General features: G+C 39.2%; 3 protein-coding genes across 4 annotated transcripts; 1 reads left to right on the top strand and 2 right to left on the bottom strand.

Annotated features, from left to right (window-relative positions):
- Positions 1-15037: 15037 nt before the first annotated feature.
- On the bottom strand, positions 15038-19720 carry LOC127813311 (vacuolar-processing enzyme). The gene is made up of 9 exons (XM_052354231.1): positions 19443-19720; positions 18981-19145; positions 18514-18670; positions 17929-18014; positions 17649-17848; positions 16780-16828; positions 16363-16572; positions 15497-15703; positions 15038-15298 (listed from the first exon to the last, which is right to left on the bottom strand). The coding sequence occupies exons 1-9, from the start codon at positions 19638-19640 to the stop codon at positions 15110-15112; spliced, it is 1461 nt and encodes a 486-aa protein (XP_052210191.1). The 5' UTR covers positions 19641-19720; the 3' UTR covers positions 15038-15109.
- Positions 19721-35591: 15871 nt separating this feature from the next.
- On the top strand, positions 35592-36431 carry LOC127812745 (uncharacterized). The gene has a single exon (XM_052353267.1). It carries the CDS (start codon positions 35592-35594, stop codon positions 36429-36431), a length of 840 nt encoding a protein of 279 aa, XP_052209227.1.
- A 5526-nt stretch (positions 36432-41957) lies between these two features.
- Positions 41958-47382, bottom strand: LOC127813660 (uncharacterized). Of its 2 annotated transcripts, none has more exons than XM_052354750.1 (3): positions 47117-47382; positions 46955-47044; positions 41958-43111 (listed from the first exon to the last, which is right to left on the bottom strand). In XM_052354750.1, exon 3 carries the CDS (start codon positions 43087-43089, stop codon positions 42178-42180), a length of 912 nt encoding a protein of 303 aa, XP_052210710.1. In that variant the 5' UTR covers positions 43090-43111; positions 46955-47044; positions 47117-47382; the 3' UTR covers positions 41958-42177. The 2 variants fall into 2 exon arrangements, with proteins under 2 accessions (XP_052210710.1, XP_052210711.1); XM_052354751.1 differs by having other exon boundaries at positions 46955-47005.
- Positions 47383-72089: the final 24707 nt, after the last annotated feature.

Raw genomic sequence — 72089 nt, 5'->3', positions numbered from 1 at the left:
TGGGAAAAGCAAACGAGGCTCAAAAACCTCGCCCTGGACGAGTTTTCTATCTTTCAAGGGATGACGAGAATAACTACCTGATAATGGAAAAAGGTATGTCGAGTTAATTCAATGTTATCAATTTATGTGCAATCATGGCCGGTGAGTTATCAATTTCTGTGTCATCATGGCATATGCATTAGTATAAGAATAGGTTGGGAGAATTATTAGTCAAATAAAATGGGTTTTGAGGATACGATTATAAGAGATATTAAGCTCTATAAATTATTTTGGGAGTTGTGCAACTGCCTGTTTTGAGCTACAACAGGATATTCTGGAAAATAAGAGACGTGCCTGGTAAGCTCGAACCATATAGAGATGTAAGTTATGAATAATTGCTAAGGATTAGGAATGGTAATTAGGACATTTTAATTGGGAGTCATTAGTAATAGTAGTGATATAATTATCACGGACCAAATTTCGAGGACGAAATTTATTAAGGGGGGAGAATGTAATACCTGGGAATGATTTGAGGATATAAACGGTATTTAATGATGGGCATAAATGGAATTTGCAGAAAAATGAGACTATAGGGTACACTGACGCAGCTTTGGACGACCAAATTAGTCGGAAGGAGTACCCCGGATCCTAGATAGCCAAGGAAAATGGTATAGTATTGACGAGTGATTCGAGTTATGATTCTAGGCATCAAAAGAAGTTGGATCGGGAATAGTTTCCGGTACAACTATCTACCAGGTTGAGAAAATCGAATGATCGTAAGGGATGTAATACTCGAGATTTTTAGATTCAAATACTTGAGGAAATATGATGTTTTAAGGGATTGTGGATGTTTGGAGATAAAAGTTTAATTTCTAAGCCAGGGGTAAAATCGTAATTTTTGACGTTCGGGTAAAAGTGTAATTTACCTAAAAATTAGGGGCATTAGCGTAATTAGTCCATTTTTCAGAGACTAAAATGCAATTAAAAATTAGTCCGGGGACCATGTTGAAAAGGGTTTAAGTGCAATTATTCAAAAAGTTTGGGGCAAAGTGTAATTCTTGAAACCTTTTTACTAGGGGCATTTGGGAGATTCAGGAAAAGTCTCATAAATGACTTTAGAGATAAGGATGAAGGCTCGTGATGACGTTAAAGATAAGATGAAGGCTCATGATGACTTTAAGGATATGATTTGATAAGATTTTGTTGAATATGATTTGATTTGGATAAAGATTTGATTTGAACAAGATTTGATTAGGATAACAATGATTGCATAAAATCTTAGAAGATTTTGGAATGATTAAATAAAATTTAGAAGATTTAGAATTATTGTAGAAGATCTTAAAAGATTTATAATGATTGTAGAAGATATTAGAAAATTTTGGAATGATTGCAAAAGATATTAGAAGATTTTTGAATGATTGCAAAAGATATTAGAAGATTTGGAATGATTATAGAAAATCTTAGAAAATTTACAATGATTGCAGAAAATCTTAGAAGATTTGGAATGATTGAAAAAGATTTTGAAAGATTTGAGATGATTGCAGAATATATGTTTCTTTGTGGCTAAGTTTCCAAAACCTATAAATAGAGGTTCATGGCTAAGGATTCTCTAATTTGAAATTGTGAGAAGTTCGTGCTAGACAAGATTGCTTTGGGCTTAGTGGATAGAGGGCTTTTTAAGCATACACGAAGCATCACACGCGCAGAGCACTTGGGCAGCGCGTGAGGACATGTAAGAAGGTGGTTTGGATAAAAGACTTGAGGAGTTGCACGAAAATTGAGGTTGGGCACAAGATTTGAAGTGTTATGAGTTCCGTTTAAGACGAGTGTTCGCCCCCAAAACTTGATTTATTATGCTTGTTCTATCTGAACATGTGTGTGATGTCATGGAAAAAGGTTTTGTGCATTGAAATGGTAACCGGTGACGGTTGGTTTTTATGAGGGAGGTTCGTCCCTAAACGTTTTGAACTTGTGCATTGCATTTTATAAAATGTTGTTTATATGATGCATTCAATTGTGAAATGTGGCATTGTCTTGCGTTTTGTGCCTACGTATGGAATGTCAGTCTAAGATGTTGTTTAGATAGTGTAGCCATAATTCTCCAAGGGCGTGACGGAATAATAGGGGTATCTGATGCTGGTGTGCATGTCAGGATAGCTGCCTTGGTTTTTGTGCCAAACTGTTTGGTCAGGGAAGTTGCACTAGGACAACTAAGTGGTCCATAATGTGTTGTTCATGTGGTATGTCAGCCTAGGATGTTGTCTGAATAGTGTAGCCGTAATTCTCCAATGGCGTGACGGAATAATAGGGGTATCTGATGTTGGTGAGCATGTCAAGATAGTCGCCTTGGTTTCCGTGCCAGGTCTTTTGGATAGGGAAGTTGCACTAGGATGACTAGGTGGTCCATGTGAAATTTTGGAGTTGAGATTGTATGGTGGTTCCTGGATGCTTAAGGTGGGAACATATTCTGGTGAAATGCGTTGGCAGCCCCATTTAAGCTAGAATCGCGTCGTGTCGTCGAGTTAGTATGGTAGCATAGCTTTTAGAGAGATTGCTCTTTTCCCGTGGTAGGGTTAAGCGCTGGGGATTCTCTTGGGCTAGGGCTTACCGGGTGTATTGGTTTATTTCATGTCTTGCATTCATTCATGAAAAATGTGATTTTGAACTCTCATTTAGATGATTCAGCATCTAATTTGGACTATGTCTCTGGAATATTCAAACGTTCCAGGTGAAGGCAGCGGTGCGAAGGGAAAAGGAATTGCCGAGGGATGACGGCGATAAAGGATGTTTTATATTATGTCATTTTAGTTATGTTGTTTATTTTGAAAACTTCATGTAAACGTTGGTGCAACTTTGTGATATAAATAAAGTGAGTTCGATTATGGTTTATTGAGGTTTCGATCTGGCTTCCGCATTTGAGTTGGTGAACCTGTCTTAGTTTATTAATGATTCATAGTTGATATACTGAGAAGGTGTAACGGGATTTTCGGGGAACGGTTTTATGTTGGGTTTCTATTGTTTGCTTGAAAAAAAAAATATCCCCGGAATCTTACATTACGTAACGCCCTCTCGGGAATTGGGCTGTTACACGTAACTACTAATTTGATAAGAGCTGAGAAATTGAATGGGGATAATTATGGAAGTTGGAGTATGAAAATCCAATATGTTCTTGAGAAACAAGAGTCAATGGAAGCTCTAAATCAAGCTATGATGGAACCTACTAAAGGAACCACTGCATAACACATGAGGGATAGAGAGACTTATAATGCTTGGAAGAAAAAGAACTTCACTGTTTGCATTACGTTGCTCAATAGTATAAAGAATGACATTATGCGTGAATTCAGAAAGTATGAGCTGACGTGTGAAATGTGGAATGCTCTTAAAGAGTAATTTGGGACGACTTTAGTTGCAATGATAAGGTAACTAACTATCAAGTTTTATACATATAAAAAGTTCACAAACTACAAAATGAGACAACATCTTCAAGAGAGGACCAATATGGTCAAAGAACTCAAGGATGTTGGTGTAAACCCTATTGATGAACAATAAGTGCAAGCTGTTATCAGATCCATATCCCACAATTGGGAGCACATGAAGATTTATCTTATGCATAACGTGAACATAGAGACAATGGTTAATGTTTCACGTCATTTGGAGTTGGAGGAGGACCGTATTAAGGCCTCTAGACCTAATATTGACATTTATATGATGGCATCTAGCTGCAAAGGCGCTCCCAAGTTTCAACGAAAATTTTCTCGTAAAGGAAAGAAAGGGAATTATGTCCTAAAGAAAGGTAAAAATGCTCATTTTAAAAAAATTGAGAGTCACCATGGAAAGGGTAAGGGACCAACTTGTAATCCCTCAAAAAAGAAGAACATGGAAAATGTGAAGTGTTACAACTGTGGCAATAGGATACACTTTGCACGTGACTATAATGAATTAAGAAAGGTACAAGCCCTAAATGCATTTTCAAATGCCATTTATGATTTGAGTTCTGTACTCTTAATTAAATCTAATCCTTCGTGGATTGTTGATTCAGGAGTCACAGACAATGTAGCAAGAGACAGAAGTTCTTCCGTGGGAAATAATACAAGGGTTGACGTTAAAGGCATTGACACATGCAAGTTGTGTATGTGTGGTGGTCAAACCTTGTATCTACATGATGTATTGTTTACTTTAGATTTTTGACGAAATCTAGTCTATGTACCTATTCTTCTTAGCTGTGGATTTGTTATGTATTTTCATGATACGATTGTTAAATTATTTTTAAATTCAATATATTATGGATGTGATAATTTACAAAATGGTTTAATAGTACTTGATGTAGAATATGCTTCATGTAGAAAATTATAAAGTACCAATTTTTCTCTCACTACTTCTTCTAGAAATTTGCATGAAAAAGTGAATATATGACATGCGAGATTAAGCCATATAAGACAATATAGATTTGATAGTATAACATCCCATATCGAGGGATAGGAAGGGCCAGAACAATTTACCCTGATAGGCCTACGCGAATTTCTCAGGGGTCACCCATCCTTGAGCTTCCCCAGCTCAACCATGCTTAACCCGAGAGTTCTTTGCCTACATTCAGTATAAAAGGCATCCAGCTGGTATTGTTTCTTTCGTTACTTATCCTCCATATATACTACCATTCTTTAAACTCTTGGGGTCTTACACTCTCCCCCCTTGAGCACATGACGTCCTCGTTATGCGACCTTACAATTGGTCCCAGCTTTCCCATTTGGAGGCTGTCATCCTAGAGGCCTGCCAGGAGTCGCTCCTTGTTCAGGCCCTCATGCCCCAGCACCACTCCCTACTCCCTACCTTCATCGAACTACCTTCTCCAAGGGTTGGTTCTGATACCACCTGTAACATCTCGCATCGAGTGATAAGAAGGACCAGAACAACTTACCCTGATGAGCCTATGCGAACTTCCCAGGGGTCATCTATCCTTAAGCATCCCCAGCTCAAACACGCTTAACCCAAGAGTTATTTGCCTATATTCAACCCAAAAGGTATCAAGCTAGTGTTGTTTCCTTCTTTACTTATCCTTGATATATACTACCATTCTCTGGGCTCTTGGGGTATTATAAATAGATTAGCAAAAGAAGATTTATTGGGGTCAAGTTGTAAAAGTGAATCTACCAATTGCGAAAGTTATCTGGCAGAAAAAATGACAAGAAAACCATTTGGCAAAACGATTAGAGTCACTTCAACATATATGGTCTAATGAATATTAGGGTCAGGCACGGAGGTGTTTATTTTATCACTTTCATTGATGACTATACTCATTTTTGCTTTGTTTATTTGATTTCTCATAAGTTAGAAAATTTAGAATGTTTCAAAAGATTTTTTTAACTTAGTTCAGAATCAATTAAACAGAAAAATTAAAGTATTAAGAACCGATAGAGGTCGTGAGTATTTGTCTGGACAATTTAAATTGTTATGTGATGAAAAGGGAATTGAGAGACAATTGACCATTCCACATATTCCACAACAAAATGATGTTGCAAAAAGAAGAAATATAACTTTTCTAGAAATGGTTAGGTCAATGATGGCAGAGCCAAAGTTGCTAATCACCTATTAGGGTGATGCATTAATTGTTGACAGCTGCCCATTTACTCAATTTAGTACCCTTCAAATCCATACCTTTTTACCCCATATGAGTTATGGATTGGAAGGAAATCTAAATTAAGTCATTTGAGAACTTAGAAAGTTGGGTCTGAGAGGCAAAAAGAGGCAAAAACATAGAAAGTTGGGTCTGAGAGGCAAAAAGAGTATATTTATAAAATACCTAACACACTTAAAATGATATGTCTTTATCGGTGATCAAGCAAGTGAAAGTGTTACCGAGTTTGAATCTCAGGATACTTTTTTTCTTGGAAAATAAGTTTCCTAGTAGGGGAGAAATAAATCAGAATTTTTCTTTTTATGAAATTGAGGATTAGGACAATTCTATTGTTCGAAATCGTCTAGTATATTTACCTGAAAATGTATCTAGAGAATCTGATCCAAGTAAGAGCGAGATGAGAGTTCTTAAATTTGTTTCTCGTGAATTTCAAATTAGAAAAAGTAGTCATGGACACATACCTCGACATCATTTTGATATTGAAGGTAAAGCTTTTCTAATTGTCCCACAAGATGAGGAAGAACCAAACTTTGTCCAAGAGACTCTTTTTGGATCTGTTAAAGAAAAATAAAAAAAGGCAATAAAAGAAGAAATTGACTCAATCAAATCAAATCAAGTTTGGACATTGGTTGACCTTCCAAAGGATCATAAGGCTATTGGAAATAAATGGGTTCTGAAAATCAAAAGAAAGACTGATGGATCCATTGAGAGATATAAGGCACGTCTAATAGCTAAGGGGTATACTTAGCAGGAATGAATTGATTATGAGGTAACATTTTCTCTTGTTATAAGATTTACTTCTATACGCCTTATCCTAGTAATAGTGGCTAGTTTAGATTTAGAATTATATCAAATGGATGTAAAAATGACATTTTTAAATGGAAAATTAGAAGAGAAAATTTATATGGAATAATCCAAAAGTTTCATAAAAGAGGGTTAAGAGCATAAAATGTGCAGACTCATGAGATCTATTTTTAGATTGAAACAATATTTCAAATAGTAGTACTTAAGGTTTCATCAATCGATTATTTTGTGTGATTTTTAAATGATTGATGAAGACTACTATGTTGAGCCTTGCTCTATTTAATTTTTAATTAAGTTTTGATAATTAAAAAAATGATATTTTTTACCTAGTTATTTTTTATTAATTTATAAAATATTTTTACACAATATATGTATTATCAAAATTAGTATTTTCCATTAAAATTATTTTTTACGTAAGTAAAAATTCATACACATATTTTTTTCCAAAATTTGAAATAAAAATCAATTTTTCACTATTGCTATAGTACTCTAGAGTATGCTACAGTGCGCTATAGTATTCTGACTATTGTGAATAATAAATTCGACCGTTTTGAACAGTATTTTTCATAATTTCTATAAATACCCTCTCAAACTCATTTTTGAGATATCCAAGTGCTTCCATTGTATATCCAAAGCACCTGAAAGCTCTCAAACACTCTTAAGTAAAACATCCAAACAATCCAAGGTTCTCGAAGCATTATTTCATATCCACCTAAGAGCCACAAGGTAAGAGGAAAAAAGTTTTTTAAGTCTTCTACAATAAATCCGAACTTCTCCATTTGAGGTTAGAAATTTATTTACTTTTTATATATTTCATTTGTCTTGTATAATTTGTTCTTATAATTATTTATTTATTTGTGTCCAAGTGTGGATAATTACTTATAATTATTTAAATTATTGTTGTTGATTATATAAGTTTTCTAAAACCGTTAAAATTTAGGTGTATTTAGTTTTCAAGGTAACCTAAGGAGAAAACCTTAATGTAGTGGTTTTCTAAAACCCATTATAATCTAGGTGTGTATTTAATTTTCAAAGTGAGTTAGTATGGAAACCTTGGTGAAATTAGTTTAGTGAAACTCCAATGGTGGTTAGACCTTAGGAAAGTAGAATAGGTATATGTGGAGGCATTGAACCATTATAAATTGTCTTGTGCCTCATTTTATTTATTCTTATTATATCTTGTGGTTTGCATTTATTATTAATCTCAAACATAATTTACTATATTTATCAAATATATATTCTCAAATACAATTATTAATCAAGAATATTTATTAAAATTGAGAAAAATTTTAATCACTCAATTCACTCCCCCTTTTGAGTGGCCATACTCTAAGAAACCAATATATTGTGTATGTCTAAAGATCTAACGATAAATTCGTGATCTTATCTCTTTATGTTGATGATATATTTTTGGTTGGGAATGATACGGAGTATCTCTTAAGTATCAAAGAGTGGTTGTTCTCCAATTTTGAGATTAAGGACTTAGGTGAAGCAACATATATTCTCGGTGTTAAGATTAAGAGAGATCGCTCAAAGAAATTGTTAGCTCTTTCTCAAGCCATATATTCGAAAGATTCTTGAATAATTTCATATGCAAGAGTGCAAGCCTATAGATACTCCAATTACTGTAAGCAAAGATTTAACTAGAAACATGTGTCCTAAAACTCCATAAGAAAAGGAACAAATAGTTAGAGTTCCTTATTCTAATGTCGTGGGTAGTCTTATTGATGTGAACCCCACGAAGGAAGGTGAGACCCGACGATCAAAAATGGTTCCTTTGCCAAGGATCGTTCTAAAACAGATTCATAATAAAGAAAACAAAGGACCTTGACCCGTTATCTATAAAGAGATAAGAACCAAAGGTATAAGAAGGTAGGGTTGATGCCACACTCAAGATAGATGAGAAGATTTGTGAGTGATAAGTCAAGGATGAACTCCACAAGATAAAATCTTGATAAGTTCAAAATAGTTCGTTGAAGAACCAAAGAGAAAACTCTCACAAAATAATACTGATCAAAAACTACATTCCTCTTGGGTTACATTGGCTTATATAGCCGAACTCAAATTCTAAATTAGAAGGAAATAAACCAAATCCTAGGCATAGTAGGAATTGATTACAAGAAGGAAATAACATAATCTGGTAAAGAAACAAGAATTATCTAAAATAGAAAAGATTTAAAACAAATGAGGAAATAAGGGAAGTTTGGATCTTATCAATCAATCATCCCCACATCTTGTCAATCAATCAATCATCCCCAAATCTTGCAAATCTTGTCAATCAATCAGCCAATCAATCAATCAATTCCAAATCTTGCAATCTTGTCAATCAATCAACTAATCAATCAATCAACCCCAAATCTTGCAACCTTGCAAATCTTCTCAATCAATCCAATCTATCAACCCCATATCTTGTTATTGGGCCTCCATAAATGCTCAACAGATATTGGGCCTCCATGAATGCTCAACAGATCTTGGGCCTCCATTAATGCTCAACGGATCTTGTGAGGCTTTAGCAACCTGATTCACATCATTTCCCCTCTCTTGAGAAAGATTTGTCCTCAAATCGTCACCTACATGAAAAGGAGAGAAATCAGCAACATTAAAGGTTGCACTTGCAATATACTCACCCGGAAGGTCAAACTTGTAGATCCTTTCAAGTAATTGAAATGGATCGTCTCCCCTTGAAAGTTGTTTTGAACGCCTTTGAACGGGAAATCGTTCCTTCCTTATGTGCCACCAAACCCAATCACCAGGACCAAATACAACTTTCTTGAAACCATTAGGTATCTTTTCCGGGAACACATCATCAAATTTCTGCAAAAAAGAAACAACAACACTAGGCAAAGAGGGGTGAAGGTCAGTAGTACTAAAACAAACCTGTTTGTACGAAAGTACAATCATAGGCTGATTTAGAAATAAAGTCTTTTTGAATTCACTCTCTCTTACATAATAGTTCACTTGTTTTCTCTCTTTTCTTTCCTCACTAACAAAAACTCCTTTTCCTTTTTTGCTCTCCTTTGCTTTCTGTTTGGTCTCAATTTCTCTTACTTTTGAACTCTCACTCTCTTTTTCGATCATCTCAGTTTCTCTTACTCTTGAACTCTCACTCTCATTTTTCTTATCACTCTTTTTTTTTAACCTCACTTGATCTTCATACACTTGTCTTGGGGATAGGGGTACAAGAGTAATTGGTTTTTCATTAAGTACAAAGGAGAATCTATTGGTATAACCTTCGTGAATTGCACACCTATCAAACTGCCATGGTCGCCCCAAAAGAATATGGCCGGCATGCATTGGCACCACATCACACAAAACTTTATCTGTATAGTTTCCAATGGAGAATGAAACAAACACTTGTTTAGTTACTTTAAATTCTCCACAATCATTCAACCATTGTAGGTTATACAGCCTAGGATGCTTCAAAGTCATCAAATTTAATTTTTCAACCAAGCTAGTACTAGCCACATTAGTACAGCTCCCACCATCAATAATCATGCTACATACCTTATCGTTGACATGGCATCTAGTATGAAAAATGCTCTCACGTTGCTCTTTCGCATCTGCTTTGACTTGCATACTAAGAGCTCTCATTGCCACCAAGAGCTCCCCATCAACCGGGTACTCAATGCCACTTGCATCATCTAAAGGTGGCATGGACTCATTATCAGACTTATTATCAATCTCATCTTCGGTCTCAATATCTCCATCATCTTTCAGAATCATTACTCTCTTGTTTGGGCATTGAGATGCAATATGGCATGTCCCCAAACACTTAAAGCATTTGATATCTCTAGTTCTAGGAGGTAGAGTATCAGATTTTACCTTATGTGGTACTCCTCCATCTTTGTTGGTGTTAGAGGTTTCGACTTTAGGCTTGAAATTAGGCTTTTCATCCTTTTTGCTCCAATTCGATTTCCATGTTGAAGAGCCTGAATTTTGCCCAATTCGTGTGGACCCCTTTCTCTTCAATTGTCTCTCCACTTTAATGGCCATGTGCACCATGTCATCTAATTCAATGTAATGTTGTAATTCTACCACATCTGCAATATCACGGTTCAATCCAACTAGGAACCTGGCCATGGTAGTTTCTCGATCCTCCTCCACATTGGCTAGAATCATGGCTATTTCCATCTCCTTGTGGTAGTCCTCAACACTTTTGGAACCTTGAGTAAGGCGTTGCAACTTCCGAAATAAGTCCCTATAGTAGTGACTTGGAATGAATCTCCTCCTCATAATAGCCTTCATTTCTTCCCATGTCTCAATGGGCCTTTCACGATTCCGTCTCCTATTCAAAATAAGTTGATCCCACCAAATAATAGCATAATCAGTAAATTCTATGGTGGCCAATTTTACCTTTTTCAATTCAGAGTAGTTGTGACAAGCAAACACCATTTCAACCTTTGTCTCCCACTCCAAATAAACTTCTGGATCGTTTTTACCTTGGAAAGATGGAATCTGCATCTTAATGTTGTCCAAGTTGTTATCAATCCTTTCTCCATGTCTAACTCCTCTATCTCTATTCCCATGCCTAAATCGGCCTATACTGACATTAGAGGCATGATCATCATCATCTAGGTCATCCCCATAGTCATCTTCATAATCATACCTGGGTGGATGCCTCTCTCTTCGTTGCACGGTAGGAGCTCTAGGTGGTTGCCCCCTTTGTGAACTAGATTCAACTTTATCTATTCTCTCATTTATCTCATCAAACCTCATCTCCATTCGTTCAAATTTTTGCTCCAAGGACTGAAAGAAGAGTTTGAAATCTATCTTTTCCTGAGCTTCATTCTCTTGAGACATGTTTAATACCCTGCAAAACAAAGTTAGGAAACCTCACAAACACTCCCTCACGTGTTTCCTCTCAAGATTGATAGCACTCACACTCGTGTATTCTCAAACTTGGCTTTTACCCTCTTATGAGCTCACACTCTCTTGCCTTTTTCCACTCTTTAGTCTCCTCTTTTAGTTCTTTATTGAACTCAAATGAATTTAATCAAAATTTTTCTTGCAACAATCCAAACTCAACCAATCAGATCACTAAGAATGAGAATGGGTTAATTTGCAAAGGACGAAAAAAATAGGCAGAATTTAAGAAGCCGAAAGGATAGAGTTATAATGAAACAATGGATAAGAAAAGACAAGAGGAAAAGGAGATACGAATTTTGATGCAACTAGGGTCAAACTGTTCTGAATAGACAGAATACACACTTTATGCTATCAAAACTTGAATGATAAGCAACACTTCAACTAATTCAGATTCAATTGATTTCTGAATTTACTTTACTTTTTTTTTTTTTGAATTTTCAATTTCGCACTTTATTTTTCTTTGCGAACTTCCAACTTTCCACTCTTTGCTTCTTTTTTTTTTGAATTTCTGAATTTCCTTTTTTTTTTTTTTTTTGGAATTCCCAACTTCTCTCTTTTTTTATATATATATATATATAATGATAAATAACAAAACTTGAAGAAATCAAGATGAAAAAATAGGCAAAGTTGCAAACTTGAAGAACAAACAATGGTGCGGGAATAAAGAGAAACAATAATCAATGAAAGCAAAAATAAGGATAGTTCAAACCTGATTTAGAGCCAAAGCTCTGATACCAAATGATGTGAACCCCACGAAGGAAGGTGAGACCCGACGATCAAAAATGGTTCCTTTGCCAAGGATCGTTCTAAAACAGATTCATAATAAAGAAAACAAAGGACCTTGACCCGTTATCTATAAAGAGATAAGAACCAAAGGTATAAGAAGGTAGGGTTGAGGCCACACTCAAGATAGATGAGAAGATTTGTGAGTGATAAGTCAAGGATGAACGCCACAAGATAAAATCTTGATAAGTTCAAAATAGTTCGTTGAAGAACCAAAGAGAAAACTCTCACAAAATAATATTGATCAAAAACTACATTCCTCTTGGGTTACATTGGCTTATATAGCCGAACTCAAATTCTAAATTAGAAGGAAATAAACCAAATCCTAAGCATAGTAGGAATTGATTACAAGAAGGAAATAACATAATCTGGTAAAGAAACAAGAATTATCTAAAATAGAAAAGATTTAAAATAAATGAGGAAATAAGGGAAGTTTGGATCTTATCAATCAATCATCCCCACATCTTGTCAATCAATCAATCATCCCCAAATCTTGCAAATCTTGTCAATCAATCAGCCAATCAATCAATCAATTCCAAATCTTGCAATCTTGTCAATCAATCAACTAATCAATCAATCAACCCCAAATCTTGCAACCTTGCAAATCTTCTCAATCAATCCAATCTATCAACCCCATATCTTGTTATTGGGCCTCCATAAATGCTCAACAGATATTGGGCCTCCATGAATGCTCAACAGATCTTGGGCCTCCATTAATGCTCAACGGATCTTGTGAGGCTTTAGCAACCTGATTCACATCACTTATGAATGCTATGATGTGCACAAGACCGGATATCTGTTATGTAGTTGGCATGGTGAGTAAATATCAGTCAAACTCATGCCAACCCCATTGGAAAGCTGTAAAAAGGATAATGATGTACTTGAAAGGTACAATGGATTATTCCCTCTATTATTAAGGAAAAGATCTATGCTTTGAGGGATATACTAACGCTGATTGAGGAGGAGATTTAGATGAAAAAAATCTAGCTTTGAATATGATTTTCTACTTGGCAATGAAGCTATCTCTTGGAGTAGCAAAAAACAAACTTGTGTAGTTTTGTCTACCATAAAAGTTAAGTTTGTAGCATTATCAGTAACAGTACAAGAAACTATTTGGTTAAAGAGGTTTTTAAACCACTTAGAGTTGTGAATGGCTTGTTAAATTCTATTATTGTGAATTGCAATAGTCAAGCTGCAATGGCATTCACTAGGGATCTCAAATATCATTCAAAGATCAAACATATTGAGGCAAAATATAATTTTGTGAGAGATAATGTTGCACAAAAGGAGGTGCCATTAGAATATATTTCTACACACAAAATGATAGCAAATCCGTTCACAAAACCCATTCCAAGAGATTTGTTTCAGAGTTATGTTAAATCCTTGGGAATGCATAAATGTTAAATATATTTTTGTGAATATTGATATGTAATGTTATTATTTTCTCAATTTACGTCAATAAACGATTCATGTTATTTTTTATTAATGTAAATTGTGTTTAGTACACAAATTTGAATGGCTACACACATATATAGAATATTTTGTGCATATTGCTGAGTGCAATAATTAAAGGTATGTTGGACAGATGATTGGCTTTCTCACACAAGCAACCGCATCTATGACTGAGTGATGCATAGATAAAAGATAAGTTTTAAGTAAATTACAAAGACAAACTAATGAAAGCTCAAACTTAAAACAAAATCGCCTCAATGAGTTATCAAGATGAGGTTATAAAGAGTAGTCGAAAAGTGAAGATCCCATTTTTCACCTTATTTGTCTAAGAATGTCAGGTGAGAGTCTTGTTTAACAAATATGTGAAAAGTAGAGTCCTGTATAGTATTTATATAACGAAAGACATACACTCCATGAGAAAAGAAGAATAATACCGTAGCACATGTTTCATATCATGTGTGCGAAATTCAACCAAAACAGGGTAACAAAAGATATGGATATGATCTTCTTTTAGTTGTGTGAGACCCTCAAGGTCACAAGGATCTCATATAATACCCTTTGACCTTTAACTGTTTCTTGAAGTTATGATTCGATGCAACTATTTTGGAATGCTACCAAAGACCATGTATGGTCTAGTTGGATTGAGCATATCTGGAAAAGCGATTAAATTATGATGAAAAGATTTCAGGAAGAAGAAAAAATCTATTTGAGTGCTATATTTGAATGTATTTACAAGTTGACCAATTATTAATCATTCATTGAATTATAATTGTGAATACAAATTTTATTGAATAAGTGATGAATCAAATTGAAATCTAAATGTAAATAAATGTAACTTGATAGTTCTGGGGTATAGCATACAAGACTTTACTTGAATAATAGAACTACTATATATACATAACAATTGTATAGCAATGATCTCTAAAAAAAAAAAAAAAGAATATGCTAGTTGCACGACCTATTTGTCCGTATGAAACTTATAGAGAAATGAGAATATATGATTATATGAACTCATTATGTGCTAGTGAGAGATTTAATAAATCCGGATTGCGTACTCAGGTTGATCCGCCCATAATGAATTCCAGATCCAACTCTAAGTCTAGATCCAAATTCGTAATTGGATCTGCAATGTTGTATACAGTTATAGAGAAAACAATTGTTGATTATAGTTGAACCCCATTTCCTCTCATGGTGAAAGTGGGTAGTTTAAAATAGACTCTCGTGCATGCCAATATATATATTGATTATATAAATTGTAGAAGATGATGTAAAAATTGAGAAAAAGAATGAATTTTAAAAACTCTCAAAACTATTCAAAGAATTCTGTGTGTGTGAGGCTTTTAGATTGTGAAAACATATAATTTTTATTGTGATTTCGTTTTATATCAGTAACTCAACCAGTTGATCCTACTTCCATTGTATAAACTAGGTAAATCCGATTTATTATATGAATCACTCATTTTCATTATTTCTAACAGAAGATAGTTGGCAAAGTGGTTTAAAAAAAAAAAAAAAGTTTAGGCAAAAGCAGCAGTTTGATGTGATGGTACAACCAAAATGCCTAGACAACAACACGATCATGTAACATAATATTCAAGCGCTATACCCTCCTCTGTGGGAAGGATGCCACTGGGCTGAGTCCTTGTGCTTCCCACAAGCTACCTTACAAGCTTCCTCCACGGCGGCCTTGGACACCCCGTTGTTGCAAATGTTTGCAAATGCTCGCATATGTTTCATGCCATATTGAGTTAAGGATCCACAATGCATCTCAAACACTCGTACCTGAACCAAGAAAAGTTCACGGTGTTAATATTTGTAGAGCGCCACGCCTCTTGAATTCCTATTTAGAGTTTGTCCCAAAAGGTGGTTAATAGTGATAATCAGCGTAAAACTTGTTGGATCAGAGAATATTAAGGCTTAAGGCTTGATACGTTAGAGATAGCAATGGCTTAGGTATGGAGAGAGAGGGAAAGGAATAACCATGGATTTAAGGCAAGTCCAGTCATCAACAATAGCCAAACCAGGTTCTCTCAAGGAGCCAAGGATGGAAGAGCCCTTCTCTGGTCCAAATAAAAGCACTCCAATCATTTCCATGCTGCCATCCAAGTGAACCCGGTGCGTCATCGTTCGTGTTATCTGCCTCAGAATTTTCATATTCTCTTCTGATCCTTCTTTGGAAGTTTTGTACTGCAATTCATGGCAATAGATATAGAGAACAAGGCTAATACCTATTTCAATGTCTGCTAAGCCAATAAGTTGGAACTAGGCATTACAAAAGGAACAAAAATATAGAAAAGAACAACAGAAAAAAGATCAGGGTTCAGTTTTGCCAATCCATAAGGCTACCGCAACCAAATGATCTCAAGAATAAAGCGTGAAGTCAAAGCAATCTTATGTTATTCCCAAAATTGGATGGATATGTTAATGTCCTAATTTGATAGGTACAGCCGTGTATATATGCATATATAATATAACAAAACACATATTACATACATGCACGTACAATTGACATTTCCAATCCCATGTTCCAATGGCTCCGAATGATTATAAGCACCAGGCTGAAAATAACAATAGCCTATACTTTACTGCGGTTCTTCATGTACATAAACATCACGCACTAGAAAACCAAAGCACTCGTGACTAGGGTTAAGCTTAATGCATGTTATCAAGGCCTAGTAATGTATAAACCTTAGCCTCCCTCTCAACACATCATAATCATATGAATGGGCCATTGTTTCTTTAATAATTCATCAACATTATTGCAAGTTCTCTCCAAAGAATAATAAGGCTCTTAAGGACCCTAAGAATTAGTCCATACAGCAGTAAGGAGTAAGGAAGCTTCTTACCTTATGCCACAGGAAAAGAAGATCTGCATCCCTCTGATTAACAACATTCATGTGCTTCTTAAGGTGCAATTTGTTAGGTGGGAAGTTCTCGGTTGCAGGATCAAAACCCTGATACAGATCAAGGGTTTCGCCTTTTATGTTTTTGGTTCCATATTCCATCACGTGGGATCCAATAGTATATGTATTGTAGTTTGAAGTTCTCTCCTTTACCTGCACAGATAAGGCATTCCTGCTTTTGAGAGATTAAAGAATTAACGAGAAAGTATTAGAGTAATGAATTAGGATTGACCAATTAGATTACAGAACCTATTAAAATTCCCCCAAAAAAATGCAGTTAGACCATGCATTATGAGAAGGTATCAAATAAATAGAAGCACCATCAAGGGCTGAATTAGGGTTCGAAATAGTGGGTCTTACCATGTTGTATTGTTGCTCTATTGTTTCTTTCTTTAGATTGTGGCTCTCACTACAGAAAAGAACACAAGGAAGCATTAGCAAAGAATTCTGCAATAGCTTATTCACATCCCCCCACCCTCCAAACCATAAAAAAAGAAAAAAGAAAAAAAAATAAAACCCACAGTCGGTCACTATCTCAGGGGGAATTGATTTGGCTGCAGATCGGACAGCGACAGCTATCCCTAGCTAGGAAAATAAGAAGAAAGTTTAAAATGCCATGCCAAGTGCATGCACAACCTATGCAGAATGAACAATATAAAAAAGTGGAGAACAAATTAGATATCCATTAATGATGAAATGAGATTTGGTAAACTTCAAAAACTCACACCCATTAATGATGAAATAATATTCATTTATGGCAAACTTCAAAACTTAACACTTTGTACTTGTAAATGGTGCAGATAAATTTCAGGTTTCTATTAACCACAAATAACAGAACATAAATATAGTCCGTCCCTTATGAATCTAGATTTTAGAAGGCATGCAGCCGACCCCACCTAGTGGATTAATGCTTGTGATTGTTGATACTGTTGTATCTCTCTTAGAAGATCATTTATCCAATCTTAACATGAATTTTGCCCCTGCATAAATGTCACAACCAACTCCTTTCAGTCTTTCAAAACTTAATACTTGTTCACAATTTTCCTTTCTCTAATCTGCCCTATTCTTTTTTTGTACTGCTGCCTTTGGTGGTCCGATATTTATTCAAATTTTGAACTCAGGTGGCCTCAATACCTATTTTGTACTGCCATAACAGAAATAATATGAATATTAACAGATTGACACCAGGTTGACAGCTTAAAAGAAACATAAAGGGAGAAAACGAATACCTATCTTCCATCCAAGAAACACTATATAGATCCCCTAAACATGTCATGTACTCTGGAGGTGGAGTTGGGTCCACCCCTGGACAGTACGTTCCCCAGCTACTCTCTACTGCATTTGATGCTGTGGTGACATAAATGTCTAGATCTTCGGGCATCAGACCTTCAAAAATGCTTCCACTCTCACATGCTTCTATATATAAAACCTGCATAACCATTATATCTTTTAATTCAAATACAGAAAAAATTGCAGGGGACAAAACTTGGAAGCCGGAAAAAAAATTACCATCTCTTTGTAGCTTCCGGATGCATGTTTCTTTTTCAAAACCTCAATGAAATCATTGGCAAAAAGGAAAGGCATATTTGGCATCCCTAAAAACAAACAAGAAAGTATTATTCCCTATTCATAACAGGGCACCTGCATTGTTAGTCTGTCTAAGCCATTTATCCAATATGGCTCTTGTTCCTATTACTAGCTTCTACCCACCCACTGTGGTAAAAACTGAGCGAGATAATTAACTGTTATTTGTGCCACCACATTCATGCTCATTGCCTTAGTTACCTCTGGTGGCTTAGCTCAACTATAAAGCAGTTGAACGGACATTGAAAGAAATATAATAGAATTCAAATGTAAAGCACAGCTTGATCCATTCAAAAGCCAGGCTTACTGGATTGTGGACTACAGATTATGCACCCGTCTCCCTGACACATGCATGGTTTTCCATTTTGTCTCTTTCCAATTAACATAAAGGAAAAGAAACAGATTAAAAGTTCATGTTCTTGATTTGGAGGATTTCCGCTATTTCGTGTCATAAAAAACAACATAAGCTTAAGCATTCACGACATAAAAGAGTGCGCATTTGGAACTCACCAAGCACACCGGGGCCTCCATGATCAGAATAGTACAGAAATATCCTATCATTGGGCTTGCTATCCACAACCTTCCCGCTTCCACCTTTCACTGCGCTTTTATTTCCCAAAAGGGCTGCATAAAAGTTTTCCACTGTGACTTGCTCACCAGTATAATCCTATCATGATCATCATCTCTTTAATAAAGCCAGTTGACCAAAATGGGCTAGAGGATTAAAACAATAATAGTATTACTACTGCTATCAAACATTAGTTGATCATCAATTGTCCTTTTCATCATACTAAAGCACAGAACTTATTTAATCCATATTCTCCATTGGCGCATAAAAAATTAATTAAAAAGAAGTGGGTAAAAGTTTTTCATTAAGTTCATCCGATCAACAATTTAATCCATCAATAATTGCTATTGCTTCAACATAATGACAACAATAACAGGACAAGAGAAAAGAAGGGGTCGCTTGTTTATACCTTGGGCACACCAGCATACACATCTTGACCTTGTGGATGGTTAATTATGACGCCGGGCCGGGGATTGAGTTCGTTATTGGCAATATCATCATACATAAACACCACTATGTTCTCATCCTTCAGCCCTCCTCTCTTCAGTATTTGATAAGCATGGCATACATCCGCCTGTACCATCGGTTTTATTCATTTCCATTCATTTGAAACTCAAATAAACTGAATAGTCTTCCCGAATTTTCATATAGAAAGTTTTTAATTATAAACCAGTATCATAGCTTTGACTAGGTTACTGTGGGCGAACTTGTTGCATAAAATTTCTACGTAAATCTTCTACGTGCTTGGATTTTCCGTGAAATTTTTAGAAGCAGAGAATTCTGCAAAATTAAGTCCAGTTCATTGGACGACTACAGAGAGAACAAAAACTTGAGAGTTGTGTAATGCTTGTGATCAATAATACTACTTGACCTGATGCCTGTAGTTGCCATAGCCAAAAGAACCAGCAACAAGAACCGCCCATCTGGTGCCGTTTACTTCCGGATCCTCGCTGGGCATCCGGATCACTGGATCCCATCCGTCCAACGGCCCTGCTCGTCCTGCAACAAGAGACAGAAGAAGAAGAAGCCACACCGCGATCAGAACAACTGCAAACCGATAAGCCTCCATAGAAATCGAGATTGAAAGAAAGAGAGAGCGCGATGGAGAGATGAAATGAGAATAGGAGCTTGGGGGGAGAAGAGAGTGAGGCCAAATTTATTCAGAGATGAGGTGTAACACAGAGCGGCGTTCCAAGGAGCCATGCAAAGCCTGGGAGTGACACCTGTAAGTTTCGACATCACACTGTTTGGTTTCTCTCGGAAAATCAAAAGGGCAAAAAAGTCGCGAAATGCGAATCAAAAGCGCACCGCCTCCCTTATATTCCTGCTTCGCTTTCTACCCGACAAGCTTCGCCTCGATCGTTCCTCTGCGAAACAAAAGTAAAATTGAGCATTACTGCACGTTATCTTCTCTTTTCGGCTCTGCCTTTTCTTCACCTTCCCACGCATTTTTCTTGCCTTTCCGAATGATCTTTTTTGTTTGGTTCCCCGGAAAATTTTAGAAAGTGACTGAAATTTCAGTTTCCTGAAATCCCTTTCGATTTAACAAAGCCTACATCTCGGAACAAATTCCTTGAAATAACTAAAATTTAGGCCTTTTTTTTTAATTATATAAATTATTCAACTGAATATATATATTATGATTTCCCAAAACTAACAATAAATTAAATAAATAAATAATAAATAAATCTTTAAGACCTAAAGATTTTAAGGCTTCTGTTTTGCCAATAAATTAGTTTCATTAGTACCTTAGGCTTAACCTGCGGGTACCTACCGACTCTACTTATTATCATTTTTGTTAAATTATTTAAATATTTTCATAATGTTATTTTATGTACAAAGTTGGGCATAATTTTAATAATACATTATTAATTTATTAAAATTATATATTTAAAACAATAAATTGACTATTCACTTTCTAAATTTTAATTATTTGACTCGGACACTTTTTAAATTATAAAATTTAAAAAATCCGTCTTTAAAATTTTTAAAATTAACCACGATACCCATCTATTACTAATAGTATTAAGAAAATTGATCGTACACTCTTAAATTTTAAATTTTTAATTTGAACTCTCTAAATAGAAGTCTCAATTATTTCAAAAACATTTAAGAATTAAATTTGTGAAAAATAAAAGTTTATGCTAAGTCTCAACTAAAGACACAAAAATTTAAAGGAAGTATAATTAATTTATTTAATAGTATTAATAACAAATAATGTGTTAGGACTAATTTCAAAAAATTTAGAGTCATGATTGAATAAATTTTAAAATTTAAAAAATGTAGAACTCAAATAATTAAATTTTAAAATATGTATAATTTAAAATTTAGAGTTTAATATATAAAATATAAGATATGTAGAACCAATTTAAAAATTGAGTTTTTCCATAGGCTTTAAAACCACACTAATATCAGACATTTTTAAGAAGGGGATAAAAAAATACAATATAGTCAATCTATACACCTGTATCTCTATGTTAACATGCGAGCTCTCATGCTGACACTTGGACTGCTCCCTGCTGACACCTGGCAATCAGGGGGGCGGAGCCAGGATTTGCGTTCAGTGGGGTGAATTTAAATATAAAAAATATATTTTAAAAATAAAATAATAATGATAATATTAAAATAATTTTTTTACAATTATTCTTTACAGCTTTTCATATTAAAAATTACAATTATTTAAGAAAATTACATTGATTATTTTAATTTTTATACTCATTATGACAACGAAATACTAGTTCTTACCGTAAAAGAAGTCGAACACAATAAATTAATTTATTTAGATGAATTCGATAATCACACCGTGTTTGTTCTAATTGTCTGAAAAAAATTATCTCAATATTTTGCTCTTGATTCATTAAAGTTTTATAGTTGTTTAAAATTTAATTGTGCGCACTATTAGCATCTCCAATATGAACTTTAAAGTCTTTTTTTTTTTTAAATTACTGAACCCTTCTTTCATAAAAGAATTACCATCTCCTTTGTTCCCAATTATTTGTTTTAAAAACATAACAATATAAGAAAAATGTGACATCTTTGTTTATACTATATTCCAACCAATCACCAAATTCATTGAACCAAATTAAAATGAATCGTTTTGATTTCGAGACTGATACAGACTTCTTTGCAAGTAAGTTCTTCTAATTTGATCTTGAAAATTAACATTGTAATATATTATTGTTGTTTTTAGTTCGGGATCCATAGGAAGTTGTGTAATATCAATTTACCTAATATTTGCTTTGTTAATTTATTTATTTTCTTCAATATAAATTTCCTCCATGTTTGTTTTCTTTGTTTCATAATTTTTTTTTAATACTTAGTTTTATTTGCATAATGATTGTAAAAAAATAAAATTATGAACAAATTATAAAAAATGTTGTGATGGTTATTGTGGGCAATTATATACTTACTTTCTTCAATACTTATTTTCTTATTTCTAGTAGTAAAATATAATATAATTTTTTTATTTTTAATAATAAATTATTATAAAAAATAAAATTTAAAAAAAAACTCTGGCCCACTGAGGGCAATTGCTCCCACTGGGCCTCAGGTGGCTCCGCCACTGCTGGCAATGTCAAACTTCTCGTGTTAATATAAAATTAATAACAAAATTATTATTATTACGTAGATATAACAATGACTTTATTTGATTAAAAACGTCGTAGTCAGACTGTCTGAATATACAAAAGAAATAATCAGAGAGCTCGGAGAGGTTTCCGCACAAATATTTCAATACTTCAATCAGACAGTAGAGATTATAAAAATTGTATTAAAATTAGTATTAGAGACATATTTTTAAGAATGAATGCATGCTTATTTATAAAGGAATACGGAGTAATGTTAAGTAATTCGAAATTAATATTATTTATAGATAATACTTATCTTAATTATTCTTAGTCTGACTGAGACTATGATTGTTATGCATGTTGTCTATCTCTTATAGATAACGTTTATCTTGTCTTTTTGGAGATATAATTTTTTATGGATGATGTTAATTTAAATATTTCAAAATTATTTTAAAATTAGATTTTTTTTATGAATAATTGATTATTCTTCTCTTTTTTTGAAATATTTAAAGAGAATTTTAAATATCAAAATTATCTACTTTACGTGTTTGTGTGAAACCTCTCAAGTACGGAAAATTTACGCCTTTTAGCCTAAAACATTATTTTGAGATTTTAGATGTTTTTAACTTTTAATGGCCTTTTGTCTATGACACAAAAATTATATTTTCATGTTACACAAATTATTATTTAGTTATAATTAGTTCGTTAATATTTTATATTTCTAATTAGTTTTAATTTTTTTAGTTTAATTAAAAATGAATTAATTAGAGTAATAAATCGATTAAACTTATCATACAATTCATTATGTAATGTAAAATATAGAAAAGAAAGCAATATAATATGTAAATGCATATCCTGGATAGAATAAGTAGAATATTCTACCGAATATTAATATTATTAATATAAATATAGAAATTAGGATATAAAGCTAGAATTTTCTTTTTTTTTTATCTCTTTCATAGATTTTAATTTAATAATTAGAAATAAATAATATGGACTAAAATATCAAAGTGTGATCAAAATAATTTTGAATGAATTTAAAAACGAAAAAAGACTAGTAATTTAAAAATAATTCTAAATCTAGTAATATTGATTATCTAATTAATCATATAGAACTGTAAATAATAAATCATTGTGATAAATAAATCAAAATTATATATCATATTCTATGGTATCTTTATATTAATTGTTCTTTTCTATAATATTCAATATTTATTTAAAATTCTATTCTTTTCTTTTCTATATTAACTAACAACATCATTTTCTATTTATATGCCAATGTTTATATAAAATAAACATACAGAAAGCTAAAGTGATAAAATAAAATAAACAATATTATCTTAACATTAATACCAATAGATACTTATTAATTAATAATATTTTTTAATTTCATTATCATATAAATTTAATAGTATTATTGGCGAGATATAACAATAAATTTATAATTGTGAGAAAGCGTTTGTTTTCAACCTCTAATTTTCTAGGGACTTGTAAAATAGAAAACAATCAATAGTGCATGATGTCTCCCTCATTGGTCTTCTTAAACTTAAGTTAGTCTAATAAGAAAACTCTATTGTTTTAACAAAGGAAACAATAGAAGTATAGTTTAAGTAGAGTTCTGGACATACATCGACCAGAGAGATCACTTCTTATTTTTAAAAATTGAAACTGAAAGGTGAAAAGGTATTCACATTATTAAGGATCATATGTATTGGATTTTCAAACAGAGGCCTTGAATGTGGGTTTGGCATATTTTTGTTGGTTCATGGTTTGGAAGGTCTTTTAGAGTTATGTCTTTGGAACCCAAGAAAGGTATGTGAGAGAATTCTCGTGAGGGTATTGGGGAGAGGCTTCCAAGAAGGGTCTCCTGAAGGTATCTAGGGGAATCCCCACAAGGGTCTCTCAAAGTCACCATGGAAAGGTATCTAGAGGTTTTCTTGGGACAACTTTGTTAAAAAGGTCTCTTAGTGGTCACTTCAAAATCTCTTCTTGGGTTTCTTCCATTTTGAGCTTGGGTCCGTTTTCTTAGACACATCAATTGCTCCCTACTCTTTTTTTCATAGTTTCCCAAAGAAAGAAGACAAAGAAAGAGTATTAACTTTGTAATGTCTCCCTACATTTTCATTTGCCTTCCATGCTTGCTTGTTAATTAGGTATCATGCTTAAGATTTCCCTCGATGGACCTTCTCACATTGTATAATAGTCCTTTGATAATTTTTCTTGCTCAAATCATAAGGTCTAGATCTTGATTGTCTTATGACTCTTCGTCTATCTTGTAACTTAGCCCTTAGGATAGTTCCCCCCCTAGAGAAGCCCCCTAGGAAGATCCATAAGAAGTGTGCCCATGGTCGAATAAGTGTTCACTGGGGTACCTTTTCCTAGAGCTAAGAGAAAAGACAAAATTAATAATTATAATCATAAATAATAATAATAATAATAATAATAATAAAAATAAGGAAAAAAGTGCAAGGAGCAACAAGGCAGATGCCTACCCTTATAAATAAGGTGGGTGACCTTGCTGTGACCCTTCTTTTGCCTTGCAAAGGTGCCTTGCGCACAAGGAAAACTCATTCAAGCACTCAGGCATGGAAGACTTAAGCGCGTTTACTAGGCCGCACGAATGGAAGACCATTTTCCGCGCGCAGGGCGCCTAAGACCTAGTGGCCCTGAATGTAACATCCCGCTTTTCCCAAGTGTGGCATTAACCCGGGATTTCAGGAATATTTTTTCTTTTCACATATAAATCAATCATCAACAATCCTGTTCTACCTTCTAAGCATATCAAACTCAAAAGAAATAAGTGAAGATAGGTAACATCATCATAAATGTGAAAGTAAGATCAAAACCTCAAATAATACATAACTGCAAACGCTTCGTTTATAACATAGAAACCATACCATTGTTTTACATCACATCTTCAAAACAAAATACATGACAATTGAATATCTCGCACATAATCAAAGACCTACTATAGATTTAATATGTAAATAACGGCTACATCTCAAAAACCTCTTTTCCCTTAGTGTCGCTACTTTCACCTAAAACGTTTGAATATTACAGGGATATAGTCCAAATTAGATGTTGAATCATCTAAGCTAGAGTTCAAAACATTTTCATAAATATATGCAAGACCATGACATACTGAGATATCCCAACATGTCTCAACTGAAAAGAATCCCATACAACGTTTAGCCCATACCCTAGGGAAAAAGTAATCTCTCTATAGGCAACACAACCACATTAACACATTGACATAACGCAATCCTTCTTAAGAAGGGCAACATCAACGCATGAACCCGAGTATCACCCCACTATCATATCAGGTATTACGTTTCCACTCAAAAGCATCCCGGATCTCAACACAACCTTGGCCACAAAAAGATCACATTAGCATTATCCTCGGAATCAACGTTCACTATTTTGGCAATAATGCTATTTCTCAAAGGCATATATAGGGTAGTGTTTACTCTCAGGCCCGCCACTTGAGCCAACATTCAGGATGGTGTCCACTCTCAGCCCCGCCACTTGAGTACCATAGGGTGGCGTCCACCTTAGTCCCGTCACAAGTGGGTCACATAGCATTAATCCTTGGCGCGCATCCCGAGTGTTATCACTCAAGGCTATACTCCGGTTGACATCCCACATTCTACATGGACAACACATAAATATGACAATGCCACTATCACATACCATGCATCATATAAAATCAACATTCCAATGCATGTATTTTAATGCACGAAATTCAATGCATAGGTATAAAAAATTTTGGGACCAACCTCCCATATGAAAACAACCATTCACAAGTTAAATCATTTGTATGAAATCAAATCAAGTATAAAGTCGAACCACCCACAATCAACCAAGTTTGAAGTAGAAATTCTCACATTGAATGTAACTCAGAATATCTCGATTCTCATGTCAATCTTGCTCTTCGTGTCAGGACTCAAATAATCGTACTATTTCTCAGCCTCAAGGCTTAACGATGCCTGGACATCATATTTATTCAAAAGAATATCAACATCTATTTTTTCATAATTTCTCCTTATTTTCTTCCTATTTTTCCTCCATAATTCCAAAATAAATACCTCTTCAAGGTTTTTCTCAAATTTTTCTCCACCATAATTCATAAAATAATTTTATTTAAATTCTAAAAAAAAAAATTCCAAACTTACCCCGGGCTTCACGCGCCCTCATGCGCTAGACACGTGATGCTACACATGGGATTCACATGTGATGCACGTGCCTTGTCTTCTCCAGCAATCACTTAGTCGTCGATAATCTGGAACCTCTTCTGATGGTCGATCTTTCTCCACAACCTTGAAGTACACTTCAAGTTAGTCCCAAAGGTACCATTGGTTTCCCAAAAACTTCATCGAAAATGCCCCAAATCAATCAATTATAGTCCAGCTCCAGCGACCCTACTTGATTTTTCGACCAAGCTTGAAACGCATTCAAAACTACATGAAATCTCCCCAAATTCTCTAAAAATTCTCTCCAAGTCACAAGGAGCAAAAGCCCTCTAAAGAATCTCTCAAAATCACCTGAAAACACGAGCAATTTGATGCTCCAAAACCTTGAAACCCTCGACTTATTTATAGGCGAAACCCGGCCATCCCTCGACCAATCACCGGCTATTATTTCTCCCATAAGCTTCCTAGGCCAATGATGTCCATATCTATGGCAAGATCTGGCTGTCCCATCGCCGAATTTGGCTCTACGTGCGGCAGCCACTTGTTGCTGCGTTCACACTGCAAGTTTGAAAAATTACACTTTCACCCCCCAAGCTTATTCCAAATGCCATTTTGGCCCTCATTTCAACTCCTTAATTTTTGATATTTTGCAACTTGAACCCCTAAGTCCCATGTTTCTCAATTGGCCCAACAAATTTGAAAGAAAAAAAGAAATCATTTTCAATCCATTTTCAACTAGAATTAAAAATTATACTTAGGCCTGAATGCATGTTTTGATTGCAAACACTTTTTGTTTCATCCTGAAACCATTTAAAGGTTGTTCCTTTTGCAAAATATGAACCTTCTTAGGATTCCGTTGAGTTTTCGAAAGTCCCTTACCATTATTCAATCTTTTAGACTATAACTTAACTATATCGGAAACTATCTTCGTCCTAATTTCTTTTAATGCCATAAATCCTGTCTCGAGACACTCGTTAACCACATAACCTTTTCCTTAGATATCTAATATCCAGGGTACTCTCTACAGTTAATTCGATCACTTATTCAGGGTATTTTGATATCAATTTCCACGAAATTTCATATTTCCATCAAAACATTTATTTACCAAAATATCACAAAATTTTTGAGTATTGCCTATTGTTCAAGACTTATGTATGTTTGCATATATGTATGTCTCTCGAGAAAATGAGTTTGATTCATTTTCCATTTTAAGAGAGATTTAGCTGCAAAAGAATTTAAAGTTTGTTAGTGTGATTATCTTGAAAGTACAATTAATTTCAGTCTTGAATTAAAGGTACCTCTCACTAATATTTCAAACCTATACTTCCCAAGGTGGTGAACGCAAATCTCGATGGAAGATTCGTAGCTGGTGATCAAAGAGACAACTCCTTGTCTCTTTTCTACATCCCTAGTCTAGACAAAATCGTTTTGACAGGACCTAATTTTATAGATTGGCTCAGTAATTTAAAATTGGTTTTTGTTGTTGCCAAAATACAACAATTAAAATTTGTGATGTGGGGTCCACTCGAGTTTGTTGTCGGGTGAGGTTAGGTTGTCGTAAAAGATGTCACCTCAAGGGAGTTTTCCGCTAGGATGCTCGCTGCAAGGATTCACCACTAGCTCTTGCCACAAGCTCTCGCTGCTAGCTCTTGCCACAAGCTCTCGCTACTAGTTTCGCCACAAGGTTTTGTCACTAGCTTCGCCACAAGGTTTGGCCACTAGTTTCACCACAAGATTCGCCACATGGCTTCACCACAAGGTTTTGCCACAAGGATTTGATCCTGTTGATGCTTAAAAAATGGGTTAGAGGGCTCGTGGGAATCTTCCCCCGCGAAGACCCTCCGATGCCAAAGTCAGTCTCGGATCCCAATGACTATTCACGAAAATCGTAAAAGTGTATTCAAAGTGACAAGTTTTACCGAAGTTGGAAGTCCCCATTAATGTCTTATAGCTGAGTATTTATAGGGCACGATTCTCAAGGGTGGTTGTCGACATGTGGCGATTACTGAATGGATTAAAGCCAAAGAAAATGGGGAGGTTGTTACGAAGCCGCCATGAGGCAGCCGGGCCTCGTGGCAAAGCCTCGCGACAAGCACAGCCGCAAGGCAGCTGTGCCTCGCGGCAAACAGTGCCGCGAGGCGACTATGCCTCGCAGCAAACACGGCCGCGAGGCAACCTTACGGCAAACACAGTCGTGAGGCAGCAGTCTCGCGACGCTTGCCGCGAGCAGCTTGCGGCCAGCAGCTGCAAGCCTACTTCTCGCGGCTGCAAGGCTGCCAGCTGACGGTAATTTTTGCCGCTAGCATCCTCATTCATTTCAGTTTTTATTAGCGTTTTTTAGATTTTTTTTATCCTTATTTTTACACGGCACAACAATTGCCCCCCACTCTTCTGTTTTGCCTTTAGACAAAATTGAAGAGTATAATATCAGCCAAAGAGTCGGGTTTAGCACCCGAATTCGATCGAAGGTTCCAGGATGCTCGAGGATCTAACGCCAGCCAAGGGCTTTAGGTACCAGATTATCTCTAGGCAGCCATACCCTTGATAGATAGACTTCACTGTGGAATTCTTATCGGGTGTCCAAGCTTGCCGGGAGGTCTAGGCGTCGAATCAACTAAGGAGTCGGGTCTAGCTCGGGAGCATAGCACCGGACTCAATCAATGGATCCCGACGAGCCTACGGGCACAGTCTCCGGAGCATCCGACAATCTTATGATGGATTATAGAGCTCTAACTATTATGTTCTCCATGTCCGTCTTTCGGGGTTAGCCTATCTCAGGGAATCTGGGTTTGGCCAGTGATCCAACACAGGATTTCTACCAAACATCTGAGTTTGCCGGGAGACTTAGGCACCGGATCAACCAAGGAGTCGGGTCTAGTCAAAAAGGCATAGCACCGAACTCAAATGAGGGATCTGGGTGAATCTGCGGGCATAGGCATCGGATGTTCTGGTAATCCCGGGCCGACTCGTGGTCATAGGCGCCAGATTGCAACTGGATGACTCAACTTCGATAAGCGAGGTCATGGCAGAGCTGTCATAGGGTTGTTGTCTTTTCATGCCTTCCTTGGGCCAGTCTACCTCAGGGAATCTGGGTTTGGCCAGTGGCTCAGTGCAGGATTCCTACCAGGCATCCGAGTTTGCCGGGAGACCTAGGCGCCAGATCAACCAAGGAGCCAGGTCTAGCCAACAAGGCATAGCACCGAACTCAAACGAGGGATCCGGGTAAGTCTGCAGGCATAGGCATCGGATCCTCTAGTGATCCCGGGCCAGCTCGTGGTCATCGGCACCAGATTGCCACTAGGCGACTTAACCTTCGGGAACGGTCTTATGCTGGAGCTATCGGGTGATCACTTCACTTCTTTTCCATCTTCTTAGTGCCGGTCTACCTCAGGGAATCTGGGTTTGGCCGGTGGTCCAACATGGGATTCCTACCAGACATCCGAGTTTGCCAGGAGACCTAGGCACCAGATCAACCAAGGAGTGGGGTCTGGCCAAAAAGGCATAGCACCGAACTCAAACGAGGGATCCGGGTGAGTCTTCGGGCATAGGCCTCGAATGTTCTGGTAATCCCAGGCCAACCTGTGGTCATCGGCACCAGATTGCCGCTAGGTGACTTGACCTATTGGAAGCGAGTTGTGCTTGAGCCGCCATACCTGCATGACACATACAAATAATCTGGGCTCTTGCAGATTTTACGTGGTTTGACTTATAGTTTTGCCTACTCCGCGGGAATACATGGGATATATTCTTTTATTTATCGGGGGATGTTATTACAATGGAAAACTAAAGACAATTCCGACCTCTGACCAGGTCGAGTAACGCTTTTGATGACAGGCTTGACTCTACGTTTCGTGCTTCGTCCCTTCCCCTAGGGCTAAAGCCAGGAAGTACCTCTCGAGGTGCACGGTGTTCCAAGCTTTTCCTATCGCCTCGCTTTGTGGTGTCGGTAGTGTACACCTGTTGGGGTCTACATCTTCTAGATTTTGTAAGGTCCTTCGCACTTCGGGCTGGGTTTTCCTTCCCCTTCTATTACCTTCCCCTGCATCCAAAATTTCAATTTGGGTGATAAACTGTTCTGCTCGATCGAACAACTCAGTCACAGAATTTGGCTCGGAGAAAGCTAAGGATCTTCTAAGTGGGGCGTATGTAGTTCCGTTTAGTAGCGCTAACACCGCTAACCTGACTGGGAGATCCCTTACTTCCTGTGTCGTGACTCTGAATCGCTCGATGTATTGCTTCAGGGATTCATTCGTCTTCTACTGTAAGCTCATTAGATATATTGAACTCTTCTTCTTCAGGAGATAGACGGAGAACGCATTTATGAAATCTTTCTTCAACTGCTCAAATGATCATATATGTCCTGCTGGTAATTCGGTGAACCACTGTTGAGCTTGTCCTGTCAGGGAGAGTGGGAAAGCCCTGCACCTCGTGACCTCATTCCATCCATGTATATCGAAAGGTGTGGCAGTTCGAACCCTAGTTGCACTGGTCGCCTTTGGAGTTCCTCAGATAGAGGGAACCCTTTCGAGGGAGTTACCTTTGGTATCATCATTACCTGCTTCTGTTCTAGCACCTCTTCTATGAGGCGTTTAATGTCAGACACACTAAGTGTTTCCTATTTCCTTTCATTTTGGAAAAGAGATAGGTCGTAAGGCACTCCTGAGTAGGTGTTTTCTGCTGTCTCTCTATACGTGGGAGCTTTTCTCGCCCTCCTGCTATTTTTTCTTCTCGAGTCTGTTACTTCCGGGACTTGACTATTCAGCCCTGGAGTTCTGATTCTTGCCCCCTGCCGAGGGGTTCTGGAAGGGTTGTCCTGGGATCTCTAATGTTCTACCCTTGTATCGATTTGTCCCATGTGGGGAATGTGAATGTCTGGCCTTAGTTCACGTAACAAAGTAGTGACTTCTTGTAGTCTTCTCATATTCTCCTCATTGGACATTTTGAGTTCGTCATCCTGTTTCTTCAGCTCCTCAAAATTCTTTCGCAATAGTTCATAATCTGAGAGTAAGATCGTGGGTGGAGCTATTCTTGAAGTTCCCATGAGGTTTCCATTTGGAATTGAAGATTGTCCAAATGAGCGTGGTTCCTGACTAGTGGGCACTGCATGGGGGACTTGTTCCTTTCGCCCTATCGCGTATCTCCTCAATCCAGCTATGTGTGCTTCTCCTTGCTCTGAATGCTCCATGCCCCCCAGTCCGGTGGTATGGTTGCATTCAAGCACAGGAAAGTTCTCGGAATGCACTTCGTTGTTAGGGTGATCTACTGAAAATTCTGGTACTGTAGAGTGCGCCTGGTGGGAGCTTTTCGTGGCTCCCATTCTGGTATGAGCACTCCTTCGTGTGGGGTCAGGCGGGCTCGTCCAATTGGCTAATCTTGTCCCTCTCGGCATTTTGTGCTGAAATTGGCTTTTCGTTGCGTTTCCCACAGACGGCGTCAAATTGTTGTTTCCAAAATACAATAATTAAAATTTGTGATGTGGGATCTACTCGAGTTTGTTGTCGGGTGAGGTTAGGTTACCATAAAAGATGTCGCCTCAAGGGAGTTTTCCGCTAGGATGCTCGCTGCAAGGATTCGCCACTAGCTCTTGCCACAAGCTCTCACCGCTAGCTCTTGCCACTAGGTCTCGCCGCTAGCTCTTGCCACAAGCTCTCGCCACTAGCTTTACCACAAGTTTCACCACAAGGTTTTGTCACTAGCTTTGCCACAAGCTTTTGCCACTAGCTTCGCCACAAGGTTTAGCCACTAGTTTCACCACAAGCTTTCGCCACTAGCTTCACCACAAGCTTCGCCACAAGGTTTTGCCACAAGGATTTGACCCTGTTGATGCTTAAAAAATGGGTTAGAGGGCTCACGGGAATCTTCCCCCGCGAAGACCCTCCGATGCCAAAGTCAGTCTCGGATCCCAATGACTATTCACGAAAATCGTAAAAGTGTATTCAAAGTGACAGGTTTTACCGAAGTTGAAAGTCCCCATTAATGTCCTGTAGCTGGGTATTTATAGGGCACAATTCTCAAGGGTGGTTGTAGACACGTGGCGACTACTGAATGGATTAAAGCCAAAGAAAATGGGGAGGTTGTTACGAAGCCGCCACGAGGCAGCCAGGCCTCACGGTAAAGCCTCGCGGCAAGCACAGCCGCAAGGCAGCTGTGCCTCGCGGCAAACAGTGTCGCGAGGCAACTATGCCTCGCAGCAAACACAGTCACAAGGTAGCCTCGCGGCAAACACAGCAGCGAGGCAGCAGTCTCGCGGCATGCGTCTGCGAGCAGCTTGCGGCCAGCAGCTGCGAGCCTGCTTCTCGTGGCTGCCAGCTGGCGGCAATTTTTGCCGCCAGCATCCTCATTCATTTCAGTTTTTATTAGCTTCTTTTGGATTTTTTTATCCTTATTTTTACACGACACAACAGTTTTAAATTTGGAGGGAATCACATAAGTCTTGGATCAACTAGTTTCTTATGGACTTCTCGAGGGGGTTCAGTCAGGAAGAGTGTGTCATGTGGGAAGAGATGCATGACCACGACTCTAGGGCTAGGAGGATTATACTCACCTCCATGAACAATAAGCTTTAGAAGCAACATGTCAATAAGCGGACTGTTGCTGATATGATCTTAAATCTAAAGGAATTGTATGGAGAGCTGAATAAGACCTCTCGATTTGATATATCAAAGCGATTGTTCTGTGCCCAGATGTGGAAAGGCGTTGATGTAGAAGATCATGTGTTATCCATGATTAATATCAGTTGGATGCACTAGATTTCCACATGGATGTGAATCTTCAAGTAATTGATTTGATCATGCAGTCGCTCCATGAGTCATTCTCCAAGTTCGTTATGAAATTTCATATGGACATGATGTAATACCCGGTATTACATGGTGTTGGAAAATATATGATTTCCAATTATTTTTAAAGGACCTTGAGTGGTCTGAAGAGCCTAAAAGTTGGTTTCGAGTAATAAGTTAATAAATTGTCGAATTAACGGCAGAGAATGCCCTAGGACTTGGATGTCCAGGAAAGAGGGATCGAGATTGGTGAGCATCTCGAGGCGAGGCTAATGACGCTGAAAGTAGTCAAATTGGGAATAGTATCTAAAATAGTTTATGTATAAGCCCGAATTGTTGACTAAACTGAATGGTTGTAAGGGACATTCGAGAAGTTAAAGGAACCCTAAGGGTGGTCTGATTTTGTAAGTGAGATAACCTTGAAGCATTTTTGGGCGAAGAAAAGGTCTTGTGCGGGCAAAAGGAGGAAATCAATTTTATCGAGTAATTCTCCGTTATTATTTTTTGGAGAAATCAAGATTTTGTGCGACTTGATGATAATTAATTAAGGTTTGGAGGGTTTAAGTGTGTTATGCCTATTAAAATAATAAAAATAAATAAGAAAAAAAATGGCCATGTGGCAGCCCATGAAGTGGCCACTTGGCTGCTTCATGTAGCCAGGAGGTGGCCTGGCCGCTTCCTTCCCCACTCCCACGCTACCATGTAGCAGTGTGGCCAGGGGCCAGGGAAAGGGGCGCTGCTTCCCCCTTCCCCACGTTGCCACAAAACAGCATGGCTAAGAAATAGGGTGCTCTACCCCCCACCCCCGAGAGAGTCTCTCGAGGGTATTCTCACGCCCTTTGCCACGTGGCAGCGTGGTTAAGAAAAATGGGGGCCTTCACCCCCCCACCCCCGAGAGACCTCTCTCGGGGGTACTTCACACCCCCAAGGGAGGTCACTCGGGGGTGCCTAATGCGCGCCTCTAAGCGCACACCTGTGTATGCTCATGTGCACTCTCGACCATGCACCATCGCGTCGATAACCCTGCAAGACTCGGTCAAAACCGCCTCCGAGATATCCGCCAAGAAAATTGGGCCACTTGACACATGGATGCCCCCCCTATCGTTATAAATAGGGGGTCTTTTCCTCTCATTCGGTATGCAATCTTTTTCTCTCGCACTTACATTCTTGCTTTCAAGCACTTTACTTCTATGAGGGTCTGACTTAAGCATTAGAAGGTCTGCGCAGGGACTTTCACTCACGCCCCTAACTAATTTCCTTTCCAACAAGTCATCCCATCACTCTCAACTTACCCAAAATACTCATCCATCGTTGCTGCTACCCCCGGAAGACTCATCCATCGCTGCTGCTACCCCCGGAAGACTCATCCATCGCTGCTATTACCCCCGAAAGACTCATCCATCACTCAGATATGCCACACAAGGGTCACCTATTGCTCGAATCGTCCATACAAGTGTCATCCATCGATAGTTTCTCCTTTTACAAATTTATTGTTGTAACCGTGTCATAACAATTGGCGCTGTCTGTGGAAAACGTAAACAAAAAGCTACAGAATAACTCCTTCATCATGGCACAAACTCGAAGTAATCGTCAGACTCTCTCCCTGGTGCCCAATCACCTCGAAGAGAAACCCTTCCTCGGGCAGAAGATTAGCATCAATCCACTCATGAGGGCCAGCTACCCCTCATCCATGGGGGCCATCCACCCCACATCCATGAGGGACATCCCCCCCCTCACCCAAGGGGGTAAACCGTCCCTCACCCATCAGTCTCCTCGTGAGGGTCACTCATCCTTCACTCATTAGCAACCACCTCTTCCAAAGCATCCTCAGCCATTGGGGGTTCAACTTCAGGTGCTGCCTCTTACTGCCTCACATGTTCTCTCAAGACCCTACTCAGGTATAAAGATCCCATTTATCGTTCCTTGGACTGAATACGAGGCCCTACAACAACAACATACTGAAAGAGTGCAAGCTCTTCGAGAAATGGCTGGGATATTGGAAGGTTTGGTTCCTCGAGCCTCAATGCTAGCTACCTTGAGAAAGTTTATACCATAAACAGTTCCGTCCAATGGGGCACGTCAAGAGGTTCCAGAAAATGGCTCTTACCAAGAGGCTATTCTCGACTCTCGTGCATAATCTGCCCCTCTTCGAAACAACTGACCAAGGTCTCCTACCCGAGGGGCTCCTACCCAAACTTCTCCCCATCAAGGAAATAAAAAAGGAACTGATCGTCGAAAGACAGAAAGATGAAGCCCTCAAAGGGGAAGATATTCTGGAACAGTGGTTAGCACTCCCATGGAAGGGGGTCGAAATTCCTCTAAACCCGTAACCAAGTAAAATAATGGGCCTGATGATAACTCTACGACATTTAGTGCTCGGGAAACAGTTGACATAAAGAAAATGATTGAGCGAGTGTTGCAACAAAATAAATTATTACCAGTTTCAGAAGAGCAATAACGAGGGAGGCTGTCATTTGTGGCAGAAATAATGGAAAAACCCTTGCCAAGGAAGTTTAAGATGCCCCAAATAACTCCTTACTCTAACAAGGATGATTCTTACGATCAAATGCAGAACTACGAGTCTTTGATGATGCTCCATGGATGGGACGACAAGATAATGTGTAGGGCCTTCCCGTTAACCCTAGTTGAGCATGCTCGGCCTTGGTTTAATGATTTACCCGAAGCATCCATTTCCTCATTCAGGCAGTTAAAAGCGAAGTTTATTAAAGCATTCATTATCAACAGTCAGAGGAAGAAAGACGCAACATATCTTCTTAGCATTTGGCAGGGGAGCAAAGAGACCCTATGCCATTATGTGGACAGATTTCGAAATGCTACACTTGATATTCGCAACCTACCGATTGAGATGGCAGTGTCTGCCATGTTGCAAGGGGTGCAACTGACTTCTTTTCAAGAGTCTTTATCTCTAGACCTGCCAAAATCCTTGGCAGATTTGTTCACCAAGGCCAATAAATATGTACATCATACAGAAGTAATGTGGACTGTGACAATAGATGAAGACAGGGAACGGAAAAGAAAGGAGCGAGATATTGAAGAAGACCTTAATCGGCGACAAGAGAGGGCTCGAAGACTGGATGATGTCAGGCCCCAATTCAATCACTATACCCAGCTCACCCAACCTCGTTCTACGATATTGGAAGCCATAAAAGGATTAGGCCTAATCAGACTTCCAAAAAAGGTGGATCGGCCTATAGGGAAGAATCAAGATGAGTACTATCGATACCATAGAACTGGTGGTCATTCCACTGATCAATGTAGGGAGTTGAAAAATCAAATTGAGATGCTTATCTGGGAAGGAAACTTATAAAGATATGTACGAGAAGAAGAGGGAAATAACAGGAAGCCACAAAGAAGGGAAGAGAGACCTGAAACACAAGAAATACATAATCCAAGACAACAAAAGAGAGGAAGCGACTACAGATAAAAACTCCCTCTGGATAATGAACCAATACATCAGGTTATACACGTCATTTCGGGCAACGAAATCTTGGCTGGTGATAGCACCTCTTCCCGAAAAGCCTATACCCGTTTGGCCTACCAAGTCAATTCGGTAATGGAGGTCAGAGAAAATGAAGAGCCCATTATGTTCACACCTATCGACAGAGGAGATGTAATCATTCCACATGATGACCCGATGGTAATCTCAGCTGTCATTGCAAAGCACCCAATTGAGAGAATTTTGGTAGATAGTGGTAGTTCAGCTAACCTTATTTATTGGAATTGATTCAAGCAAATACACATTTCACAAGATCGACTGAAAAATATCTCTTCCCCTTTATATAGTTTCAATGGGAGCCTGTCCTGGTGGCTGGTTCAATTCAGTTGCCAGTCACATTGGGCTTTGATCCTTAGAGAACAACACGCCAGGTCTGGTTTATGGTGGTTAAAGCCTCATCAATTGCATACAATCTAATTTATGGTCATCCCTTTCTCAATGACATGAGAGCCGTAGTCTCTTCCTGCTATCTGTTGATGAAATTTCCTACACCCCAATGAGTGGGATAAGTCTGAGGGGATCAACGGAAGGCCCGCACGTGCTATGCTACATCTACAAAAAGGAAACATAGTGAATAGACTTTATCGATTACCAAACAAGCTATGCAGGACTAGGTTGTATTATGTCTTTCATTAGAATTATTTGTATTGTAATAATGTGAGTCCAAAACGAAATTGTGGACGTAGGCACATTTGGCTTAATCACATCAAAATGCTTGTACTCACTCTTGCAAATAAATTATCATTATTGCGTCCACTATTATCTACTAGATTTCATGAAGGGTTCTTTCTAAAACGAAAGTCCCGTTACCCTACGCATAGCCCGATAACAAGATGAAAGTTAAAAGGCCATTGCCCTGCTCATAGCCCGGCAACGAGGGAGATAACAAGCCCATTGTCCCCCGCGTAGTCCGACAATAGGGGAAAAATAAGACATTGTCCTGCACACAACTTAATAATAGGGTGAAAATAAAATTACTGTCTAGCAAAAAGCCCGACAAAAATGAGCCATAATATCTATTACCTCGTGAGCGACCTACACCGCTTCGCTTGGTGACCTACGGCCCATTGCCCTACTATTAGCTCGACAATAAGGTAAACACAGAAAGACCCGTTGTCTCGCTAACAGCCCGACCACAAGGTGAAAACAACAAGTCTGTTGCCCTGCTCATACCCCAACAACAAGGAAAAACCAAAACTAATCGCGGACGTAAGCCATACACTAAATTGCGAAAACAAAAGATGTATATTCTTTCTAATCGCAGACGTAGGCGTTATGCTGAACAGCAAAAATAAAATATTTATACTATTTAATTGCGAACATAGGCGCCATGTCTAACCGCCAGAATAAAATATTGCAAACGTAAACACTACGCTCACAATACCAGCGAGCATGTACACGTGAAGCTAGGGAGCCGTGCCATTGTAATAAAAAGGCCCATTGTCCTGCTCACAACCTGGCGATGAGGAGGTAAGAACATCTCATTGCCTCGCAAGCATCCTGACAATGAGAATGCATAAGACTGTTATCTTGCGATACATCGAGGGAGCATAATTTCAGTGGCCTCAGAAGTGACTTACGCTGCTTCGCCTAACGTTCGAAGGGTGCAAAAGCTGTTACCCTGCAAGAAGAGAAGTCATATTCATCATTTTGCAAGTAATCCGACAAACCAAAAAATGGAGCGACAATCATCACGAACACTCTTGGATTCTGAAAAAATTCTCCAATATGCTAATTCATCTCTTGACAACATGTAGATACATATATGAGCCAATAACGATATGGTCACTCTGGACTTGATTTGAAGATCTTTCTGAGCCCTCGTCACCTCGAGAACTGGGAGCGTATGAAGAAATTGTGTTTATACTCCTAGAAAATGAAGAATTGAATGCATGGACAACCGCTGCAAGGGTACGAGCTTCAGCACGTCATGCGAAGAACTCTGTCGCATCTTCTTGAAGCCATTGACGCTTATGAGGAGTCGAAATATGAGAATGCCAGAGCTACAACAAACGCTGAAGACTCGTTGAAACAATGACCAAATGAGAAGCTCAAACCTCTTTTTATAAAGGCACACAAGGAGCAGAATGCCAAAGACAGCTACGAAAGACGTAAAGAAGGAGATTGCTACAAAATAAAGGAGGAAAAATAACCTCTTAAAAATATGGCAGTGCTTTAGGTAGAATACTCTTCCTCTCAAGAAACCTGACAAAAAGAGTAGGGAACAATTGTTATGCCTATTAAAATAATAAAAATAAATAAGAAAAAAAAGGGCCACGTGGCAGCCCATCAAGTGGCCACCTAGCTACTTCATGCAGCCAAGAGGCGGCATGGCCGCATGGAAGCGGCCATTATGGCCTTTCCCTCCCCACTCCCACGCTGCCATGTAGCAACGTGGCCAGGGGCCAAGGAAAAGGGGTTGCTTCCCTTTCCCCCACGCTACCACGCAACAACTTGGCCAGGGAAAGGGGGGGTGCTTCCCCCCTTACCATGCTACCACACAGCAACGTGGCTAAGAAAAATGGGGGGCTCCACCCCCCACCCCTGAGAGAGTCTCTCGGGGGTATTCTCACGCCCCCAGCCACGTCATCCTAGAAGTTTTCCAGAAGTCACTCCTTATATAGACCTTCGAGGCCCGCCGCCACTCCCCATTCTCATTGGACCATCTTCACCAAAGGTCAGCTCTGATACCACCTGTAACATCTTGCATCGAGTGATAAGAAGGATCAGAACAATTTACCTTGATGGGCTTACGCGAACTTCCTAGAGGGTCACCCATCCTTGAGCTTCCCCAGCTCAAGCACGCTTAACCCCGGGAGTTTTTTGCCTACATTCAACCCAAAAGTTATCCAACTGATGTTATTTCCTTCATTACTTATCCTCGATATATACTACCCTTCTCTGGACTCTTGGGGTATTACAAGATGCGTGGCCGACAAGCTAGGGGTAAGGAGATAAATTTAGGAGGGATTTTAGGAAAAGAGAAAGCTCTCTCATGAGTGCAGCCCTCAATTTATCTTCCTTCTTCTATTGGTTCTTCATCCAAGCTTTAGCTAGTGTCGGCTCTCATTTTTCTTCCTTTTTGCTGCAACCATTGCTTGTTCTTGCCCCAAGCTTGGCTAGTGCAACTTCTCCTGATTCTCCCATTGATCCAGTTATTGGATAGCTAAGAAGTAACCAAGAAAAGACCTCAGAATAGCTTCGGGTCACCTCCATCGAGAAGGTCCTAGCATGACTCCGTTGGAGGGTTCCGTGAGCATCTCAAGCGTGGACTGACTAGGTCTTCCACACTTAAAGAGGCAAGGTGGTTTCCTAGCGTAGCGGATTATTCGTGGGAGATGATCGGTGGGATAGCAAGGATGGGGAGCTTTCTTTGGACAATCAGCACCAACCTTTGTTATAAGGTATATCGAAAAACCCCCTATGGCATGGTTTTTCTTTTAATGCATATGCATGAAGTTTATCGAGTCTTGTAAGGTTCATTTTTTTCTTCTGCTTTTCTACTACTATAATGTATGTTTTGGTTTTGAAAAATGTTTTAAAAGCGATAGATCCTTGCAATGATCCACACGTGGTTGGTTTTTGGCCTCGGGCCCTCATTTCCTTTCATGGACATCCTTAGGTTGTTCTAGAATGCGATATGCATTGGTCAAAGTCCTTAATGCAGAGGGTGTCTTCATTGAACAAATGTAATACCTCAAGTACTCATTGCCCCTTGTTGGATATTAACTAAAGTCGTTGTTGTCTTCTTGAAGCACCTCGGGGGTGCGAAGTAAGCGAGGAAGCTCACCTTTAGCTTCTTAAAGTTGTGGATGGAACAATTAGGCAATCTAGAATAACAATACCAAGAATTCTCTCTAAGGTGGTTGGCAAGGCTCGCCACCGCAATCCATCCAATGCAGCTTGGACCAACACGTGGGAGTTTAAGAGCCCTATATGGTTGGAAGGGTTGGTGGTGCCATCATAAAGCTTGATGGCTGGGATCCAAAACCTCTTAGGGGGAATCTCAACCATGATGGCTCAACTAAGTGGTTGAGAAGAGCCTCGTCATAAGATTCCCTCCCCTTCCTATTTTCCATCTAAGTCATCATCTTCTCAGTTTGTTAGAGATGCCTTTCCTAAGAAGTCTCCCTTTCTCAAGTTTGGGAAGATATTGAATCCTCAACCTCAGAGCATCAGTGCTCGCACTCCTCTCTCTAAGAATGTCAATGACCCTCCTTGTAAAGGTGTCGATGTTTGTCCCTCTAGAAAATTCAATCATCCCTTTGGGAGTGACGATGCTCTTTCTATCATTCTTCATAGGAATAATGGCAATCGTCTCTCCATGAATGGCTATCATCATGCTGATACTGAGAGTGCTCAACTTCTTGGCAAGTACCTCTCATTCTTTGTTGCTTGAGAAAACTAGTGAGCAACTCGATTAAGTGTTAGATTTGGCCTTCTAACTGGGTCACCCAATCCATTAGAGGAGGGTTGTTCCCTAGATTCAGCGAGTTATCCAAGACAATGGAAATCTAAGCTTTAGTGTGACTCAAGTTCTCATGATAATACCCAATTTGCATAAGAGGTATCCATCAAGGTGGAATGTTGTGTGATGAGGACGAGCCTAGCAAGGCTTAGTAGATGAGTAAGTGGGCTTAGAAGATAAGCACGTATAGATAAAGACTTCGAAAGTCAACCCCATAATAGATGCCAAATGATGATGGTTGGAGCTGATCACCATCGGGTTTATCCCAAGCTAAGTGTGCCTGGTAGCTTTCCTTGATCCCGAGTTTGTCCAAAATCTACTCATCCTACAAAAACGAGGGCAAGTCTATCTCGTGGTATAACTTTTGACAATCAAATCAATCTCAATACCAAAAGTGGGGCAAAGTAATAATAAGCAATAAATGATATATCTAACTCTTTGAATTTGTGCCTTTATATATGTATACAATAAAGCTCATAAAAGACTATGATCATGTCATATAAATTATCAGATCTGGGATAAGATTCGATTATTTAGATCAAATCTTTCACATGGGTCTAATATACTCTTTAAATAAATCTCAATCTAGATCTAGAGTCAATCCTAGAACCAAGTGTCTTGTGATACAAGTCACTTTGAGAGAACTCTTAAAAAGGATATTTGTATGACTTTGCCTAGAAATAAGAAACTCCACCATTAGTGTGAATCAAAGGAACGAAAAACTTGAATATAAAAACATTTTGGTGTTTTTCTTGAAGAATAAAAATCATGCTACTTTTTTCCAAAACGAAAACAACACACCAAACTCCATTTTTTTGTTTTTTTTTTCAAAGGCTAGATAGGACCCCAATCAATAGGCATATCAGTCATGAAACAATAAATTCCTTTGAAATATATTGCAAAGATTGTGCTTTCCTCTTCACATTCCCCAACTACTCTTTAATACAGCTTTCAAGAATATGCCCGGCGTGATATCACCAAAACATAACTTAGTATCAAGATACAAATAATGGTGTGTTCAAGATTAAAGAATGTCATCAAACAAAATTAACATTCTCTTGGCTTGTGGAAGCCCTTCTGGAGTCAAAGTCAGTACTTACCCCTCCATGAATGCCACTTTAGCTTCAAGTGGTACCACAAAGGAGGGACACCCAGAACCCCTCTTCTCATTCTTGGATCAAAGACATCAAAATGCGCACGAGTAAGCGAGTCTAGAACAACTTGGGCAGGCACAGCTGGCAACAGCACTGGACGAGCTTCCATTGGCACTGTTCCAGCTAGCTCCCGAGCCTTCTGGAGATGCGCATTAGCTACAGATGCCATTTCAAAAACTGCATCACACAGGCCCTCTCTTGAATCCATGCGAATCTGTGGTTGACCTCCCTGGTTATCCAACAAACCGTGTTTGGCTGCTACTTGAGCCGGAATGTAAGAAAAATGATGGCTGCGGCTAGCGTGATATGGCAGCGACTTAAGCAGCAGAAGAAGACCGCTAGCCTTGCCAACATGTGAAGCCGCATGATCAGCTGCAGTGGACTTGATACCGCCTGCTTGAAGAGTCATGTACAAAATAGTCGACACCGTGTCCTCAGCATATTGCTCCAACTCTTCAACAGTTTTTGGGATGTCATCAACCTGTCTTTTTGCATCATTTATACGGGCCTCAACAGATCTCTTAAGCCAACTCTTGCTAATTCTATGCTCAGATATTAGGTATGACAGGGCCTGCGCCGTTGGGTGCTCAATTAATTTGTTGGCAAAGATCTTATCTATAGCTTCTTGCCACCAAAGCAGGCGCATAAGGCCAATTTTGGGATCAGAAGCAACATCCATGGCCCTGGCTGTTTCAACATTAAAGGCACGGAGAGCAAAGGCAGCCTTCCGCATGTTCGGAGGGAGTTCAAGAAGGCAGAGGTAGTGATGATAATCATAGGTTCTTACTTCTTGTACACAATGTGACAACGCTGCCCTTATGCCCCCAGAAGTAGAAGCAACACTCATCAAATCCTGGCCGTGGTTCCTCCTGCAAGCAAAAATAAATAAATAAATAAAAAGGAAGGGAGACATAAAGTACAACATTAATCATATGATAGATAACACATACAAGAATTAGTATTCTAGTTAGATTGTTTTGGAAATTAGTCGTTGGTAGGATTAGATATACACATTGCAAATGTAATGTAAGGAATGATTAGATATCAAGATTTTAAACTGAATATAAAATATTGGTTCCCCCCCCCCCCCCCCCCTATCTTCTTTCTCCCTCTGGATATATGCACCAAGTTCTTCATCAGCTTTTTCGCTCCTGTCCTCCTATGTCTCTCCCTACTTTCTTTCTCTAGTCTTCTACTTTATCACTCTCTTCTTCTCTGTTATTCTTCCTCTACTCTCTGCTCTCCATTGATTTGATGTCAATAGGAAAAATGCACGCAAAAAAAGGGAAAAAAGGACCAAAGTTGCCCACCAACTTTTTGATTTTGATCAGTTTAGCCCTTGAACTCCCTTTTTGGCTCAAATTCACCCCTGAACTTTTCAAAAATGAGCTAAATTGACCCCAAAAAAAAATTCAAGGGCCAACTTGATCTTTTTTCCCAAAAAAAAAAAACAAAGTAAAGCAGGAAGAACGAAACCAGAAACCTTGCACTCCTACCTCCACAGAAAACTATTGAAGAAAATAAATATGCTTCAAACTAAACTATTCTACAGGCATATAAATTTCAATAAAATGGCAGTAGCCTTTTAAATTAGAAATTTAGATCTCTATCTACCACTTTGAGTAGATCACGATGAGGAGATGATGAGGATAATAATAATAATGACGGTCATTAGAATAGGAAGAAACGGAACTACAATGACAAGAAGGGTATTTCTGAAAATTGAATTTGAGGATTGTACCAATAACTTGCTGAGATTGAGGCAAGTACCTGGAGCCCCTGTTGAATGGAGTTTGCCAGCCACTAGAGCAAGTGCAAGAACCTAAAAAGAAAGAACTTAAAAAACAGACATTCAAAATTTCAGGATCACTAAGATCTGCACCATCCAACTCCGGAACTTCCCATATTTCTAGGACCTCTACTCCAAATGGAAGAATGTTCCTTAGTTGAAGAAGCTATGTTTCTTCATTTAACACAACTTTCTATTTTTCACTAGCTAGGAATGAAAAGGTCTCTTGTTATGACCGAGAACCCTAGACCTCCAATTCATAAAACTTATGTGTAGGAACAATAAGCTCAAAACTGAATAGGCTATGCCTATTCCGAGTGGTTAAGGATTAGATTAGAGTTATTCTTCTTATTCCTATTTTGTCAATTGTCGGCTTTTCATTACTACTAGGAGTCCTTGTATGGTAGGAGACTTCTTCAAATTCGGTTGCTAGCAGTGTACAGTGTCCTGTAGGAGTCTTTTAGGTTTCCTTATAAATAATTCTCTTGAGGGTATTGAGAAAACAATCAGAATAATAAATTCCTTTTTCCACATACTTGTGTGCAAGAGATCGAAGGGTTCTCTCTAATGAGCCCTAGCTTAAACATAGGTCAGCAAGGACAGAAGTCTTTGAAGGCATTAGCTCCAAATTTAGCTAATCCCTCCTAACTAGGTTTACTTCTAAGATATAATCAAAAGAGTAGGAGAAATAGAGATAGAAATGGGGGAGAACAAACAGAACGAGGAAGAAATAGAGTGAAAAATGAAAGAGAAACCGAGAGAAAGAAAGGGAGAATTGCAAAGAAAAAAGGGAGATCTTTTAATTCATAACTAACAACACAATAATACTCGGCCATGTGATTGTCAAGCCCCCTGGGCTTGACAGGTAATTTTGAGTAGATTTTAGGAACTTTGGGAGAAAAGGATGCAAAGAGGGAGAGAAGAACAGAGGGATTCGGGAGAAAGAGAAGGATCGAGAAAGAGAATTTGGGATAAAGAGAAGGAATTCTGTTTCAGAGAATATGCTTTTTCTGTACCGTTCTCATTCCTTTAGGATAGCTTTTATAGCTATTCATTGGCACAAAATAACTGCCAAGGTACAACTTGAGTAGCAGTCCAGGTACAATAGCATAACAACCTTACATTGTATAAGAAAAAGACAGAATTACCCCTATCATAACCTAGGGTCCTGACAATTACCCCCCCCCCCCCCCCCTCTCTCTAACTAAATTTCTTGTCCTCAAGAAATGGAAAGAAGCTGAACTGCTTGAGGAACTTGCTGGAGCAAATCAGGGAGGTATTCCTAGGTGTTGTTCTCCGGATGGAGGTGAGCACATTGGAAACACTTGATTGATATGGGCCCCTTGTTTGTGAATTACCCGCTTATACAAGATGAGGGCTGGTTCCACTGGTGGGGAAGCATCGGATACATAGGCAAGTAAAGTAGGATTAACCAGTTGGGTACCCGCTGATTTCTTGAGCAAGGAGACATGAAATACAGGACGTATGTGAGAATTGGCAGGCTGTTAGAGCTTATAAGCTGCAGTCCCGAATTTGGCCACAATGGGAAAGGGACCAAAAAACTTAGGACTTAGTTTAGAAACCGGTCTATGAGTAATAGACCTTTGGTGGGGATATCTTAGCTGCAGTCCCTTTCACTTCACCTGTGATCAGCAAATTATTTCATCCGGTTCTAAGCCATGGCCAACTCCCTGCGAAGCACCTGTAAAACCTCCTGTTGTTGCTGTAAATAGTCGTCTAAAGCGACTACAGATGCGGATTCTAAGGTGGCTGGCACCAGTGGTGGTTTATAACCATACGAGGCCTGAAAGGGGGACATTTTGATGGAGCTGTGGTAACATGAATTATACCACCACTGTGCTAAGGATAACCACCTGTGTCGTGCCCGAGGCTGTATAAAACAAAAGCATCATAGGTACGTTTCTAAGCATTGATTTACCCATTCCATTTGGCCGCTAGTTTCCAGATCATACGCGATAGACATATGGAGATTGACACCCATGAAAGACCATGTCTCTATCAGAGACTATGGTCTGAGGCACCCCATGCAAACTAATCATCGAATCCAAAAATAATCTTGCCACCTCCTGTGCTGAAAAAGGGTGTGATAGGCCTATAAAATGGGCAAACTTAGTGAATCGATGTACCACCACAAGGATACAATTCTTGCCTTCTGATTTTGGTATAAGCTAGGAACTTCTTGTATTGTCAATAGGTTGTCACTGAAAATGTTCTTGACCCTTGCTGGGGAGGTGAGAATCTGTTTTAATTTTTTAAAAAGGGCTTTTGTTGTCAGGTTGTTGATATTTTTAAAAGCAAGAGCTAAAATTTGGAGAGGAATAATGATGCAGGAGCTGTTTTTTGTTATTAGTGTTTCTATTTATTTTTATTTGTTTCATTATGCTTAGTATTTAAGTTATTAGGTTTTAAATACTTTTTTATTTATTTGTTTTAATGACTAGTCATGAGAGTAACATGTGACTTTTGAAAAAGGATAGATTCCTTAGATTCGATGGATTCCTGGTGATGAAGGACTAGGATTCCTATGCGATCAAGGATTAGTAACCTAGTATAAATAGTCTTCCAAGGGACTTTGTAATCAACCGTTTTTGGTTCTACTCCAACTTTGAGGTTTTCTTAAACCCTAATTTTAAGATTAGGGTTTAAAACTTTAAAAATGGGCCCTTGAATCATCCGAACATACCAAGAAGAATAACCCCTCGAGCTTGCAGGGGAATGTCTAGTATTGCGGTCTGCCCAATTCTCCAGCAACATCAGTTGCAATAATTAAAACTTTAAACTATCATGTCTCACACTTAAAATGTTGCAATAACAGTGTAAGATTATGGGATTCAAGGGCCAATTAGCCAAAATAAAATAAAAATACACACCAAATAGAACATAATCAAATAAATTAACTTACCTCTAGTCTTTTTATCTCTAGAGTATGAAGGGATGCCCCACTGGCCACTGCCTGCTTGCCAAGAACAAGAACACAACACCAAAGATTGACCTAAAAGATTTTTTTGTCACTGGTATTGAATTTGAACCCGAACAGAACACAACACCAAAGATTGAACCAAACCTCAAAAGATTGAACCAAAGTGTCCCAATGGCAATGTAGAGAGGCGAGCGACCCAGTCACCCAGCGAGAGCAAGAGTTAAAGAGCCAGAGCTAGTAGCCATTGATGCGACCTCCCCAGCTACCGACTGAGAGGCGAGGGCGAGCCGCGAGCGCGATCGAGCAAGCGTCAAGCGAGAGGTGAGAGAAAGGGCGAGGGTGAGGCAGCGAGCGAGAGCGAGGGCTAGGGGGAGGGCAAGCCGCGAGAGAGCCAGAGAGGGAGTAGGGTTTTTGCAGAAGGCACTGCTTGGGGGTGGGCTTGGAAAAAATTTATGGGCCCCCAAAAATGACAAAATTTATGGGCCCGAGACAACCACCTCATGGGCCTCCCTATAGGTCCGGCCCTAAGAACAATTAGTAGGAAAGGTGTTAATATGTATTTGTCACGAGAGAATGGATTGGAGAGCGTATCTATTGCAAGAGAATAGAGAGTCTTTATAGGATAGTTCAAACGTGAGTTTTCTTAGGTGCCCCATTGGGGACATAACCAAGCATATGGTCAAGACATGGGCCCAAGGACTTGAGCTATACCCCTATGGAACCATGCTCATAAATATTTTTCATAGTGTGGGTCAAGATGTCTTCCATGTGATGACTGGCCCTCCCCTTACAAAAATAATTGAGTTTAGAAATTGAAAATTTTCATCTCTAAATAACTTAAATTCTATATTTAAATAGTTCAAAACTGAATTATTGACAAAAAAAATCAATCACATTAGAATGTGGCGTCACTAACCATTGAAAGATGAATTTCTACCTCCATCTCTATTTAGAGACGGGAGTATTCTTTCTCTAATCAAGATATATTCCCTTTCTAATTTTATTTAGATTTGATCTTCAATTTTATTATAAAAATAATAAAATATTAATTAAATTTTTGAAGACAAAATGGTTTCCACCTCTAAGTGCATAAAATGTTGGTTTTTTAGAGACAAAAATATTTTTCTTCCATTTTTAAAAGATTTAGGTTGCGTTCTCTTTACTGTTTTTAAGTCATTTTTAGTTTTCGATTTTCTAAAATAATAAAAACGCATTCTCTTTACTGTTTTTAAAAATACATTTTTTAAAATAAAAAACAAATTATAAAGAAAATTCAAAACAACAAAAAGTTATTTTGAGTGTTTTCATCCAAAACAAACTCTAAACTCAAAATACATTTGTTTATTTAATTATTCATATTTTATTATTGTAATTAGAAAAAATATTACAAAATTCATTAATTTTAAAATGTATATATATTTTTTAATAATATATTAACATTAAATATTCTAATTTACTGAATAATCAAATTTATTGAATAAAATATCATTAAAAATTTATTTTCAAAATTTCAAAGAGAACGCGTTTTCTAATTTTCTGTTTTGATAAATAATTTTTCAAAACGACAAAGAGAACACATTTTCAATTTTCTTAAAATAGACTATCAAAACAGAAAATTAAAAATGAATTCAAAACTCAAAATTAAAAATTAAAAAGCAAAAAGAAGGCGGCCTTAAGTTTTTGAGAAACTTCCATTTAAGCAAACTTAAAAAAAAAAAAAAAAAAGTGCTGTCAACCATCCCACAACACAAATTCTAATAATGTAGTTTTGAGAAACTTGAACTACTTTTCCCAATCCTAAAACTCAAATAGTATATATTGAATTTATTATAAAGTTTATATTTATCTATTTTTTTTATGATTCGCTTGCAGAAAATGACGTTAGAAGATTGAGAATTAATAGGAAATGAAGTTAGAAGATTGAGAATTAATATGTCCCGCAAATAATAAAAAAATTGGATATGGAACCTATCCAAGTGACAAATATGAGTCGAACTTATAAATGAATACTTGAATAAAATACATATATAAGTGGGCCAAAATGCACAACTCAAAAACAAAACCAACCTCGGAGAGTAAAATAAAAAAGAGCGAGACAATAATCGAGTGGCCACTCGGTCATTAACAAATCAAAGTGCATGTGCAACATCCTAATTTTCAACTGCCATGCTTCAATTTCACTTAAAGGTGTGTTTGATAGTATGAAAAATATATGAAAAATGCCACATCTAATAAATTGAATTTTGTCTTTGGTGTTTGACATACTACATTTTCTATGGAATTAAATTCTATAGTATAACCATTAAAATATATTTTTGTCTCTTTTCCATGAAAAATTTCATCTAGGAGGAAAATAGTTTTTATTTTTCATGCAAATTAGAAAATATTTTCCTTTCCAACTAAATGCAATTAAATTACATTACCTAGAATTTAATTCTAAGTAATATTTGCCTAAAAAACAAAAAATCACCACACCTCTTAAAAAATGAAATCCATAGAAATAAGTTTTAAATACTTTAACCATACACATTTTTTTTATAGAAAAAGTTAAGAATGTTTAATTACTTACATAAAAAATATTATAATAATTACACATTTTCTATAATAAATGTATGCAATGAAACACACTCTTACATTATTTTATTCCCCAACTCCCTTGCATTATTTTTCCAACTTCACTTGCATCACCTGAACCTTCCAAATTCACTTGGATTATAAAATACCCATTAAGTAATTGAATTTGGGGGAAGATTGAGATTAAAGTTAAATTGGATTATTCAATTGGGAGTGCAAGTGCGCCCCAATAGGAGATTGAATTGGAGGAGGATTACATGCATATATAATAATAATATAATATTACAAAAAGGAGATTGAATTGAAGAATTGAGAGGCGGCAATTGAAGAGGGAAGAAGCCACAGGGCAATAATCCGCATGGCAATTGATATGTAATTCAACAATTAAATATTGCAAAGCCACAACTTGAGTCGGCCAACAACAAATTACAATATGAGAAGGTTGGCAATTGAAGTTGAAATTCATGAAATGGCCGACAAATGCAATCTCTGAAGTGCAAGATGAGCACACAAGCAAAAAGCATGTGTAAAGCCACTCGGCTCTAACGGAGGTCGAGAGGCCTCTCGGTACCTCATGGTAACAAAGAGTTCCTCAATTCTCGGGAGTCTCTCTCAAAGCCAACGGACTCTCTCGGGTATCCCTCAATTCGAATAATTCAAGAGAATAAGTAATTGTTTATAAAAAAAAAATTAATTTTAAAATAACTTAAAAATATTGAGATAAACATCATCCATATAAATTCTAATTCTAACAAGATTAAGAAAAATCAAGATAAATATTATTTACAATAATCTTAATCCCAGATAATTAGAATTACTCCATATTTCTTTTTAAATAAGAGACTCATCTCTTTATTCAGATACGTTCATTCTGATATTCAAATCCTAACTAACTTAAGCATTGAAGAGTCTGGGCGGGAACAAGATCCCACGCCTCTCACTGTTTGTTCACTTTAGCAGGTCTCTCGGTTCTCTAAGACCTTTCAATTATTTGAGACGTCTCAGTTATTTTAGGCTTCTCAGTTATTTTAGACCTTCTGTTTATCAACAAGAAGACGCAGCATCAACAAATCATCATCTCTCAAGGCCACTTGATCATTTTTGGTCTCCTAATTATCTTTGTACGCGGACGTCAAGATCACCTTTCTTACATTACAAATTCATTATTATATTTTGAGAATGAAGTAATAGATTCTATAAAGTGGGCCAATTTTTTTACTTGTAGTTTGAGAAATTTGACTATTTAAGACTGATGTGCCCTACAAACAATAACCAGTACGAGATATGGAGCAGATCTAGCTGATAGATCTAGATCAAAATCTACGTGTGGACATCCGAATCAAGAGCAAAAGACTAAATAATTGGGAAAGCTATAAGGAGACATTGGAGATAAAGGCAAAGCAAGTAAGGATTGAAATTAAAATAATAAAAATTGGAGATTAATTTATTAAATTGAAGCAAGTGCGGCATATATAATATAATATTATAATTATTGAATTGGAGGAGATGGGAACTGGCGATATAGCAGAGGAAGCAGCAAGTGAAGAAGAATGGGAATTGGGGAGAGAAATTGGAGGAAGCAGGAGGGAGGAGCACAGAAGCAAGCCGCAAGTTTCTCCAACCCATTAAATCCAAAGCCATAACCGAGTGGTCACTCGGTCGAACACAATTGAAGTTCATGTGCAAAGCCTTGATTATGTTATTATTACTTTTGCAACATTAATTAAGGCCATTATTTTAATTCCAACTCCTTGAAGGTTCAATAGATATGCAGCTGTTCCCATTGCCCTGTTCTAATCCCTCGAGCCATTATTTTAATCTTGCAAGGTCACTTGAATTACATAATTTAATTTAATTTAATATTTCAAAGCTCACCTTTCCGCCTTCTATTCATGACGACTACCCGATAACAAGAAGTATTTTTTTTTTTTTAATTACGCGCCATTACTCTTGCCTCTCGCCGAACCCATCCCTAGATCATCACGAGGGAGGTAAAATGAGTGATATGCCCAAGTGGTCAGGGTTTGAGGCTGCGTCCACTAACACTTATCAAGGATCACCTCAGAAGGAATTGCTTCTCCCACTAATCGATCCCACACTAACAGCCTTTAGCATGACTGCATCTTTACAACCCCTTCCTTTACCACTTGACTGTGCCCCTGGGGAAAATAATAACAAAAAGTATTTTTTCATGTGAGAAGTATTAGCCACCACTCAATTGCAACCGAGAGTCAAGAGGCTTGTGGGTTCTAAGCAACCTTGCGATCATAAATGTTCTTCAAACCTTTTGGAATACTCTCGAAGCCAATGAACCCTTCCAGAACAAAATACAAAGGCACGAGAAAAGAGGCCAAGTGGTGAACCAAGTGGCCTCTCGATAATGGCCAAGAGGCCTCTCAATTCTAAGTGGCCTCGTGGCCATAAATCTTCTTCAACCCTAAGAGCCTCATTCGAAGCCAATGAACTCTCACAAGGCATTCCACGATATGAATATTTGAAAAAAAAAAAAATCGATTATCCTTAAAGAATTCTAATTCTAAAAGTCCTTTGGAATAATTGAGATAAGCACCCTCCATGAGAAATTTCACAATAAGCATAATCCATAAGAGATAGACGATATTCATAACAGTCCTAGTTAGTGTCAACGTTTGATTTCGGCCGACCGTGATTCGTTTTGGGCCGCGGTGAGTCAATCCAAAAATACCGAGAAGGAAGGAAGAAAACCCCTCCCCCCAAAGTTCCAAGCGTGTACACCAGAATCTTTTGCGTGGTTCGGCCAGAACGATGCCTAGTCCACGGCCGCCATCTGATTATTCTCCCAGAGTGGCGGTATCTGATTATTCTTTCTTGTCTTTCTTGCCCCTCATGGTCTCTTTGATTTCCATTTATCTTGAGGGGCTTTTACAATCTAGATAATATATAAAAATACAGTGTTTGTATAATGGGGGACAGACAGTTCTTACCCCCTTCGCAAGACCGGGAGTGGGATCCTCATTACGAGGGGCATAGGCTGTTACAGATAAAGTGATCGGACCCTACCTCTGATTTCTCAGCAGCTTTGCCACTCATGCGAGCTGGAGGTTTTGGGCGAGCGACCTGGATGGTCCAGCGATCTGGAGGATATTTCAGGAGCTCGTTAGTCGATTGCTCCGAGCTCGCTGGGGGATTACCGGGAACTCGCCATATGCTCGCTTTACGAGTTCCGGATCTTTGGTGGGGGCTGGACCTTCCTTGACGAGGTCGTCCGGGCCTTCTTGGCCTTGGGTGATTGGGCCGGTCTATCGGACCGAGTCTGGCCCATGCGAGGTGATGCGGGAAATACATATAACATAAGCCCCCCAGTTCGCGGCACGATCTTCGTGCTGGGAACTGACGCGTGCCAGCTGTTCTTCCATCCCTCCGACTTCTGTCCAATCACCTTAAGTCTCGTCGTTCCACGCAGTACGCTTTGTCGGCAGCGCATTTAATGCGCGCCCCCTCCCCATTTCTGCGCATGATTACACTCGTGGGACCCACAAGCTGTTGTGCGGCCGCTGGATGCGGAGCATGTGATAAGTCGTCATTCGATCCGACGGTTGGGATGGACCAGGCCGTCAGTATAAATAGTAGGGAGTGTCCACCCGCTTCTTCTTTCACGCTATTTTGAAACTCCCTCAAACCTTTGCCTCCCTGCTTTCTCTTTCCTCTCTCGAGGCCTCCGTTATCGCTGTGCTTTCAGACGTCTGCCGTTCTCGTCCGGTGCTTGGTACGAGTCCCCATTCAGTCGTTAAGCGCAACTTTTAGGTAAGTTTGTCGTGACTTTCTTCTTCTTCTTGTGAGGCCGTCCATCGTTGGTTAGCCGTCGGTGGTTTCTCTAGCTTTGTCGATAGATGTCGTTCTCATTTTTGGAGAAACGGCACGATTCGGTTTGTCGTTTGCTGGGCCTTTGGGTCCAATGACCTTAGGATTAGCTTTTCATGGAACACCGGGCTTGCGGCTGCAGCCCCTCCGCCCTAGGCGGTACCCTTTTTGCGAAGCGCTCGGCCTGGAAGACCTAGGGGACGTTTTAGGGTTTTTCTTCTAGTTTCTTGAGGTCTGGTTCGCGACTTGCGACCTGACTGTTCTCTCTTTTCCTTTGTAGATGTCCGACCAACACCGTGGAAATTCAGGTCAAAAGCGCTGCAATTATATCGTAGGAGAAAACGACACTTCGAGCTCCGAAGATTGTCTCATTATGGAGGGCTAAAATCTTGGGGGTGCGAGCTCGGGGTGCAGGGAGGTCGCCGTCCCGACCTCTCGGGAAACCGAGCTGAAGGTTCAAGATCAGATCGCTGGTGGGAGTGCTGATCTTGCGGTCTTCAAGAGATTCTTGTCCAAGGCCAAGCTTCACGAGGTGATGACTTGTGCTCAGGAGTTTCGTCTCCCCAGGACCTGCCGAATATACATCCCTGCATCGAGCTCCCATGCAGCCTACCCGCCAGCCAATTTCATAGCTATTAGCCCCCAACACCTCGAGTCTGGCTTTAGGTTCCCAATAGCTCCGTACCTTATCGCCCTCTTGAACGACGTCAAGCTCGCCCCCTTCCAACTAACACCGAATTCGTATGCCCAACTTACTTCTTTGGCCGTTTTATTCCTTATAAATAAACTTCCTCTCCCTTCGCCAAAACTGATAAGATTTTTATTTTCTTTCAAAAACGCCAAGGACGGGCTGTATTACCTGGCGGCTCGTCCTTCTCCGTACAAGGCCGCCCTTCCTCAGGGTAAAGCAAAGGGGAAGTCCAACGTGGGCGATTACAAGTCCAGTTGGTTCTTCGTGTCTTGCCCTTCCCTTTCTCTACTTAGGAATTGTAGCTTCGCACTGACCCCTGGTAAGAGAATACGAGCTCTCATAAATCTTTCCTTTGTTCCGAGAGTGCTTGTTTTAACTTGCTCATGCTTTGATGCAGATTTTGGGGGGAAGAAACCGATTTTATCGGTCGAGGAGACTGATATCCTTGGCAAACTTGTGGCTGCGGAGTCGAGCTTGGAGATTCTTGAACTTTCGGACGAGCTACTTCGCGAATACGAGCTCGCCCCTCCTCTTGGCACCAAGACTATCGAGGGAGATCATTTCAGGGACTTGGGTGCGGAGATTCTCCCTTCCGGCTTACAGCTCGCTGAGACGAACAGTTCAAGAGGGGAAGCCGACCAAGACCATAATATGGTTGATCTCGAGCTCCTCCAACCGAAGCGTCATAGGGCGAGGTCGAGCACTACGTCCTCCATAACCCCGAGCTATAGCTCGCGGGATGGCAGGTCGGAGCAGCCGCAGCCGCAATCACGCCCTCAGCAGCAGCAAACCCAACAGTCGCGGGGGGGGCAGCAGGAGCAGCGGCAAAGAACACTGCCCCGTCAGCCCCAACAGTCAAAGCAAGCTCATCTGCAGCTGGGGCATCGACTCCCTACCTCCCGAGACCATGGTTCGAGTGGAGCCCGTGGGAAAGAGGTCGCAGTGGAGGTTCGAGACGCTCCTGCTGCCAGCTCGAAACGGAGATCGGACCAGCTGCAGCAGGGGGAGGATATCAGGGCTAAACGGGTCAGGGTCCGTGAGAAGGAGCTGGCCGTGGAGGCCCTGCCAGGAGGGGTCTTTGTTGGTCCCCTCCTGGATTCCGTGCCCGATTTCCTAGGTCCGAACTCGAAGCCCCTCGACGACCCGAAGTTAAAGGGAATCCCCCTTTGTGATTTTGTCGCCCGTCACAGCCTGGTGGTAAGTAGGAATTCTTCGTACCTTGGTTTCTTAACCTACTTTTTTAATGAGCTAACATTGCTTCTTTTGCAGACTTCTCTTGCTGCCGTGAAGCTCCGAGCTCAGTACAAAGATTTTGAGGAGCAGCTTCAGTCGGTGAGCATGTCCCGTCAGGCCGAAATTGCGAAGCTTGAGGACGAGAAGAACGCCCAAAAGGCCGAAATAACGAAGCTCTCGGACGAGAAGAGAGATCTCCAGGTCGAGCTTCTTGCCACTCAAAAGGAGGTGGAGGGTTGCTTGACGCGTCTAAGGATGGAGATCCAGAAGAATAAAGATCTCGACGAGGAGCTTCGTAGGTCGAAGAACATGTGGGAGCAAGCCAACTCCGGGCTCACCGGCGAGCTAAATGGAGCGAAGGCGGAGTTGCGGAGGGCTGAGGAGCGACTGAAATCAACCGAGGCAGAGCTTAGGGCGGCGAAGGAGGAGCAGACACGGGCGGATGATCGTGCCGTCCGATGCGAGGAGCTTGCCAAGAAGACCATTGACGATATAAGGGCGGAGGTCGGAGAGCGGATGGACGCGGCTCGTAGGGAGACCAGATCCGACACCTGCTCGGCATTTCTGTACACCCTTTGGGTGAACCATCCTGAGATGGATTTCTCCTTCTTCGGTGCGCAGGCTGTCGAGGAGGTGGCTCGGTATGCTGCCGAGGCTGCGGAGGATGCTGATGATGCCAGTCCCCTTGACTCGTTTTTGGTCGCAGCGCAAGCTCCTCAGGTCGGGGCCGAGCTATCCGGGGTCGCCGCGGCTTAGCCTGGTGAGACTGCCAAGGAGCCTCCTGTGGAGGTTGCCGAGGTTTGCCCAGCCGGAACTGTCGAGGTCGATCTCCAGCCGACCATACCTACTGAAGCTCGCCCTGTCGAGGTTGATTCTGCAGAACCGAACGCCCCTCTTAGCTAGGATTCCCACATGTATATATATATATATATTTTTTTTTTTGTAATGTGAGCTTCATCTCATAATAAAAATTGGCATTTTGTGCACGTTGCCTCAGATTTCTTCGCGAATTCAAGTTATCTCTGACGAGGTTTTGGCATGACGATTCTTGAATCATGACTTGAAAGTAACTTCTTCATGGTATAACTTGAAAATTTCTTCAACAAAGCTCCCGTATTTTTGAAAGGTCCACTGATAAGGAACTTTTGATAATAAACTGTTCGAACATAGGTCCAGGTAGATCCGGAGTTTTATCAGCTCATAGACTAACGCTCTTTAACTAGCTCGTTGATGATAGTTGTAATAATCAGCGCGAACACTCATACTTAGGCAATTTCCAGGAAATCCCGTTCGGCATATTTTGACGAAATAACGAGAGCCTTCCCGAGATATATGTAAAGTCGGATGGCCTTGTGATCTTGTCTAACATGTGGTGGCTGAGAAGCTCGTTATAGGGCGTGTGCCTGATAGGTCGCGAATGCTTTATTTTTAGCCAAGTTAAGACGGACCTCAGCTGATAGGGTCCAATACGCAAAGTTTGCTAGGGTACGAGATTATGCCATGGCCTCGGCCGGCATGTTGAGGCTTTAATAAGTTTTCAATAAATTGGGAGCGAACACTCAGGTAGGTCGCAGACCATGGCTTTAAGCCAAGATAGGAGGACCCCAGCTAGTGAAAGCGCAGCCTGTACCACCAAGTTATATGTTCAGGCGGGTCATAGAGTGACCCCAGCTAACATACCATGGCTTGTTATTTCGTTTGACTTGTACGGCCGGGATATGTGTCCAGGTAGGTCGCGTTACGTCCTCAGCTAACACCCAGTGGCTTCTACAAGTTTTATTTGAACTGAGAGGAACACCCAGGTAGGTCGCAGACCATGGCTTTAAGCCAAGATAAAAGGACCTCGGCTAGCGAACCCAAGCTCGGGGTTACTTGTGGAAGTGGTTGCTCAGTAGGTTCCAAACCATGACATAAAGTCAAGATGATTGGTTCTCAGCTCGCAAACCACGACCTGAGGGAGGGACCAAGGTGAATGCTCGGTTAAGCCGTTGACCGTAGCGCCGCAGCTAGGTTATTTAGGCCTCAGCTCGCAAACCATGGCTTCTCGACCCCTCGTTACGGGGGCATTCAATCGAATACCAATAAGAATAAAGTGCAATGAAAGTTCATAAATTCTGACCAGAATCATGAAAGTCATTCGTAATGAAAAAGACGGAGCATAGGCAAGAACGATTACATTTATCTGAAGTAAGGACGAAGGTGTTCTGCGTTCCAAGCTCGTGGGAGAGGGAGACCGTCCATGTTTGCCAGATGATATGCTCCGTTATTCAAATTTTCTTTGATGATAAATGGACCTTCCCAGTTAGGACCTAAGGTGCCATCGCTTGCCGCCCGTGCTCCTGGCAGTACTAGGCGTAGTACCGGATCTCCGACGTTGTAACGTCGGATTCAGACCTTCCTGTTATAGTATCGTGCCACTCTTTGTTGATAAATGGCGATCCTCACGCGAGCTACATCTCTTGATTCCTCGAGCAGGTCCAGATTAGCCGCCAGTAGCTCGTTATTGCGATCTGAGCTGAAGGTGGCCCTTCGGTGGCTGGCCACTTTATTCTCAGCGGGGATCATAGCCTCCGACCCATACGCCATTGAGAATGGGGTTTCTCCAGTGCTGCTTCGGGCTGTTGTTCGATAGGTCCATAGCACTGTTTGCAGTTCATCTACCCAGGCCCCCTTTCTAGCCTCAAGCTTTGTCTTCAGGGTCTGCTTGATTATTTTGTTGACTGCTTCGACCTGCCCATTGGCCTGGGGGTGATCAACGGCGGTGAAACTCTTTTGAATCCCCATTGACTCGCAGAATTGGATGAATTGCTCGCTGGTGAATTGGGTTCCGTTGTCCGTTACTATTTGCTGTGGCACTCCGAATCTGCAGATTATGTTATCCCATGTAAAAGCTTGTGTCTTCGCGCTGGTGATCTGTGCGAGCTCTTTGGCCTCTGCCCATTTGGTGAAGTAGTCAACTGCCACTATGGCATGCTTGCATCCTCCGCGAGTCGTGGGCAGCGGCCCGATTAGATCCATGCCCCAAATGGCAAAGGGCCAAGGGCTGCTCATCTGCTGCAGGTAGGCCGGCGGAGCTCGCGGACCCTTGGCGAACCTTTGGCACTTCTCGCACTTCTTGACCATCTCTATGGCATCTTGCTTCACGGTGGGCCAATAAAACCCCTGTCGGAGGGCCTTTTGTGCCAGAGAGAGTGCCCCTGCGTGATTACCGCAGTGGCCTGTATGAATTTCTTCTAGCACAAACTGGCAATCGGTGCCGTCAATGCACCTCAGGAGTGGGGCTGAGAATCCCCTCTTGTACAGTCTTTCATCGTAGATGCAATATCGGGCGGCTCGAGCTCGCAGGCGACGTGCTTCCAGCTTGTCTTCCGGTAGTTTCCCGTCTTGCAGATACTCCAAGATGGGGGTCATCCATGAGTTTTGGGGCACCGTGATCAGTAGCGTTTCATCTCGTTGTTCTGTGCTCGGGGTGGCCAAAAAATCGACAGGTATGTCCCCCAAGAATTCTGCGTCCCGGGCAGTTGCTAGGCGAGCCAGAGCATCCGCATGAGAGTTCTGGGAACGGGGGATTTGATGCATTTCATATTTTTTGAAAGTGGCCAAAAGTTCGCGTGCCTTCTGTAAGTATGCTGCCATCTTCGTGTCTCTAGCCTGGTATTCTCCCCTCACCTGGTTGACAACCAGTTGAGAGTCGCTGAAGATCTCCAAGAATTCAGCTCGTATTTCCTTTGCCAGGCGGAGTCCTGCTAACAAGGCTTCATACTCAGATTCATTATTGGTGGCTAAAAAACCGAACCTCAGGGCGTAGAGGATTTTGTGACCTTCGGGGCTTATTAGCATAACCCCGGCTCCCGCTCCTTGTTCGTTCGATGATCCATCGACGTATAGTTCCCAGGACGGTCCTTTCAGGTTTTCCGGCTCCTCGTCAATTGGCCCAGTAAACTCGGCAATGAAGTCTGCCAACGCTTGACCCTTTATCGCCGTCCTTGGTTTGTACTTTATGTCGAACTGAGCGAGCTCGATAGACCATTTTAGTAAACGGCCTGAGGTATCCGATTTTTGGAGGATTTGTTTCAATGGGTATTTGGTCAGGACTTCGATCTCATGAGCTTGAAAATAGGGTCGCAGCTTTCTTGATGCCACTATTAGACAGTAAGCCAATTTTTTGATTGGTGCGTACCTTGTTTCTGCATCGATTAGGCTTTTGGAGACGTAATAAATGGGGTGCTGCACCCCTTCTTCCCCCCGAACGAGGGCCGCGCTGAGAGCCTGTTGGGATACTCCTAAGTACAAGGTCAACCTCTCTCCCTCCTTAGGTTTGGCGAGCAGTGGGGCCCGTCCCATGTACTCCTTTAGTTGTTGGAATGCGAACTCGCATTCTTCTGTCCATCTGAAGTCTTTCTCCTTTTTTAGAAGCTCGAAGAACGGGGCACACTTGTCAGTTGCCTTTGAAATGAAACGGCTCAGAGCCGCGACCTGACCATTGAGGCTTTGCACCTCCTTCTTTCTTATGGGCGACCTCATGTCGAGCAGAGCCTTAGTTTTGTCTGGGTTGGCTTCAATGCCTTTGTTGTTTACCATAAACCCAAGAAATTTTCCAGAGGCTACACCGAAGGCGCACTTGAGCGGGTTGAGCTTCATCTGATATTTCTTGAGGACTCCAAACGTTTCTCTTAGATCGGAAACGTGGTCCGTCACTTGCTCGGATTTTACCAGCATGTCGTCAACGTATACTTCCATGGTTTTTCCGATCAGTGTTTCGAACATCGTATTGACCAGCCTCTGGTAGGTCGCGCCAGCATTCTTCAATCCAAAGGGCATGACCTTGTAACAACAGAGCCCCCGGTCGGTTATGAACGAGGTGTGCTCTTGGTCCGTGGGGTTCATGGGGATTTGGTTGTAGCCTGAATAGGCATCCATGAAACTGAGGAGGGGGTGACCAGCCGTTGCATCCACGAGCTGATCGATTCTGGGGAGGGGAAAGCTGTCTTTAGGACAGGCCTTGTTCAGGTCGGTGAAGTCGATGCAGGTCCTCCACTTCCCGTTTTTCTTTTTTACTAGGACCGGGTTGGCCACCCAGACCGGATAGTGGGCTTCCTTGATGAAATTATTCGCCAAGAGTTTGTCCACTTCTTCTTTAAGAGCGGTATAACGCTCCGGAGTCATTGGCCTCCTCTTCTGGCGCACTGGCCTGTAGCCTGGATCTACGTTGAGCCTGTGTGACATGACTTCTGGGGCGATTCCCACCATATCTTCGTGGTTCCATGCGAATACATCAAGGTTAGCTTTAAGGAAATCTGTAAGTTGGGATTTTACCTCGGGGGCTAGACTCTTGCCTAGCTTGAGGTGCCTTTCCTCGTCTGCCTCGCCGACTGAGATATCTTCGAGCTCTTCCATGGGACCGGTGGGCTTTTCGCAGTCGACCTCGCGTGGATCCAGGTCCTCCCATCGGCCGGTTGATCGCGGGCCGACTTTTGCGATGATATTCACTTTCTTTCCCTTCGCTCCCATTTTCAGGGCGTCCTCATAGCAACGTCTTGCGAGGTGCTGCTCGCCTCGTACACACCCTACACCGTCGGGGGTCGGGAATTTCACCGTAAGCGACCTGGTTGAGGTGACTAGATCCAGGTCGTTCATCGTCGACCTTCCGAGTACGACGTTGTATGCTGAGGGGCAGTCAATTATTAGGAATTCTGCCAAAGTAGTGGCCTGGCGGTCCGCATCCCCGATGGTGAGGGGAAGGCTGATCCGACCGACGGGAATCACTGCGTCTCCCGTGAACCCATAGAGTGGCTCTAGGGACGAACTCAAATGTTCCGGTCCCAAACCCATCTGATCGAAGCACGCTCTGTACATTACATTTACCGAGCTGCCCGTGTCCACCATTATCCTTCGCACTTCGGAGTTGCCGACCTGGGCTCGTATAACGAGTGCGTCGTTGTGCGGCCAATGGACGTCTCTGGCGTCTTCTTCCGAGAAAAACATCTTCTCTGGGATTGGGTTACCCCTAGGCCGCTTCGCGGGAACCGGCTGTTCGCCCGATCTCGCTAGCAAGACATGGTTGGCCTCTCGTATGTATTTATCGCGGGATTTGTGGGAGGATCCAGCGAGGTGGGGCCCGCCATGGATTGTGTAGATGGTTCATACAGCCGGTGATTGGTCATCATCGGTGGGAGGCTGCTGCTGTACCGGCGGCTGGCTTGGTTGATTAGTCGGCCGCACCACGTAATCTTTCAAGCGACCTCTTCTTATCAGATCTTCGATGGCGTCCCTTAGGGCCCAGCATTCCGAGGTGTTGTGACCCGCCTCGTTGTGGTACGCGCAAAATTTTTCTTTGTTTCGGAATTTGTTTGGGGTTCTTAACGGGTTGGGCTTCCCGAATTCCTCTTTGTTCCTTTCGATGGCGAAGATCCTTTCTTGGGGGTCTGACAGGGCACAGTAGCTGTCAAAGCGCTGTGATCTATGAGGTCGCTCATCTCCCTCTGCCTTCCGAGCTCGCTTGAACACTTCATTGCTCGAGCGCTCCCCCCGAGCTTCTTTTCCGGCGTCTCCGTTGTGCCTTCTCTTATTCTGGCTGGAGCCCCCAACTTCTTCTCTCCACCCGACGGGCTTCTTCGTCCCGAAGGCGTCTTCCCATCGGATTTCCTTGGAAGCTCGTTCATAGAATTCCCCCAGGTCTTTGACCGGGGTTCGGTAGATGCTCTCGTAGAGCTTTCCGTCTTTTCGGAGGCCGGCGGAGATCGCCGTTAGGATACTTTCGTCCGAGGGATCTTCGACGTTGCTCACCTCGCGCCTGAACCTGGCGATGTAATCCCTTAATGGCTCGTTTGCTTTCTGGAATACGATGGCGAGGTGGCAAGGTGGCGCGAGCTGCCTCCTTAGAGCCCTGTATTGGTTAAGGAACCTCTGTTGGCACTCTTCCCAGCTGTTGATGCTACGAGGCGGGAGGCTCCTGAACCAAGCCCGGGGGATGTCTCCTAAGATTGCTGGGAAGGCGCGACATTTAGCCAGTGAGCTGGTTGTCTGTAGATCCATTTGCACGTTGTACGCATCCAGGTAATCATAGGGGTCGCTGTCCCCATTATATTGTGGCATGCTCGGGACCTTAAACCTCCGGGGCAGGGGTTCGAGCTCAATTTCTCTGGCGAACGGCGTCCTATCCCCACGGCCATTATTCTGGCTGCGGACTCCTTGTCGTTCTTCCAGCTGTCGCACCCTTTGATACAGCTCTTCCACAGTTGAGTCCGGTCCTACTGATTGCTGGGCTTGCGATCGCCTGCTTCTTTCTCGGACTGGGGAGCAGTGAATTGGGGACGGATAGTTATCCCCGATATCTTCTTCCGCGGGCGGGTGTCTCTCCTCCCGCGGTTGGCGGACCCTGCGAGGCGACGCCGGTGGGTCGTGGACAGCCCGTGCTTGAGCTTGGGCCAGAATTCTGACCGCGTCAGCGAGTTGCATTACCGTATTCTCCAATGCTTCCTGGCGCTGCTGCCAGTCCCGGATCGTCCCTGTCCCAGTGATTTGGACAGTAGGCTGGACAGGGACCCGTGGTGGTATGCCGGGAGCGTCTCCGGCGGGCGGCGGCAAAGGAGTATCGGCTGTCGGGGCAACGGGTCCTCCATTTGGTGGTAAGTCTCGTGGTCGGTCGTGGTGATTTTCAGGTGGGTCGACCGCCGCCTCGAAACTTCTAGTATTCCTTCCTCTAGCCATGGCTATTGATCAGAGCGGCCCCTTCCTCTAGCGCCAAAATGTCGACGTTTGATTTCGGCCGACCGTGATTCGTTTTGGGCCGCGGTGAGTCAATCCAAAAATACCGAGAAGGAAGGAAGAAAACCCCTCCCCCCAAAGTTCCAAGCGTGTACACCAGAATCTTTTACGTGGTTCGGCCAGAACGATACCTAGTCCACGGCCGCCATCTGATTATTCTCCCAGAGTGGCGGTATCTGATTATTCTTTCTTGTCTTTCTTGCCCCTCATGGTCTCTTTGATTTCCATTTATCTTGAGGGGCTTTTACAATCTAGATAATATATAAAAATACAGTGTTTGTATAATGGGGGACAGACAGTTCTTACCCCCTTCGCAAGACCGGGAATGGGATCCTCATTACGAGGGGCATGGGCTGTTACAGATAAAGTGATCGGACCCTACCTCTGACTTCTCAGCAGCTTTGCCACTCATGTGAGCTGGAGGTTTTGGGCGAGCGACCTGGATGGTCCAGCGATCTGGAGGATATTTCAGGAGCTCGTTAGTCGATTGCTCCGAGCTCGCTGGGGGATTACCGGGAACTCGCCATATGCTCGCTTTACGAGTTCCGGATCTTTGGTGGGGGCTGGACCTTCCTTGACGAGGTCGTCCGGGCCTTCTTGGCCTTGGGTGATTGGGCCGGTCTATCGGACCGAGTCTGGCCCATGCGGGGTGATGCGGGAAATACATATAACAGTTAGACTAGGAATAATCAAGATAAGTGTTATCTACAAAGATTTCTAATCCCGAATTAATTATGATTACTCTATACTCCTTTATAAATAAGAAGTCCGCCTCTTCATTTAGGTTCACTCACTCTGATACTCAAACCCTATTTTTGCACTCAACCACTCGAAAACTAACTTAAACATTGGAGAATTTGCGTGGAAATAATCTCTTACGCCTTTTAATGTTTGTTCATTTTGGCAGGCCTCTCCACTACAAGAAAACATGGGATTTGGGATGGATTTTTTTCATCTCAAATTTGAGATGGATTTAGAGACTAAAAAAATCCGACAGATTTTGATACGAAAAATTTTCCATTTCAAACTTTAGATAAATTTAAAATATTAAGTTATAAAATCTAAATTTTTTATTTATAAATAAATAAATTAAATATATTTATTTAAATTCTAAATATATAAATTAATATATTTCATGTGCATAACATATAAAATGAAATATATATAAATGTAAACTAAATATATTAAAATTTATAAATTAAAATATATATTAAATGTATAATAATTAACTATTGGTAATATTTATTAAATGAGTACAAAATGTAAACTACTCCTATTGATCGACGTATCATATGTCTATATTCATTTATTTTTTTATATAAAACATATACTCCATTTTAATATTATAAAAGTCTATAAATAAAGTAATTGTTTAAAATATTATTCTTATATTTTACATAAAAAATTAAAATTTATAGTTACACAAAATTTAAACTTAAAACTACTTCTAACATACATTTAGTGGTTATAAATAAATTTTGCAAAGTCTACATGAGCATTTATTTAAATTCTAAATATATACATAAATATATTTTATGTGCATAAAAAATAAAATTAAATATATATAAATATAAACTAAATATTAAAAAATTATAAATTAAAATATAATTTAAATGATAATACACTAATTAACTATTGCTTCTAGTGTAAACAACTATATCTAACATTAGAGGCATCATTTTTGTACTTTAAGTTAATATATTTTGAGTTATACTATAATTAATTAATTAATTTATTTAAAATCTAAATTATTAGATTTTGTTTCCTCCCCTATAGTATAGTTGTACTTAATGTGTAGGTATTTTTATTTTTAAACATAACATATAAATATGCTTTGTTATACATATTTCTCGCACCACTTCTTATAAACTAGACTTAGTCCGATAGGCGGGCCTAATCGCCTAAAGCCCAATAGGCCCAACCGAGCTCGTCAGGGCAAACTCATACATCGTTGAAATCCGAGTTCAGATCGCAGAATCAAGCGAGCTCCTAACAAGGTTTCCAACGAGTTCTCAGCGATATACCCAACGAGCTTCCAACAACACCTCTAGCTTGCTGGCCTAACCGTTCAGCGAGATAGTCTAATCTTTTAGCTCACATAAACAACATTATTACTGTTGAATAACCGAAGACAAGGGCGCACCTACTTTATCTGATGCAAACCAGATCTCTGATAATACGGAGCCCTACTCCTAATTTTATGGAGATGATAAGGACATCTTGTCCCCCATTATATCATCTCTACACTTTTGTATTTTATGCAATTGTAAACACCCCTCACTATAAATAGGGGTTAAGAATACCATTGTAAAAAGAAGAGAACAACAAGAATAATTACATACTGTTACTATGCCGGAATGCCCAGAGAATAATTATGGAATAGGCATCGTTCTGGCCGAATCATATAAAATTCCCTTGTCTTTGCTTTTACTTAGTCCTTTCTCCTTGCATTTGGGCTCATTTTCTCATTGCGGTCCTATGAATCACGGTTGGCTAATTTTAAACATCGACATACTTTTTGTCTTTCCCCTAATTAGCTAGCACTTAGAATAAAAATATCGATTTTATAATTACTTTTTAAATTAAGAATAACTATACATCAAACATGATGAGGATGCACATTTCTTTATATATATAGTATACATCAATCTCTATATACTATACATTAAATATGACCTTGATTAATAATATATTTAGTATTATCTTTATGAAATATTTATTCATTCAATAATATATTTAGTATACTATTTTGTACTTAATTAATTTAAAAATAATGTCAATTATTTTCTTTAGTGCAATGGTTAATCATCAATTAATGGATTGTGTTTGATTAATCCTAAATATATGAATTAACTTAAATTCATATGGTCCAAGTGACATGAAATTTAAAAGTATAATATAAGTTTATTTTAATATAAATAAGTTGAAATTATTATTATTATCTCTAGCACTTCAATTGTATTGAGTCTTTAATTCATCATATTGTTTTTATAATTATTTCAATAGTGAAAGATCTACTCAATCTCTTAAATAACCTTTTATTGATTGATTGAGTCATTATAAAAGATCATTCATCCATTATATTATTAGGGCTAACTCTTTCTATTATCATCAGATTATTCAATATTTGACATACTTATTTTATTCAAAGTAAAAGAAAACAAAACTAAAATTGAGTGCTTAATATTATTAGGGCTAACTCTTTCTATTATCATCAGATTATTCAATATTTGACATACTTATTTTATTCAAAGTAAAAGAAAACAAAACTAAAATTGAGTGCTTAATATTGAATTTCCTCATTTTACAAGTGTGAAAGAATATTTTTATTTGTACATAATCTTTTTAACACAATATAGTTTTCAAAAATCAATAAAATATAAAAATATTGTTCATTTATAGAAAATAAGATTGGTTTACAAAATAGATAAAATGAATAATTAAAAATAATTTCCTAATAGAAAACAAAAATTACAGAGTTTTTTCAAGTTAATATTAGAATATTAATAAAAAATAAACATAAACATTAGAATAGCTGCAGTAATAATAGTATTATAACATTAGAATATCAAATTAATAATAGTATTATAACATAAACATTAATATCAAAGATTATTTATTTATGAATAATTTTAAAGTTGTTTATTATTTAAATAAATAATAAAGAACTTAAGATTATTTATTTAAATATTTAATTTATAATAATATGTTAATTTGTTTAATCTAATATTAGATTATTTGTTTAATTTATTTATTTAAAAATTTAATTAAATAATCTAATATTAATATTTAATATTAAATAATATTTATTATTTAATATATATTCTAATCAATATTCTAATATTAAAAATTTGTTTAATTTATAAAAAAATAGTTTATAAATAAAGATTATTTAATTTATTTATCATTAACAAATTTAAATCAAATTAACATTACATATGAAAGTAATAATAATATTAACAAGGTCATGTTAATATTATTACTATTATAAATGTTTATTAACAATATATATATATTAATATTAACAAAACAAATAAAGAGTGATATAAGACATTCAACCCCCTTTTCTAGTTCTTCCCTTCCCGCTCTCTCTTCCAATCTCACTTCTATAAATCATCATTTTTCTAAAATTCGACTGTTTAATCTTAGATTCAATCACATTTTTACTGTCAAAACAATCCCGATCTACAACAAGGTAAGTCCTTTAGTTTGATTAACCTTATTTTCAACATAGATTTTTGATATATATACTCATATACGTGCGAGTTGAGTTTGACCCAAAGTTTAAGTTTAAATCTATGGAGATTCAGTCGTTAGATCTTGTTGGTTTTTGGATATGTTGGTCAATGAAGATAAACGTGTCGCGTGGATATCTCTGATCGTCGGAAACTATTGGAGGCATGATATATGTTTTTCTTTAATTTCAATATTTGTGCTATTATTCGTTTATATATTTTAAATTGAAAAAAGTGAAAATTTTTATGACAGTTTCTATTACGTTATATTTTTGTGTTAGTTACTAAAACAAACTATTGTTAAACCCAAAATTGGGCAAATTATAATTATATATATATATTTTAGTTTGGTTAATTTGGTTACTAAAATTGATTTAAATTGATCTGAAACATTATGATTTGTGAGTTTGCCGTTGTAAAGACCTGGGAAAAAAAATAATAATAATAGTAATAATAATTCAATTCAATTCAAACAAAAAAAAATTAAATTAAAAAAAGAAATATAAATAAATAAAATAAAATAATATATATATATAAAACAAACAAAAAATATAAAAGGAAAAGGGGGAGGCGCACGGGCAGAACCCCCCAGAAAATCTGTTTTCTCTCTCACTTTCTCTCGAATTTTTGTTGATTTCAAGCAATCGAGTCGTTCAATCTTCTATCCGACTTCATTTTCACCTTTAAAGCACCCCCAATCTACAAGGAGGTAAGTACTTTAGTGTGATTTTCATTGGTTTTTGCCGTTGTTTTGCGAGACACTTGTATATAAGCGCGGTTGGGTTTTTGGCCAGATGCTTAAACTTAGATCTACGGAGATTTAACCGTTGGATTTGTTTGGTTTTTGGATATGATGGTCGGAATGCTCGAGGGTGTTAGATGGCGGTCTTAGTTCGTCGGAAATCGCTGCCACAGTGGCCGACAACGTTGGCAGTGGGTTTTGTTCTTTTGGCCAAAAACTAAATTTTAGATCTATGAAAATCTAGCCATCCAATCTTTGTTATTTTTGAGTATGTTGATCGCCTAGGTGCTGTGCATCTCATGGTAGCCTCTGATCGTCAGAAAAATGACCGGCAGTCGACGATGGCCAGATTTCGTCTCTATGTTAGTCGAAAATTAAATTCTAGATCTGTTAAGATCTAACCGTTTAATGGTTCTCATTTTGAGATATGTCGATGTTCATGGAAAAGGCTTCGATTCGGTATGCTGCCCGACCATATGTTTCGCCGGCTGACAACGATCACCTATGGCGACAAAATGTCAGGAAAAAAAAAGAAAGGAAAAGAAAAGAAAAAAATAATAATAAAAGGAAAAGAAAGAGAAAAAAAAGAAAGAAAAGAGGGCTTTTGGGGTTGGACAGGTTGAGTAAGGTTTTGGCCTAGGATGGCGGGGCCCGATTGGGTTATAGAATGGCCTAATGTGTTGGGCATGGTTTGATGCAATTATGGCAACCCTTGGGCTGGCCCACTTGACTTTGTTTTCCCTTCTTGTCGCTTGTCCGTGAACCTAGGATGACTTGGTTAGGTTGGTCATACTCAGGATATCGACGTCAGTCTAATTTGGGTTTTTCTTAGGTCTCTTAGAATTGGCGATGTGATTGGCAAGTCACTTTGTTGATTGGAGTTCTAAGGACGAAACCGTATTAGATGACTCGAGGCCGAGCAAGATTGACCTTGAGTGCGTTCTAAGCTAGCCTATGATGATGACTTGGATTTATCCCGAATCCTGATTTATGATGGATTCATTTTATTCTAAGGCTAGTACATTGCAAATCATTTTCTTTTAAACCATTTATTAAATCACTAATTAATTATTATGTTTTTAAAAAAATTTCAATTGATTTATAAATATAAATATATATGTATTTAAAAAAAGAGAAACTTTAAAAATATTGTCTATATTAAAAGAAAACTAATTTATGGGTGAATATAGAAATATATATATATATTATTTTTATTGCAGCCTATAAGTAGGTGTGTAGTTCCACTATACACTTACACGTAGCATGTAAGGCGAGGCATGATGACATAGTCGATAGCTAAGCTCGACAAATTCCATGGTGCCAAATTCAAATATTGTGCGAGCCAAGATATAAAATAACTGATTTAGGGTGATAGGTAATGGTTAGGACTTTTGGTAATTTTTATTACGTCGCTACTTTTATTACCCAAATGTGACCACCCCATTCTATTTATTGTAGGTTTGGATTCCCAGGATTTTGCTCAATCTTTTCCCCAGACTCGGACTTGAGTTATCATTTCTCAGGCGAGTAGACATAATATGTTATGTTTATCTTATTTTGTGCACGTATATATTGTTTCATGCATAACTTGTATATGATTTTTATATGTGAATTATAGAAAAACACTTTTAAATGTTTCTAAATTGCACTAAATATTTTCATCATACTGGGAGAGACATAAACAGAAAGATACCCTAACTGATTTCTTGTTTAGAAAATGTGAAATATTGAATAATATGGTGTATTTTAAGCACTGCATGAAATGATAAATGGTTATGATTTATGTATTAAGTAGGGTATCATTTGTATTATTATTAGAGGACTATCTGATAAATTCCCTAGTGACTCACAACAAGAAAAGATCATAGTACTATGAGGCTTGGTATGCTAAGGCCATGAGAGATATGGATAGTATGTTTCACCACTGTTATCACGTGGGTTATGATAGTATTATAGTGTGATGATGATGTATGTGCCAATATATGTTCTTGTGTGTATGTGTGTATAGGCGTTAGGCCAGATTCTACTTGTGTGTCCTCAGATTCAATGCATGCATTGCATATAAAAAGTATAAGAGACTTAGGTGGTTAGGTGAGCAATTTATGGGGGTTGTCTCTAGGTACCTACTTTTCCTACACTATATTTTCCTTTGAACCTCAAATTATTTAAACTTATGGTACATATTCTCGTTGTTCATATTACTATTATATTATTGTATCTATGATGTTCATCCTAACATTTTTATTACATACTCTCCTAGTGGACATAACATACCTTATACTCACGAGTCCACAAGACTCACCATTTTTTTTAAAAAAAATATTTTTTGGAGATTCTCCTTTTGAATATTGGTCCAGCAGATCTTTTGGTATGATATCAGACTTCTTTTTTATTCCTAAGGTGATATAGGATGATCTGTGGAGACGTATACGTACTGTTGAGTCTATTCTTTTGTATTTTATGTTTGTAGTGCATAATTGTGCCAAAGGCCCGAGATATGGGACTGTATATGTATTTATGACAACAAGATGATGGATATTCATATTTTTGTGTAGCTGCTGTAAATGAAATATTGAGATTTTTGTCGAAAAGTTGATATAATATTTTACTCCATGTTTCTATATTTTGTCAGTAGTATTAATGTTTTTATCAAATCGAGTTAGAGAAGAGACTTACTAATCCACGGTGAGGCCGTTGGATTTAGGGATTAATGCCAGTCATGACTTATTAGAAATCGGGGCCATGATAGCCGTTCACTGTGTGGGTCATGGTACTTGGATCTGTGTTTAGCTAGCTGATAATTGATATCTGATCGTGGAACTGTAGCTGTTGATTTCTAAGGCAAATTGATAAGTTCAGTTCAAACATGCCGATGTTGATAAACTGAGTTCTATGTGTTGGTTTTCTTTGTATACACGACCGAACATTAAGCTTGTATGGTGTAGCTAGGTGCTAAGTCTTCACTGTCATTCATCATTCTTGCAGCTGCAACTAGCTAGCATATCTTATTGATTTTAGATCATGATCTAATTTTGATTAGGGGTGACAGCTCTGTAGTACAGACCAAAGTATGCGAAACCATGTCATCATGAACAATAATCTTTTTCTCTTTTTAATTGTAAATTTATACTCATAAGGATTTATCACCTAAAAATTTAAAGTAATGTTACCACCAAACAAACAAAAAACTGTCTTCTTTAAGTTATGATTATGATTTAATGAAACTTTCAGTTATTTTTTAAGCTTTCGTTTCTACTTAAAAAATGAGCATGTTATTTGTTAATTGATAAGTTTTATTTTTTATCTTTTGTCTTTTTCCTTATTCCAGTCGTTGGAGTAATCAAAGTTTCGGAATCCATGGAGATATTTTTTTTTTTTCATTTTTAGAAGAAAAAAATAGACATTGGGAATGAAATTAAATGCATCTTATTTTGAGATATTTAATTAATTAATAAAAATTATTTAAAGAATCAAAATAATGTGTGAGTGCACATTATTTTCAGATAATGTGTATTTATCATATCTTATTTTTAATATTTAAAAATCTGATTAAATGATTAGATATTTCAAAGTATGATATATTTATTATAAATTAATTAAATTATTTAAATAATAATATTATTGCCAAAATACAATAATATATTTTTAACGTAGAAGAATATAATGTGTGTGGTTGATCACAAGAATCTCGCGAGTGTAGAGTCTTATGAGTCGGAGAGTCCTGAGAGTCGTGGATTCTAAGAGTCTCGTGAGTCTAATCACCAAGTATCTTGAGAGTTTTGAGAGTCTAGTGGGTCCTGAGAGTCTTGTGAGTCTCGTCACCAAGTGTCTTGAGAGTCTTGAGAGATACTGAGTGATGGGAGACTCTCGAGATCTTTTGAACGGGAGATTTGATGAACAAGAGACTCCTTTGAATCTGACGGGAGGTTTTCTGATGACCGAGTAACCCTTGATAGTAGAGAAAGTCTTAATGATTGAGAGACCTATAAGACGAATGCACGGTTAGGGATGTGGGTGGGTGTCCCCATGTAAACC

This window comes from Diospyros lotus, chromosome 11 (assembly GCF_014633365.1).
Source record: "Diospyros lotus cultivar Yz01 chromosome 11, ASM1463336v1, whole genome shotgun sequence".
NCBI lineage: Eukaryota > Viridiplantae > Streptophyta > Magnoliopsida > Ericales > Ebenaceae > Diospyros > Diospyros lotus.
This window is presented reverse-complemented; position numbering and strand designations above follow the sequence as displayed.

What these genes read in the sequence shown, in the direction of transcription:
- LOC127813311 (XM_052354231.1), bottom strand. Translation starts at nt 19,640, where the DNA reads ATGGAGGCTTATCGGTTTGCAGTTGTTCTGATCGCGGTGTGGCTTCTT. An exon ending in ATGGCAACTACAGGCATCAG is followed by an intron (nt 19,146 to 19,442) that starts GTCAAGTAGTAT and finishes CCGATGGTACAG; the next exon opens with GCGGATGTATGCCATGCTTA. An exon ending in TGGAGGCCCCGGTGTGCTTG is followed by an intron (nt 18,015 to 18,513) that starts GTGAGTTCCAAA and finishes GTTTGTTTTTAG; the next exon opens with GGATGCCAAATATGCCTTTC.
- LOC127812745 (XM_052353267.1), top strand. Translation starts at nt 35,592, where the DNA reads ATGGAAAAACCCTTGCCAAGGAAGTTTAAGATGCCCCAAATAACTCCT.
- LOC127813660 (XM_052354750.1), bottom strand. Translation starts at nt 43,089, where the DNA reads ATGAGTGTTGCTTCTACTTCTGGGGGCATAAGGGCAGCGTTGTCACAT.